Source organism: Chiloscyllium plagiosum, unplaced genomic scaffold (assembly GCF_037043375.1).
Source record: "Chiloscyllium plagiosum isolate Xiang-an unplaced genomic scaffold, Cpla_swu_hap1 HiC_scaffold_48, whole genome shotgun sequence".
Classification (NCBI taxonomy): Eukaryota; Metazoa; Chordata; class Chondrichthyes; order Orectolobiformes; family Hemiscylliidae; genus Chiloscyllium; species Chiloscyllium plagiosum.
The window spans coordinates 34,540,366-34,612,454 of record NW_028270186.1 but is presented as its reverse complement, the minus strand read 5'-3'; the positions used below and the strand labels follow the sequence as shown (position 1 = coordinate 34,612,454).

Sequence of the window (72,089 nt, the reverse complement as noted above, 5' to 3'; positions counted from 1 at the left end):
AGCAATGACAGTACCTCACACCTGATGACCAGGTTTTTCCCCACGATGGAGAGAGACCATAGCGTCCATCTGCCCAGTTTCTGCCTCACTTTGCTGATACGCTCCTCCCAAGACTGGCGCACGCCCAGCCACCTCTCCCCCCCCCCCGAACCAAATACCCAGCACCTTCAGGTGGTCGGTCCTGACGGTGAAGGGGATCGAGGATTGGTTGGCCCAGTTCCCGAAGAGCATGTCCTCGCTCTTGCCTCGGTTTACCTTGGCCCCCGAGGCCCGTTCGAACTGATCACAAATGCGCATGAGTCTGCGCATGGACAGTGGATCCAAGCAGAAAACAACGACGGCATCCATGTACAGGGAGGCCTTAACCTGCAGGCCCCCGCTGCCAGGAATAGTCACCCCTCTCAGGCTCGCATCCTTCCTGATGGACTCGGCAAATGGCTCTATGCAGCACACAAACAAGGCAGGAGAGAGAGGGCAGCCCTGCCTGACTCCAGATCTGACTGGGAAGCAATCTGATTCCCACCCATTGATTGAGACTGCACTGACAATGTTGGTGTAGAGCAGTCTGATCCAATTGCAGATTCCCTCCCAAAGCCCATTTTGGAGAGAACATCTCTCACATACCTGTGTGATATCCTGTCAAAGGCTTTCTCCTGGTCCAGGCTGATCAGGCAGGTGTCCAACCCTCTGTCCTGCACGTAGGCGATCGTATCCCTAAGGAGTGCGAGACTCTCAGCGATCTTCCTGCCCGGCACAGCACAGGTTTGGTCAGGGTGAATCACCGACCCTAGAGCAGACCTGACCTGGTTGGCGATTACCTTTGACAGAATTTTGTAATCTGCATTCAACAGTGAGATTGGTCTCCAATTTTTGAGTTCCTCCCTCTCCCCCTTCCGCTTGTAGATGAGGGTGATGATGCCTTTCCTCATGGATTCACTCATGGTACCTGCCCGAAGCATACTGACATACACCTCCAGCAGGTCCTGGCCAATCAAGTCCCAAAGAGCGGAATAGAGCTCGACCGGTAAGCCGTCGCTTCCGGGAGTTTTATTCTTTTCAAAGGACTCGAGGGCCTTGGTCAGCTCGTCCAGAGATAGCGGCTGGTCCAGCCTCTCGCGTGTTCTGTCGTCTAAGACCTCCGTGATAGAGAACAGGAACGACTGGGAGGCCGTGCTGTCGGTCGGCTTCGCGTCATACAGACTGGCATAGAAGGATTTACTGATCCTCATGACGTCAGCCTGAGATGACGTTAACGAGCCATCTTCTTCCTTCAGGCTGCTGAGCACGGAGCTCTCTTTGTGCTCCTTCTGGAAGAAGAAACGTGAGCACGTCTCGTCCTGCTCCACCGAGCGGACCCTGGACCGGAAGATTATCTTGGAGGCCTCCGAAGCAAAGAGCGAGGCTTGCTGGGCCTTCACCTCCTTGAGGTCCTCCGTGACATCCACCCCCATCGTCTGCAGCAGGAGCAGGTTCTGCATACTTTCCTGGAGCTGGGACAGTTTTCCCCGCCTCTCTCTCGCCTCCTGAACACCTTTGAGGATGAAGAATCTCTTGATGTTCCCTTTTACTGTTTCCCACCAGTCCGCTGGGGACTCAAAGAGGGGCTTCACGGTTCTCCAACCTGCGTAGTCCCTCTTGAGCTCCTCAATGTTTCCCGGGGTCAACAGCTTTGTGTTCAGCTTCCACATTCCCTTACCAGCCCGCTGCTCGTCCTGTAGGTGACAGTCGGCCAGCAGGAGTGGTCAGAGAAGAACACCGGCTTGACGTCGGTGGATCTGACCGAGAGCGTTCGGGACACAAACAGGTAATCTATCCTTGAGCGGATAGACCCGTCTGCCCGTGACCAGGTGTATCTATGCTGCGCTCCATCTGCAGGGGCGCTGAAGACGTCGTGCAGCTTGGCATCTTTTACCGTGTCCATCAGGGCTCTGGACGTGGTGTCCAGTTTACTGTCCCCCCCGCCGGATTGTCCATCTGCATCAATGATACAGTTGAAGTCTCCGGCCAGAATGACCGGCCTGGACGTAGCCAGCAACAGTGGAAGCTGCTGCAGGACGGCCAACCGTTCACTCTTACCCACTGGGGCGTACACATTAATCAGTCTCAGGGGAGCATTCCTGTACATGACGTCGGCGATGAGGAGGCTCCCGCCCATCACCTCCTTAACCTCGGAGATGGTGAAGTTGCCACCTCGCAACAGGATACCCAGGCCGGAGGCGCGGCTATCGTTGCCCCCCGACCAAACTGATGGTCCATGGGCCCACAAGCTCGACCATCTCCTGAGCTGCTGAGGTGCGGTATCCCACACTCCTGCAGGAACAGGACGTCGGCTTTAACGTTGGCCAGGAAGGCCATCGTAGAAACACATCGCGTAGCCGATTTGATGCTACGCACATTGATGCTGACAATTTTTAACCACATTTTAACAGTTTACTAGGTTGACACTGTCCATTTGCTGCTGGTCTTGCCCCTCTGGGGTAGCTGTGTGCATCCCCGTGGTGACGGCAAACTGCTGGACCATCCCAGGGCTGAGGTAGCTGTCCGGCTCCACGCTGGAGACATTTCCCCGCTCTGGTGTCTTCGGGTTAGGGCCCAGGGTCCGTATAGTTCAGTTTTCCATCTGACAGTGGGGCTGTCACAGGACCGCTGCTCCCAGTTACCTGGAGCTGTGGGCCGGTGGGTACCTCTTGGTTCTCACCGGGTGGGGGGAGGGCTTTACCCGTCCCCTCAGAGGGATCGTCTTTTCCTGCTTGGGTGGTGCTGCCCTCCTTTTTCCCCGCGGCGCTCTGTCTCTTCCTCTGGTGACGACCCTCCTTGCGCCCGTCCTCACCGTCGGAAGAGCTGCCTGTATTCTCGCCGTGTAGGTGTCACTTCCCCCCTCGCTGGGTGGCTTTGGGAGGTTTCATCTTCCTGCTTTTCACGGTAATCCAATCCTCTGCCTCCTTTGATCCCTTCCCTTCCATTTCCTCCGTCTGTCCTGAAGGAGCTTGGATCGGCTGTTGCACCTCCCCGCTGTCTGCCGTCTGCTCCGCTACAGCCCGCCCTTCCTTCTGGTTGCCTCCAGACACCGTTCCCGTGCTGTTTTGTGGTACCTTGCTGATCTTTGGCGGTCCACGGCTCGTGTTGCCACCTCCGGCCATCTGTGCGTAGGTGGCAGCCCCTCGTCTTGGGCAGGCCTTGTACATGTGGCCCGCCTCTCCGCACAGATTACAGTTCTTGGCCTCCTTACATTCCTTGGTCGGGTGGTCTTCCTGCTTGCAGTTTCGGCAGACGGTCACCTTGCAATCCGCTGCCATGTGGCCTGACCTCCCGCAGGTTCGGCACACTTTTGGCTGCCCTGCGTATGTCAGGTAACGTCTGCTTCCTCCGATGGCAAAGCTGGAGGGTGGGTGAAGGATGTTCCCACTGGCATCGACCCTCAGGGTTACCCTGACCTGTCGTTTGCTGGTCCAGATCCCGAAAGGATCGACCACATCGGTACTCTCTCCCTCGACCTGGACGTATCTCCTCAAGAAGATCAGGACATCTGCTGCTGGGACGTGAGGGTTGTACATCTGGATTGTTACAACCCGACTCCTCTGCGCAGGAAGCACACACAATGGGACCACCGACAAGATGGAGAACAGAGGTTCCCCTTCCTTCTCCTTGAAGACCTTCAGGAGCTGCTCGCAATTCTTCACGCTCCTGAAGGTCACATCGAAATAGCCTGCCCCAGGGAAATCCTGCAGGCAGTACACGTCCGCTGCTTCGAACCCGCAGCACGCCAGCAAAATCTTCTTCACACTCTCCGATCGACCGGTGTGTGCTCCTCCACCTTCTTCACAGTCACCCTGACTGTGTTGCGAATGCCCTGGCTGCGAGCGGTTGCTGAGGCCATAGCTCTGAGGTTGGCTGGTACCTGAATTGGCATTAGGCCGAAGCCAGCATAAAGATCCACCAAGAGCAGGTCAGCACAACCAAACGATCCTCCAACGTCCAATCACGATCCAGCGATGGTATCCAGCAGCTCCGACGACTCGCAACACGATCCCCGTGGTTTCTCCCCCGCCAGCACACTTCCGCTGTGTCGAACCAACAGCCCTCGAGCAGAATCTCTTCCTCCGGTCCTCAGGAACTACCCATATTCCGAGCCAAAAGGCCGAGAAGCGAACGTCCACTGCTTCAAACCCACAGCACTCCAGCAAAATCAGTCGCTGGTAGATAGGACAGTGAAGAAGGCATTTGGTATGCTTCCCTTTATTGTTCAGAGCATTGGGTAAAGGAGCTGGACAGGACATTGGTTAGGTCACTTTTGGAATATTGTGTGCAGTTCTGGTCTCCCTCCTATCAGAGGGAGGCACAGAAACTTGAAAGGTTTGAGAATTGATTTTCAAGGGGTTGCAGGACTTGAGTTGCAGGGAGAGGCATAATAGGCTGAGGTCATTTTCCCTGGAGTGTCATAGGCTAAGGTGTGATGTTATAGAGGTTTATAAAATCGTGAGGGACATGGATAGCATAAATAGACAAAGGTTGGTGGAGCCCAGAACTAGAGGATATAGGTTTAGTGTGGGGGGGGGGGGGGGGGGGGGGGGGGGAGGGGCGGGGGGGCGGGAGGCGGGTGGGAAATTCAAAAAGAGCCTAAAGGGCAACTAAAATTGTAACATTTAAAAGCATTTGAATAGGAAGGGTTCAGAGGGATGTTGGCCATGTGCTGGCAAATGGGAATAGATAAGGTTAGAATATCTGGTTGGCATAGATGGGTTGGACCGAAGATCTGTTTCTGTGCTAGACATCTCAGACTGTGGGATCATAAAAGTGAACATTGCTCTGATTCATCTCTGGGCTCCTTGATGTCCACTTGTTTGTTATCCAGCTTCCTCAGTCTCTCGTGTGTATTTTTGTTCTGTATAGTATTTTACAATTATATTCACAGATCTTTTTGTAAATGAAGTCTTCACTGCTGCCCAGGTCCTGACCATATGCTCCATTATCAAGTTATTTTTTCCACAATATCTTTGACAGCCAAGAATTCTTTTTTCCAGTAAGTGAGTGGATTTTCCTTCCATTTCTGACAGTCAAATTCTGCACCATTTTCATTCCCCCATAAATCATATTGCACTCCCTGAAACATGATGTGTATTTCTCCTTCCACAGATACCAGTGATCAAGGCCAAAGCCTTGTTGACTGTGGAGAGGGTGATGTTTGACTTCCTTGTACTGCTGCAGTTCGTATGGTGAAGGTGCTCCCACAACGTGGTTGGGTAAGAGACATTACAGATTATGCACTCAGAGATAGTGAAGAGTAGAAGATATCTGTACAAATCAACACGTTTTAATTTCACAAATATATTGAGAACTTTTAACATAAGGCCACAGATGGAGAATATTATGTCCGGTGACCAAAACCTTTGTGAAATAAGCAATTTTTCGGGAATGACTTAAAGGAAGAAAGCAGATCTTAGAGGGTGGGAATTCCAGACCGTGTTGCCTTGGAATCTGTAGAAACAGTCACATAGCTGAACTCAAAAATAAACATATCATTGGGAGTCTAAACTGAAATGAGTTATTGAGATGTGAAAGGGTTATCTGGTGCATGGAGATAGGAATGATTACAGCCAGGAATTAAGTCAAGGGTGTGAAAGTAAATTGTTGTTGCTTATAAATGGGAGCCTTTTGACGGATCAGCAAGTTCTGGAACAAGTGAGCACTTGGGCGGTAGAGTTTTCAATATTCTGGAGATTATAGGGAGGGTGATTGTGGGATGCTGGCCAGGAGTGGGTTTAGATAATGAAATCTAGAGTTAACAAAATGAATGAATGAGAGTTTCAGTAAATGAGCTGAGACTGTGGTGAAGTCAGGTGATATCACTGAAGTCGAAGTAGTGGTCTTGGAGTGGGACTGGGCTATCACCCTCACCTCACCTCTGGAATTCAGCTGTTTGTCAGTTTGTGAATCAAATCTGTAACAAGCTCAGGAGCTGAGTGGCCCTGGCAGAACTCAAACTGGGTGTCACCGAAGGTTATTGCTGAGCAGCTGCGTGACAGCACTGTTGATGACACCTTCCATCACTTCACTGCTGAGCGAGTGTCGACTGATGGAGGGAAATTGGCTGGGTTGGCTCTGTCCTGCGTTTTTGTGTTGAACATCCCTGGGAAATGTTCCACAATGTCAGTAGGTGCCAGTGTTGGACTTGTCTGGTAGGCAGCAATTTCTGGAGCACAGCCATCAGTATTATTGCCACAATGTTGGTAGGGCTGACAGCCTTTACACTACTTCTCCATTTCTTGATCTGATTTGAAATAAGTTTTCAACCAATTCGATTCACATCTGTGATGTGAGGGACCAATGGAGAAGGCTCATCCACTTGGCACTGCTAGCTGAAGATTGCTGCAAATGCTGTTGTCTTGTCTGTTGCATGGATGTGTGAGACCCCTCCATCAGTAAGGGTGGGGATATCTGTGATGCTTCCTCCAGTGAGTTGTTTAATTGCCCATCACCATTCCTGACTAGGTGTGGCAGAACTGCAGAGCTCAGATCTGATCCATTGGTTGATGGATCACATAGTTCTATTTGGTGTTGCTTGCGCTGTTTCGCTTCACCAGGTTGGCACCACATTTTTAGGTATGCCTGGTATTGCTCCTGGCATGCGCTGTGGAATTCTCCATTGAACTAGGGTTGATCTCCTGGCTTGATGTTAATGGCTGAATGGGGGATATACCAGGCCATGAGATTTCAGATTGGGCTGGAGTACAGTTAGAACATAGAACAGTACAGTACAGAACAGGCCATTCAGCCCACGATGTTGTGCCAACCATTGATCCTCATGTATGCACCCTTAACTTTCTGTGACCATATGCATGTCCAGGAGTCTCTTAAATGTCCCCAATGACCCTGGCTCCACAACTGCTGCTGGCAACGCATTCCATGCTCTCACAACTCTCTGTGTAAAGAACCCACCCCTGACATTCCCTCTATACTTTCCTCCAACCAGCTTAAAACTATGACCCCTCATGTTAGTCATTACTGCCCTGGGAAATAGGCTCTGCCTGTCGACTCTATCTATGCCTCTCATTATCTTGTATACCTCAATTAGGTCCCCTCTTCACCTCCTTTTCTCCAATGAAAACAGTCCGAGCTCAGTCAACCTCTCCTCATAAGATAAGCCCTCCAGTCCAGGCAGCATCCTGGTAAACCTCCTCTGAACCCTCTCCAAAGCATCCACATCTTTCTTATAATAGGGCGACCAGAACTGGACGCAATATTCCAAGTGCGGTCTAACCAAAGTTTTATAGAGCTGCAACAAGGTCTCACGTCTCTTAAACTCAATACCCCTGTAAATGAAAGCCAAAACACCATAAGCTTTCTTAACAACCCTGGCCACTTGGGTGGCCATTTTAAGCGATCTATGTACCTGCACACCAAGATTCCTTTGTTCCTCCACACTGCCAAGAATCCTATCCTTAATCCTGTACTCAGCTTTCAAATTCAACCTTCCAAAATGCATCACCTCGCATTTATCCAGGTTGAACTCCATAAACAGCAGTTCTGCTGCTGTTGTTGGCCCACAGTGAGGCAGAAGTTGCAGGGTCAAGAGGGCTGATTGTGTTGTTGTATTTTCTGGTGCATTGGTAGATGTAATGTGGTTCATCCAGTTTCATTCCTTTGTTGAGACTGTGCAATGATTAATACAATGAGTGATTGGGTGTGCCACTGTCAGGAATGCAACTTTTTAAAAAGGATTTTGTGATTTACTCATGACAGAAATGAAACTATCATGGTATACGAACATGAAAGGTGAAAGACTCAACAGACAATCAATGGATATTTCAATGGATAATTTCAGTTACATCACACTGTAAATTTTTGCTATAAATTCTGTGCCTCAGAATTGTGCCCTCCACAATCACCTGATGAACGAATGGCGCTCTGAAAGCTAGTGTGCTTCCAATTAAACCTGTTGGACTATAACCTGGTGTTGTGTGATTCTTAACTTAGAATATTACAGCACTAACACCAGGGCTGCATGTAAACAGGCTCAGTGCAGTTAATCAATACATTCGGAAGGATTTCCTCCAAGTTTGATGACGCAATATTAGTCAAAACCGTCACCTTCAACCTGCAATATAGTTCTTAACAAAAACTTCAGGCTGACACAAAGCTCCCCACCCAACTGCAATGTGGTAACTGGGCCCGGCCCAGGAATTGGAACTGGGACATTTGTGGACTGTGATCTCAAAGGAAGTAAGCAAACAGAATTCTGACAGATTAGTTCTCAAAGATGAGTAGCAAGTTTGAGACAAGGCAGGTGGTATGCCGCCTTGCACTTAGCTTAATTACATTTCTTATTTACAGTCGTGTTTTGCAAAGTATAACGAACCGGTGTGTTTTCCGTGGTTGGGGAGTTTTATCCCAGTTGATCACAGTTGCTGCCTCTCGATCCCCAAGTCAAATCATAGGATCGATAACAAAACAATAAACTGCAGGTGCTGGAGATCTGAACCCCAGAAACAAAGTGCTGGAGAAACTCAGCAGTTCTGAGGGCATCGGTGAAGAGAAAAACATGTTACACTTCAATTTCAGTGACTCTTCGTCTGAACGGACAAAAGGTCACTGGACTTGGAACTTACAATGTGTTATTCCCCACAGAGATGCTGCTGGACCTGCGGTTCTCCAGCACTGTGCTTTCTATATTGAGCTTTATTTACAAAACACATTGGAAAATTACTGATCTTCACATGTGAAAGGTTCAATGCAAACATGAGCATAGTTTCCAAACTTGAGTTACACAAGCACGCCTCAGTTTAAAAACAAGATTTAACTCAAAGTGACATTCCATCTCAAAATTAGCCAAGTTACACCAGTTATAAAGCTCCTCCACCCAATGAGGCACTTCAGCACAACATCCTGCAGTGTTGCACACAGCCACCTTTATCAAAGAATGATCACATGTCACAAAATTGAAGGCCAAGAGCATGTCTCTTTAAAGGAGCTGAAATCAAACTCTCAGTTTTTGAAGGATTTTTATTAAACCTGATTGAACATTTAAACCTCAGAGCATAATCTTTGCTTTTTTAAACAAAATGTGTGGGAAACATCCCACATCTTGCTAAAGGTTCAGTTTAGTCTGATACATAGAGCCAAAGGTCAAGCAAACATCACACTTTCCATTCACCCCTACAAAGGGCTGACATCACATTTCTTCAGGATTTAAAGTATTTTATAAATTGTTTGTAAAATCATTGTCACTTTAAAGAACTGGACATTAAATGTCATTGTATACAATAAGAGTGAAGCCTGTGACAGCAGATTTAGCTTTGGAGGGCAGTGTGTGCGCTTCCTAAATTCTGGGAGCATTTTGGGAGACTGCTCCCAGATGGTGATAGTGAGCATATCTGGAATGCACTGTTTAGATTTTGGAATCCTTGGGAGACTATCTGTGGTTTCAATAGTACTTGGCTAACGTTGTTGGTGTACAGTAAGCAATTCAAAAGATTATTTATGCATTGTTTTTGACGACCTGAATGGTATTCAAATCTGCCAGGTTGCCTCAATAGTGTAAATGCATCTATTGTAAATATTTGGAATATTCCAGAACTGCCCAGTGCTTGGAAAATTCAGGGGGGAAAAAAATCACATTGAGTAATTCGAAATTAAGAATGCACGAGGACTTAAGTACTTCAGTGATTAATTCAAATAGTTAAATGGAGTGCTCAGATTTAAAATATCTCTTATCCATAGGAATGGATGGACCGACAAAACAGGAACCAAATTCCTAGCTGGGGAGTGTGAAATGTGTTTTGATAATGTCACCTGCATTTAGCAACAATAATTTGGCAAGTTTGGAAATTTAACAAAGAATACTAACTTCGGTGATGCTCTCGTCAGGTCCCAAGCTCTATGAAAAAAATAACAATGTTCAGGTTTATTGCATACACTCTGAAACACGTGTTTCTTCTACAGATCCTGCAAGTTTCCCCAATGAGCACAGTCCATCCAAATGATGTTGCTAACTTTGGCCAACTCATTTCTTTCCTAGCCTCTATAGCCTGAAGAGTGACCAGAAGCAATTACTCCACATATGTGGGAACATTACTGACGAGAATTTTTTTCCTTTAGAATTGACTTCCATATATTCAGTGCTCAGAAAAAATAAAAAGCTTGTCACCTTTTATAGAGCAATGATTCAGTGGGAGTAAATCACTAACCTATTCTTGCTTAATAATCAAACTGCTTAAATTTTAAACATGAACACTTCTTAATAGTTCACTAGATCGTAACGAAATATTTTGTACGAAATAAATCACATGATACATAGTTATTCAGATAACAAAACATGTTTGGTCATTGAAGAATCAAGAGGAAAAAGTAATGAAACAATGTGAGTTTGATATACCTCAATCATCATTTCAGGTGCATTTTATACATAAATCCTTTTCCTCCTCGAAGTATTAAACTTCTTGAATAATTGAGAGAATGAAGTCACAATTGTACAACACACAATCAGACCCTTCAGTCCAACTTGCCCATGCTGACCAGATATCCTAAATTAATCTAGTCCCATTTGCCAGCATTTGTTCCATATCCATCTTAACCCCTTTCTACTGAGTATCAGTTTATTTTACTTTATTAGCACTTGAAACACTGACGTTTTTCTCCCAACATTGGTTAAAGAAATCGTAAGTTCATTCATCCATGTTAATTTTGTAATCTTTCACAAAGAAACAAGTGAGAACAACAAATAGCTGAGTGCAAAATAAAATACTGCAGCTGTGCGATATCTGGAAACACTCTAAAGGTCAGGGAGTATTAATCTTTCTGGTCAATGACCTTATACTCGCTAAGTACAACATACAGGCAAAGCAGAAGGAAAGTAGAATTTGGAAGGGTGTATAATGACCCAATTGGCACTGCCCCATGGCACAGCTTTATGTAACCTAACAATAGTTGAATGGCATTACATGCAGTTTGAAAAGAACAACAAATCAACAGGAGGAGATGGGGAAGGTGGGTGCAAAAATGACTATTTCAGCGATCTGCATAATACAGGGTTACTGAATCACTGATACTGCACGAGTTTGTCAGTATGGTTTCGATTATTGATAATAATTTGGTAATGTCTTAGCCTTCACATAATTAGGGTAAATGTGCAATATCTGAATTTCATGAATTGGTTCCTATTGCACTTTGATCAATAAAAATTTTTCTTGGTTTAATCTACACAAAGGAGAAAGTGACGGCGCAGAAGCTGGATTTCAGTGTCGAAAAGTGTCATACTGGAAAAGCACAGCAAGTCAAGGCAGCATCTGAAAAGCAGGTGAGTCGATGTTTTGGGCATAAGCCCTTCATCAGGAATCATAGGCTTCAGAAAAATAACTGGCATAGACTTATGCCAATATATTACCTAAAAGGGTCAGAGCATGTTACGATCAGATTAGAGACTAATCTCAGATTTGGTACCATTCGGTGCAACATTTCAGTATGGTAATTACATATGTACCTAAAAGAGAAGTTGTCAAAAATTACAAGCTCGAGAATGATTTTAGCATTAAACCTGGATATAAAGTTGTTGAGCAAGAATGGCAAAGTGAAGTCCCAACAGTATCGCCTTGGGCAGTGGCAAGGTAAAAATTTGAGAGCAGAGTTGCAACTTTAGTGTAATCTTCAGTCTGGCCAAATTGCAGCAAACATCTGTTCAATTTTAACTGCAAATTACTGAATGCAAAATCCTCCTTACACAATAATGAGGGAGCATTTTGGGATGTCATTTTTAAAATATATTATTTTCAAAGTTATTCACAATTCAGAGTGATCACTTAGTGCTGTCTGTATAACATAGTATGAAAAGGAATTAATGGAAAAAAAACATAACCCAAAATCAGAGTCCCGAATTAATTGATATTGCATGGGTCCAGCATTTACAAGTAATTGATTTTTAAAAATATATACAGATACATTTACTAACTATATTGGAGTACAGTCAAGTTTCTTACTGAACAATGACAGGATTGGACAGAGTTCGCATGGATTTAAGAGAGGGGAATCATACTTAGCAAATCTACTAAAAGAATCTACAGAGTCGAATATTAAAGTAAGAAATTGCAGACCATTTGGAAAAACTTATCATTAAACATGGTAGACTGAGTTTTGTGAAAGAGAAACTATATTTGACAAATTTGCGACAATTCATTGAGGAGATAACAAGCAGGGTTGATAAAGGGCAACCAATGATGTTCTGTATTTGGATTTTTAAAATGCAAATGATTAGATGCTACGTAAAAGTTAATTGCACAATATCGGAGCTCACAGTATCGGGGTAATGTATTAGCATGGACTGAGAATTGGTTAACCACACTGGCTGTTGCTGAGACCTCACTTGGAGTACTGTATACGATGTTAGCTCCCATATTTAATAAAGGATAAATCAACATTTGTGACCATTTAAAAAAGGATTCACTTAGCTGCTTCGATGATGAAATGGTTGACCTACCAAGAATAGATAAGCAGGTTAGGACATTATTCAATAGAATCTTGATAAATAAGGGGTGATCTTATGTAAAAAAGATTGAGGAGCTTGACAGGGTAGATGTTGACTAGATCTTCTCACACCAGTGAAATCTCAAACCAGGGGACATTACATTATAGAATTTTTTTTTTTTTTTTAAATGTAAAGAAGTTTTTTCTCTGTGAATGGCTATAATTTTCTAGCCCAAACAATTGTGAAAGTTAAATGTGGGAGGGGAATGGTTGAGTTACTCTTTGGACGGCCAGTGTGGCTTGTTGGTCTGAAGGGCCTGTTTCCACGCAGTAGGGAATCTATGATTCTATCTCAAATTATTTTAAAAGAGGGCAGATAGATTTTTGAAATATTGAGCAGTTGAGGGCTATGCGGATCAAGCATAAAAGAGGTATTGAGGTCTGGGTTGGCCAAGCCATTATCTTATAGAATGGGGGAACAACTGAAGGCGATGAATCCACTACTCCTGCTCCGCTTCCTTGAGGCTTCATTTCATACTTTTTTGTCTCCAAAGAAGAGCTTGATATATTGTGTAAAGATCTCAGATGTTGTGAAGGAGTAAAAATGGGGTGTTTATGTATCGATTCAGATGGCATTGATTCAACAATCACAACTATGCAGTCATGAGTAGGAAGACAATTCCCTCCATGAGTAAAGGAAATCAACTGCAGAGCTCACACAAAGGGAATCCTTCCCCTCAATAAACTCTCCCATCACATTACCCAACATATCAGCTAACGCAGGACGCAGTGCGCATGCTCTAGCCAACAAAGGGACCCCGGGTGATGTCAGCACCGGGCCAATGAAAGGACAGTGGGCGGAACTGGATGACCTAGCGGGAGGTTGGTCCAACCAATGAAAGTGAATGTAGGGCGGAACTAGACCACGTGATCACCTTCGAGTTCGGCGCAGAGTCACTGTAATGAATGTTCAGGAAGTTATGGAGCGAAAGGATACGGTAAGGAAAGAAATAAACAGAGGAAAACGGGAGAAAAACTGTGTTGCTAAGAGCGGAGAGGTTTTACAAACATGTTGTGCACGTCGGAAAACACAAATTTGAACGTCCCAGTCCCGTGGTTGCAGTAAATGAGGAATGGCCTCGGCGCGGCTGCAGGCCTGAGTGCACGCCGCCATCTTTATTCGGGGCAATGACTCACTGGACACGTGCGTGGCCGCCATCTTTGTAGCGGGCAAGATGCAGCCAAGCGCATGTGCAGCCTTTCTCTGGTACTGAGTCATTGGGCAGGATTTTCTCAGAGCACATTCAAACTCAGAGAAATAGATGTTTATTTCTGGATTTGTTTCGTCATTCATTTAAATGATTTGGTATCGTAAATGAGTTTGCATATCATACAAAATTGGAGATATTGTGGATAGTGAAGAAGGTTACCTCAGATTACAATGAGATATTGATCAGATGGGGTTTAATTTAGATAAATGTGAGGTGTTGCATTTTGGAAAAGCAAATCAGGGCAGGACTTGTACACTGAATGGCAAGGCCCTGGAGATGCTTGTCGATCAAAGAGACCTTGGATTGCAGGTTCATAGTCCTTGCAAGTCAAGTTGCAGGTACATAGGATGATGAAGAAGGTGTTTGGTAAGTTTTCCTTCATTGGTTAGAGCATTGAGTATAGAATGTGGGAGGTCATATCGCTGTACAGGACATTCGTTAGGCCACTTTTGGAATAGTGTGTGCAGTTCTGGCCTGCCTCCTATCGGAAGGGTGCTGTGAAGCTTGAAAGGTTTCAAAAAAGACTTACAAGGATGTTGTTAGGGCTGGAGGATTTGAGCTGTAGGGTGAGGCATAAAAGGCTGGGGCTGTTTTCCCTGGAGTGCCAGAGGCTGAGCAGTGATGTTATGGAGATTTATACAATCATGAGGGGCATGAATAGAGTAAATGAACAAAGGTGTTTTCCCTGGAGTAGGAGTGTTCAGAAGTAGAGGGCATTGCTTTCGGGTGAACGGGGAAAAATTTCAAAGTGACCAAAAGGGCAACTCTTTCATGCAGTGGATGGAATGAGCTGCCAGAGGAAATGGTGGAGGCTAGTACAATTAAATTTTGTTAAAGGCATCTAAATGGACACATGATATGATTAGGAATCTTTTACAGGGAAATGGGTCAAGTGCTGGCAAATGGGAATAGATTAGGTTTGGATACCTGGTTGGCTTGGATGAGTTAGACTGTCGGGTCTGTGTCGGTGCTATACATCTCTATGACTGTGGGATCATAACAACTTATACTGCTCTGTTTCATCTCTGGGCTCCCTCATGACCACTTTGTCAATATCTAGCTTCCTCAGTCTTGAACAATGGGTGTATATTTGGTCTGTTTAGTATTTTACGATTACTTTTACAGACATTTTTGTAAGTTATTATTTTCTCTGCCGATCAGCCCCTGACCATGTGCTGCTTCTTCATTTTTTTCTGGAAAATCTTTGACAGTCAAGAATTATTTTTTCCAATAAGCAAGTGTATTTTCCTTCCATTTCTGACTTTCAAATTCTACACCATTTTCATTACCTGTAATCCGTTTTGCACTCCCTGAAACATCAACTGTGTTTCTCCTTCCACAGATACCAGTGATTAATGCCAAAACCCTGTTGCCTGGGGAGAGGGTGATGTTTGACTTTCTTGTACAGCTGCAGTTTGTGTGGCGAAGGTGCTCCCACAATGTGGTTGGGTACGAGACATTACAGAGTATTCATTACAGCAACAGTGATGATTTGAAGATAATGTCCAAATCAAGAACAGTTTGTGGTTTTATTATCCTGCTTATAATTTCACAAAAATATTAGTGGGAATTTCAGACCTCAGGCCAGAGAAGGATGATATTAGGTCAGGTGACCAAAAGCATTGCCAAATAAGCAGGTTTTGAGGAATGTCTTAAAGGGGGAAAGCAGACCTGAGAGGTTTTGCCTGCGAATTTCAGACCTTGTTGCTTTGGCAACTGTAAAAGCAGCCACAAAGGTGAAGTAATGAATTAACAGATCATTGGGAGTCTCGAAGAGAATGTTGTCGAGGTCTCAAAGGGTGTGTTTTGCAGCGAGCTCGGGATGATCACAACCAGGAATTGAATCCAGGGTGAGAATTTTAAATTGAGGGATGTGGGACTGATGCTGGCAGGTGAGACTAGATTGGGTTGGGATATCTGGTCGGCATGGACGGGTTGGGTTGAAGGGTCTGTTTCCATGCTATACATCTCTGTGGCTCTATGTTGTTGATTATGAATAGGAGCCTTTTGATGGATCAACAAGTTTTGGTACGAGGGAGTACTTGGGTAGCAGAGATTTAGAATTTCTTGAGATTACAGGGAGGTTGAATGTGGTAAGCTGGCCAGGAGTGTGTTTGGATAATGAAGTCTGGAGAAAACACAAGGTGGATGAGAGTATATGAGCTGAGACAAGGGTAGACACAGCTAGAAATAGAGGGTTTGGAGTGGGACTGGGCTGTCACCCTCAACTCACCTCCGGGATTCAACTGGTTGTCAGGTTGTGAATCAGGGCGGTCACACAATCGGGAGCTGAGTGGTCCTGGTGGAGCCTAAAATGAGTGTCACTCAGCTGGCTGTTGCTGAGCAGCTGCTGCTTGGTAGCTCTGTTGATGACATCTTCCATCACTTTACTGCTGATCGAGTGTGGACTGATAGATGGAAATTGGCTGGGTTGGATTGCCCTGTGTTGAACATGCCTGGGCAATGTTCTACATTGTCGGTAGATGCCAGTGGTGGAGTGGTACTCGGCTTGGTGGGTGGCAAGTTCTGGAGCACAAACCATCAGTATTATTGCCAGAATATTGGCAGGGCCAGTAGCCTTTACACTACTTAACCATTTCCTGATATTATTCAAACTGGCTTAAAACTCACATCTGTGATGTTGGAAATCACTGGAGAAGGCTGAGATGGATCATCCTGCTTTGCACTTCTGGCTGCAGATTCCTGCAAATGCTGTTGTCTTATCTGGTGCATGGATGTGTGAGGCCCCTCCATCAGGAAGGGTGGGGATATCTGTGATGCTTCCTCCAGTGAGTTGTTTAATTGTCCATCACCATTCACAACTAGGTGTGGCAGAACTCCAGAGGACACAGCTGCAGATGGGCGGCACGGTGGCACAGCGGTTAGCACTGCTGCCTCACAGCTGCAGAATCCCAGGTTCTATTCCTGCATCAGGCAACTGTCTGTGTGGAGTTTGCACATTCTCCCATGTCTGCGTGGGTGCTCCGGTTTCCTCCCACAGTTCACAAATGTGCGGGTTAGGTGAATTGGCCACTAAATTGTCGTTGTGTTAGATGTAGGGGAATAGTCTGGGTGGGTTGCTCTTTGGATGGTTTGTCTAAGTAATCTAATCTAAAAAAATCCTCTTAAATATCATTCCTAACCCCCTCTGTACTCCTCAAAGATGTATCTTAAAATTGTTCTCTTTAGTCAACGTTTCCAGCATTCATGAAGCACTTTAGGTGAATTGTCGTGTGAAAGGCTCCATACAATGCAGGAAGTTGTTATTAATGTCTGACATTAGGAGAAACAGGAATTAACCCTCTCTATTATACCTGATGAATAGCAGCAAAAGCAGGAAACACTGAGCATGCTCCAGCCCACAATGGGCATCTGGTGATTGATCTCATTGCAGGACCAATAAGATGATGGGGATGGGTCTAGAAGACTAGCCAGTGCCGGTTGATCCTCCAACCAATCTGAGTGAATGAGGGGCGTGGCTATACTCAACCACGTGATAAGCTTCACTGGCAGCACAGTGTTGTTGGGACCAAGCCATTGGAAATGTGTGAAGGTGCAGGGCACGGTTAAGGAAAGATCTATTGACCAGGAAGGGAAGGAAATTTTAATGGAATGGGCTGAGACGTTTTACAGAACTTAGTGCACGTCGGAAAATACAAATTTGAAAATCCCAGGCCCGTGTTTGTGGCAAACCAGAAAATGGTGAAAGGCGTGAGTGATCACCACCATCCTTATTGGGGGCAGTGATCCACGGGACACGTGTGTGGCTGTCGACTTTGTGAGGGGCAAGCTGCAGGGGGACGCATGCGCAGCCTTCCCTGGCAGGCTGTGATAGGGCAAGATTTACACAGTGTCAGCGTCAGGATGTTTTCAATGTCAAAGAGTGTGATGCTAGAAAATCACAGCCGGTCAGGCAGCAGCCGATCAGTGGGAAGGAAGATAGACATGTAGGACAGGTCAAGAGGACGGTGCTGAGTTGGAAGGCTGGATGTGGGATAAGGTGAGGGGAGTGGAAATGAGGAAACTGGTGAAATCCACATTGATCCCATGTGGTTGGAGGATCCGAACACAGAAGATGAGGCGTTCTTCCTCCAGGCATTAGATGCCTGGGATTTGGCGGTGGCGGTGGCCCAGGACCTGCATGTCCTTGGTGGAGCAGGAAGGGGAGTTAACGTTTTGGGATACAGGGTGTTTGGCTTGTTTAGTGTTTTACTGTTCGTTCACAGACCTTTTGTAAGTTAATTTTCCTCTGCTGCCCAACCACTGGCAATGTGCTGCTCTCTAAATGGACTAAATTTTCCACAGTATCTTTGCCAGTGAATAATTTTTTTCAACAAGAGTGCATTTTCCTTCCATTTCTGACCATTAAATTTTGCAACATTCTCACTTCCTGTAATGCATCCCTGTGTTTCTCTCTCCACAGATACCAGTGATTAATGCTAAAGCCCCATTGCCTGTGGAGAGGGTGATGTTTGACTTCCTTGTACAGCTGCAGTTCGTGTGGTGAAGGTGCTCCCACAATGTAGTTGGGGAAGAGCTGTTACAGATTGTTCACTGCGACAGTGAAGAGTTGACAATGTGTCTGCAAATCAACAACAGTTTGTATTTTTATCATTTTTATAATTTCACAGAAGTTGAGAATTTCTGACATAAGGCCACAGATGGGGATATTAGGTCAGGTGATCAAAAGTATTGCCAAATAAGCAGGTTTTCAGGAATACATTAAAAGAGGAAAGCAGGTCTGAGAGGGTCAGGGTGCGAATTCCAGATTGTGTTGCCTTGACCGTGTCGAAACAGCCAGACCGGTGAAGCAATGAATAAATGCATCTTTGGGAGTCTGAAAGAAAATGAGTTGTCGAGGTCTCACAGGTTGTGTGGTGCAGGGAGACAGGGATGTTCACAGCCAGGAATTACATCAAGGGAGAGAATTTTAAATTGTTGCTTGTAAATAGGAGCCTTTTGATGAATCAGCAAGTTTTGGTACAAGTGAACACTTGGGCAGTAGATATATAGATATTCTTGAGATTATATGTAAGTTGAATGTGGGAGGCTGGCCAGGACTGTGTTTGGATAACGAAGTCTAGAGATAACACAAGTATGGATGAGTATTTCAGTGAATGAGCTGAGACTAGGGTGGAGTTGGGTGATGTCACTGATGTAGAAATAGTAGTTTTGGAGTCTGACTCCTCCTCATCACTCCCCCTCACCAATTCACAAATTATGTTCCTTGTTCTGTCTGTCTTTTCTGGTTATGTCCTTCTCTCCAATTCTGCTCAGAACTAATATTTGACATCAAGGTTGTTGGAAAATCCTGCTCCATCTCCACTCTCCCTTTCCTTTCTGAATTCTTCATATGTGGTGTCCATCCAGGATCTATCTTTGTCCCCTCCTGTATCTCACCTATATACTGCCAGGAGGTGACATCGTATTGGTTTCACATGTACACTGACAATGCCCAGCTCTCTCTCCCCATCATCCCTCTCCATTGCTCCACTGTTACTCATTCATCAAACTGCTCACCACACGCCTACAACTTGATTGGCTGCAATTTCCTCCAATGAAACACTGCAATGATTAAATCCATTGCCTTCAGTTGCTATTACAAATTTCTTTCCCTTACTGCTGGGCCCCTCCCTCTCACTGGGAAATGCCTGAGGCAGAACTACACTCTTCACAATATTGCTCTCATATTATGACCCCAAGGTAATCTTCTGATCAGATGTTTACACAATCGCAAACACCAGGAATTCCAATCTCTAAAATGTTGCTTTTCTCCACCTCACCCCAGCTCCATTGCTACTGAAACCCCTTACCCATGTCTGTGTTGCATTAAAATTGGCAAATCTAAAACAGAACCCTTGATTCTGCAACTGACCCAGAATCTGGTTCTAGGTTCCCTCATGATGGGACACATCCTCTCAGTATATACCCTGTCATACTCCTTAATAAGCCTATATGTTTCAATAAGATCCCCTCTCATTCTCCCCCAAATCCAATGAGTCGAGTCCCAACTTCTTCAGCCTTTTCTTAAAAGATAGTCCCTGCAAACCAGGGATCATCCCACTCAATCTTCTCTGAATGCTTCAGATGAAGTGATGTATTTCCTTAAATAAAGGGACCAAACCTTCTCTCATTACTCCAGATGTGGTCTCACTTGCACTATATAAAGTGGCTCTCAGGTATATACTCCAAACTCTTATACTGCAAATCCCCTGAAATCAGGAACAATATTCCTTTTCCCTTCCTGATGACCTGTTGTAACTGTGTGCTAGCCTTCTTTGTTTCCTGCACAGTTACCCACTGGTCCCTTTTGTGTTGCAGGTTTCTACAGTTTCCACCATTTAAATAGTCCTCTGTTCTTTTATTACCTCCTCCAAAATGAACAACTTCACATTATCCCAAGTTATGCTCCATTTACCAACTTATCCACTTCTCCAACGAATCCCTCCCTGTAAGCAGTTTATAATCCTTTTGGAAGTTTACTGTTCTGCATTTTCTAGGAGATTCCCCCGTCATTCTAAATCTTTCCAGGGAGCACCGGGCAGTGGGAAGCATGCTGAGTTGCTGTCTTTTCAGAGAGACGCTTTGGAGTGACTGGGAGGATCTTGCTGCCCATTGGTTAGAATGGAGACTACTTGCCCATCAAGCTGCATGAACCTTTCACTCCCCATGTCTTATTGATGAGGCACAGCGGCAACACGGAAGGAAAGAAAAGGAAGCAAATCCTACTCTCCGCATCTCACTGACTCTTGGAACATTCTGTACCATGTGTCAAAGATCTGCCCTGTTCAGTCACATGAAGTACCAAGGTGGAAACTCATAGAAACCCACATAGATTTCCCCCTGAACTGACTGATGACCTCAAGGAGTAATGTCTACAGTCGTCCTGGGCCAGGTGGAGGGGATGGTGTGAGTTACTAACCTGACCTGACAGTGACAGATTTTATAAACTTGTATTACAGGATACTACAGGTGGATATTCAGATGGGAATCTCAGTAATTGTAACGCCAAACTCTGACTGAATTACTCCATTCATCAGGACCTGGATATTTGCACTGTGTGTGAGTATTTTGTTCCTGCTCAATTCCATTTACTGCATAAAAATTCTCCTTTGAATCAAACCACCCTGTCAATAGATCTCCCCGAAATCTTCAATATGTGTCCAGTAATCCTTTTATGATGAGTTGATGAGTGTAAGGTTTAACATCCTAATGTATATGTTTTGTAAGCACTTGTTTCTCAGCTCTCTTCAATTTCCTTTGCTACAAGGAGAACAATCTCAGTTTCCCCAAACCCCAGATTCCCCAATGTCTGATTGTTGTCTATAAGGCACACATGGGTTGTTTTGGAACATTCTCCACTTGCCTGCATCAGTGCAGCTCCCAGCAATGTTAAAGAAAGTGAACATCCTCCAAGAAAAAGCACTCTGCCTGAGTGAAGTCCCATCCACCACATTCAGCATTCCCTCTCTCCACCCCCGAGGTACAGTGGCATCACTGCGCAAAAGGTATAGTCAGTATTGTCCTACCAGACCATCGGGCTGCTCTCTCGTTATGGAGAGATGTCTGGTGGTGGTTTAACCTGAAGGTTACCACAGCCCAGGCAAGGGGAGAGGTTGAGAACAAGAGTCCATCTATTATAGATGGATATTCTTGATATGTATTAACAACACCCATGTCCCTGCAACTAAAATCCCCCATTCCTTGAACCATCCTGGTAACTCTCCTGTGCCCCCTCTCAGGGATCCTGCCATCCTTCCCAATGTGTGGGCGACCTCTGGTTTGCACAGACCCAGCTGCTCTGTGTTTCTGCGGGTGATGTCGTCATCGAGCAACAGTTGCACTAAACCTCACTGTCTGTGAGGGTGGGAGACACAGAAATCCCGAAAACATTTGAGATGTATTTAGTGTGCACTTGCGATGCCATGATACATGACACTTTTCCACAAGTAATGGAAAATAGATGAGGATAGTTCGGTGGTAGTTTTTTTTTCTCACAGACCCGATGGACCACCAGACCTTTTTCTGTTCTGTAGACCGCTGAGCTGTTTATTATAGGAATATGACAGGCTCCATTGGACATCAGGTCAGAAAAGGTGATACGAGAATTGATGACACGTGATTGGTAAATGTTTTTGGGAGGAAAGTGAGACGCAGAGGTTTAAGAGGAAATTCAGAAGCTCAGCACAGGAATTGGAAAGGGCCATCATCAAGTGAGAAATAAACATTGGGCATCTTGAAAGCTGGAAATAAAGAAAGGCACATATAGCAGAGCTTTGAGAGACTGGAGGGGATTAGACATGGGGAGGATAATGAAACTGGAGGAGATGCAAATTGGTAAGGATTGTGAGGATGGAGGATATTACAGAGATAGAGATATTTGTGATAGAGATTTTTGGATTTTGAGGCTGGAGAGGAATTATAGAGATGAGGAGGGTTTGTAAGGCTGGGTGAGGTGGCACTGGTAGGGAGAGATCCAAGCATAGAGGAATTTACAGAGGTAATGAGTCATAAAGTTATACAGCATCGACACAGACCCTGTGGTCCAATCGGTCCGTGTCGACCATAAATTCGAACTGAACTAATCGCATCTGCCTCCACTTGGTCCAAGTCCATCCTAGCATTCCCTATTGATATATGGGTCCAAATGTTTTTTTCCTATTAGAATCCCATTCCACTACCCTTTTGCTCTACATTTACCCCTGACTAATTCACTCAACTCAATCATTCCTGAACACTATGGGCAATTGAGCGCAGCCAGTTCACCTTCCCTGTACATCTATGGATTGTGGAAGGAAACGGGAGCACCTGGAGGAACCCACGCTGACATGGGGAGGAATATGCAAACTCCACATGACAGTGACCCAATACAGGAATTAAGCCTGTGTCCCTGGCGCTGAGAGTTAGCAGTGCGAATCGTTGAGCCACTGTGCCACCCTGAAATTGCAATTGTATTCACAGCTGCCATGTCCTCTGCAAGTTTATTCCACATGTGAAACACTCTCTGTGCAAAAACAAAAAATAAAATCCGGAACTTCTTTTTAAAGCCTTCCTTTTCTTACGTTAAAAAGTATGTCCCCAATCTTGAATCGCGCCCCCTCCTGGAAAGGGCACCTGCTGTTCACATTACTGAAACTCTTTAGGATTTTATAAACCTCTAATAAGGTCACCCCTCAGCCTCCTGTGCTCCAGTGAAAAAGGACCCAGCCTATCCAGACTCTGCTTATAATTCAATCCCTCCGTTCCCATCACCATCCTGGTAAATCTCTTCTGAAAGTGCTCCGATTTAATAATATCCTTCCTATAACAGCACAACCAGAACTGGGCACAGTATTCCAGAAGAGGCCTCACAACACCCTGTACAACCTCAACATAACGTCCCAACTCCGAGGTTCAAAGATCTGAGCAATGAAGGCAAATGTGCGAAACCCTTTCTCAACCACCGTGTCTGCATGTGACACATACTTCAAAGACCTGAACCCCTCGGTCTCTTTGTTCCATATCACTATCCGAGGCCCAACTTTTAATCAGTGTAAGTCCTGCCCTCGTTTGTTTTACCAAGATGTAATATTTTGCATTTATTCCAATCCAAAAAATCACAAACATCCTTCGAGTATAAAGGCAAGAATAGTATACTTAAGAGTAAAATCAGTAAGGCAAAAAAGGGGACAGGACTCCGCTTTGGCGAATAGGATAAGGAATAGGGAAAGGGTTTTTAGAAATGCATTAAGAGCAAATGGGTCACTAGAGAGAGAATAGGCCACTTCAAAGATCAACAAGGCAGCCTTTGTGTGGAGACGCAGGAGATGGGGTTGTTGGGGGGGATACTAAACAAGAGGCATCAGTGTTTACTGTGGAGAAGGACAGATTTGTGGGGGTTGTCAAGATTTGAGATCGTGAGGGTGATGAGATGGGAGGAGATTGGAGGATGTTACAGAGATTGTTATTTGTGATACCAGAGATAGTGATGGTCCTGAGTCTAGGGAGGATTTCTAGAGATAAGGAAGGGTTTAGTCTGGATGAGGTGAAAGTGATCTGAGGAGTTGTGAGGACCGAGGAATTCACAGTGATAGCGAGAGTTAGTCATAATGTTATACAGCAAAGTAACAGACCCTGTGATTAAACCAGTCCATGCTGACCATAATTCCCAACTAATCTAATCGCACCTGCCTCCGCTTGGTCCACATTTATCCAAATATTTCCTATTTATATACTTGTCTGAATGTATTTTAAACATTCTAATTGTTTGTTCCATATCACGACTCAAAGCCTTACTTTTAATTAGTGTAAGTCCTGCCCTCATTTGTTTTATCAAGATGTAATATTTTGCATCAGTATTTACTGTGGAGAAGGACACCGGAAATGTAGAATGTGGGGAAATAAATGGTGACATCTTGAAAAATGTCCATACTACAGAGTACTGGATGTCTTGAAACGCATAAAGGTGGACCTATCCCCAAGCTTTGTTCAGGTGTACCCTAAAATTCTGTAGGAAGCGTGGGATGTGATTTCTGGGCTTCTTGCTGAGATTTTTGTATTATTGATAGTTACAGCTGAGGTGCCAGAAGACTGCGGGTTAGTTAATATGGCGCCACTATTTAACGGAGGCGGTTTGGACAAGCCCGGGAACTACAGACGCTGTGCTAGACTAGGTGTTGGAGGGAGCCCTGAGCGACAGGATTTGCGTGTATTTGGAAAAGCACGGACTGATTAGGGATAGTCAGCATAACGTTCTGCATGGGAAATCATGTGTCACGTACTTGATCTGGTTTTTAAGAAGTAACAAACAGGATTGATGAGAGCAGAGCAGTAGATGTGATCTATATGGACTTCAGTAAGGCGTTCGACAAGGTTTCCCATGGGAGACTGGTTAGAAAGGTTAGATCTCACGGAAGTAGCCATTTGGATATAGAACTGGCTCAAAGGCAGAAGACAGAGGGTGGTGGTGATGGATGATTATTTTTCAGACTGGAGGCCTGTGACTAGTGGAGTGCCACAAGGATCGGTGCTGGGTCCACTACTTCTCATCAATTATATAAATGAATTGGATGTGAACACAGGAGGTATAATTAGTAGGTTTGTAGATGGCACCAAAATTGGAGGTGTAGTGGACAGTGAAGAATGTTACCTCAGATTTCAATGGGATTTTGATCAGATGGGCAAATAGGCTTAGGAGTGGCAGATGGAGTTCAATTCAGATAAGTGCGAGGTGCTGCATTTTGGAAAAGCAAAGCTTAGCAGGACTGATACCCATCATGGTCAGGTCCTGGGGAGTGTTGCTGAACAAAGAGACCTTGCTGTGCAGGTTCATAGCTCCTTGAAAGTAGAGGCGCAGGTAGATAGGATAGTGAAGGTGTTTGGTATGATTTCCTTCATTGGTCAGAGTATTGAGTAAGAGAGTTGGGAGATCATGTTGCGGCTGTTCAGGTCATTGGTTTGGCCACTCTTGCAATATTGTGTGCAATTCTGTTCTCCACCTATCAGAAGGATGTTGTGTAACTTGAAAGGTTCACATAAGATTTATAAGGATATTGCCAGGGTTGGAGGGTTTGAGATATAGGGAGAGGCTGTATAGGCTGGGGCTGTTTTCCCTGAAGTGTCAGAGGCTGAGGCGTGATCTCAGATTAGATTAGATTAGATTACTTTACAGTGTGGAAACAGGCCCTTCGGCCCAACAAGTCCACACCGACCCGCCGAAGTGTAAACCACCCATACCCCTACATTTACCCCTTACCTAACACTACGGACAATTTAGCATGGCCAATTCACCTGACCTGCACATCTTTGGATTGTGGGAGGAAACCGGAGCACCCGGAGGAAACCCACGCAGACACGGGGAGAATGTGCAAACTCCACACAGTCAGTCGCCTGAGGCGGGAATTGAACCCGGGTCTCTGGCGCTGTGAGGCAGCAGTGCTAACCACTGTGCCACCGTGCCGCCCAGAGATTTATAAAATCATGAGCATGGATCGGATAGATAGACAAGGTACTTTCACTGGAGTGAGGGAGTCTAGAACCAGAGGGCATCGATTTAGCACGAGAGGGGAAAGATATAAAAGGGACCTAAGGGGCAACTTTTTCATGCGACGGTGGTGCGTTTATGGAATGAGCTGCCAAAGGGAGTTGTGAAGGCTGCTACAATTGCAACATTTATTAGGCATCTGGATGGGTATATGAATAGCAAGGGTTTACAGGGATATCGACCAAGTGCTGGCAAATGGGAAGGGATTAGTTTCTGATATCTGGTCGGCAGGGACGAGTTTGACTGAAGGGTCTGTTTCCGTGCTGTATGTCTGTGACCCACAGCCGGGGATCAGCTCAGTGGGTTTCAGTCTCTTAAAAGGTAAATCTTACTCTGTTTTACATTTTAAAATCTGCAACATTCAGTAGAGTGAGTGTTTATTAGTTTAAATGCTTCTATTATGATCTTTTGGTTGAACGTTTTAAATATAAAATACAGGTACTACTGTATTCGAGTAGTCTTTTGTAAAGCTGTAAGACTGCCTTTTTCTGGGTCTACCGATTAAAATGCAGAGATGGCCATTCATACAGTGATGTGCACTTCCTGGAGGAGAGTAGGGAGAGGTTGAATGATCCTGATGATAGCGTGCAGGAAGTGAAGCAATACCTCTTGTATCACATGCATCTGATGGAACGGTGCTTAATGGTAATGAAGAATTTACAAGAGTCAGGTGTGTGATAGGTGGCAGTTTCAGGCCGGAAAACTGCAGATACAGTTAGGTAGATAGGTTACCTCTCGGTAAGGTAGGAGAGGGAGATAGGTAGAGCAGGAGTCTCCTGTGGCTATCCCCATCTGAAACAAGTATACTATTTTGGATAATGTAGGTGGTCATAGACTCTCAGGGGAATGTTGCACTGACAGCCAAGTTACTGCTACTGAGACTGGCTCTGCTATAATAAGAGGTATATCAGATTCCAAACACTCAATGATGATAAGGGACTCTGTAGTCGGGCACAGACTGCTGTTTCTGCAGCTGACAGTGAGACATCAGAATGGGATGGCATCTCCCTGGTGCCAGGATCAAGGATGTTTCGGACAGGTAGCAGAATATTCTCAAAGGGAAGAACGACCAGTGGGAGGTCATTGTACATTGGTACCAATGACATAGGAAGGGGAAAAGATGAAGTCCTGATGAGAGAATATAGCAAATTAACCTGGAATATAAAAAAGTAGGTCCTCGGTCATAATATCTGCATTACTCCCGGTGTTACACGCTAGTGAGAGTAGGAATAGCAGGATGGAGGAGATGAATGATTAGTTAAGTAGCTGGTGTAGGGCAGAAGGATTCACATCTTTTGATCATTGTAATCTCCTCTGGAGTAGAGTGGACCTGCATAAGAAGGATGGATTGTACCTGAATTGGAAAGTGTCTAATATCCAGGCAGGGAGATTTGCTAGTGTTACTCAGGAGGCATTAATCCAGTGAGGGTAAACCCAAAGAGATAGTGAGAAAAGAGTTATGTCTGAGACTGGTACAGTTCAGAAGTCAAACAGTTAAGGCAGGCAAGGGCAAGGCACTGAACCAGGTAGAACTGACAAGTTACACTGCAGTTACTTCAATGCAAGAGGCCTGACAGGGAAGGCAGATGGGCTCAGGGTATGGTTTTGAACATGGGACTATGATATCAAGAGTATGACAGAATCGTTGCTCAGGGATGAGTGGGACTGGCAGCTTAATGTTCCAGGGTGTCGATGCAAGAGGAAGGATAGAAAGGGGGACATGAGAGGAGGCGGAGTGGCCTTTTTGTTTCGGGATAGCATTATAGTTGTGCTTAGGGAGGATATTCCTGGGAGTACGTCCAGTGACGTTATTTTGGTGGAACTGGGAAATAAGAAAGGAATGATTACCTTGTTGTTATTATCTGCGTGGGCTTTGTCTGTTTGCTCTGGTTTCCTCCCACTATCTAAAGATATGCAGGTTGTGTGGATATTCTGGGCTGAATTGCCCATATTGTTCAGGGATGTGCAGGTTAGGTGGATTGGCTGTGTGAAATTGCCCATAGTGTTCAGGGATGTGCACGCTAGGTGGATTAGCCATGGGAAATGCAGCGTTACAGTGGTAAGGTAGGAGTCTCTGAGGGTCGGTGTGGTTGTGATGGGCTGAATGGCCAACTTCCACGCTGTCCGGATTCTCTGATAATTCTTCTAGTTTTAAAATAGTTACAGAAAATAATAGACCAGATATAAACGGTGTTCTAAATTGGACAAAGGTGAATTTTGACAGCACAAGGCCGAGAAATTTCAATATTCCTTTGCTATTCCCAGGGAAAGGGACGGCTGGAAAGTGGGAACATAAGAACATAAGAAAGAGGAGCTGCAGCAGGCTACCTGGCCCCTCAAGCCTGCTCTGCCATTCAGTAAGATCAGGGCTAATCTTTTCATGTCCTCAGATACACATTCCTGATCTCTCACCATAATCCTTAATTCCTTTCCTGTTCACAAATCTACCTTTTGACCTAAAGATAGTCAAGTTGATAATCTAAACTGCTGCACTCAGCAGCAAATTCCACAGATTCACAGATTTAGCTGAAGAAGTCCATCCTGAACTCAGTCCAAAATCTGATATCCCCTTATTTTGATGCTCTGCTTCCTAGTTTGACCCACCCCCAGCGGAAATCACCTCCTTGCTTATATCTTATCTACTCCGTTCATAATTTCCTATCCAACCTCCCATACTTCGAGATTCCAATGAGCATACTACCAGTTTCCTCAATCTCTCCGCATACGCTAACCCTCTGAAATCCTGACTAAAACTAGTGAGCCTCCTTGTGGTGTAAAATTATGTCCCAATACATGTGTGAATCATAATGTAACACGTATTGGGCCAAGCAGTGGAATGTGGTGAAACGGTTAAAAATTATGTCCCAATACATGTGTGAATCTAACCGGAATGGAGGTGTTGCTTAGTCCCGTGTGAATCTTATTACACACCTCCCCATGTGAATCTTCTTATCTGTATGTAACCAGAATGGAATGTGTTTTTTAGCCTTGCTCTGCTGTTCACATGAATGTTTATATCTGGAAAAGAGTATATCAGCTGGAAAAGTCTCCAGTTCGGTGAGTCTGCTCCGGGGTTACGTTTAACCGCCGAGCGTGGGTTGTTGGCAACCGCTCTACGAGAACTGACGGCTCCCAGTTCCGGTAACATGTAGAGTGAGTATAAGCCAGACCCGTTGTATGAGACCTGGTTGTGGCGACGCTGCGGGGAATAAAATGCCCATATTCTAGCAGACTCGCCTCTTGGTCGTTTGTTCTGTGTCAGACTACTCTCCTACGAACCTGACCTTGAGAATTTTTTAAAACACTCCTCTACACTTCCTCCAGTGTCAGTACATCCTTCCTGAAGTAAGGGCACCAAACCTGTACACAGTATTCCAGGTGTGACCTCACCAGCACCCTGTACAGCTGCAGCATAACCCTCCCTCTAGGAATGAAGGACAATATTCCCTTCACTGCCTTAATTACTTGCTGTATCTGCAAACCAACTTCCTGTGATTCATGCACAAGGACACCCAACTCCCTCTGTACAGCAGCATGCTGCAAGTTTTCACCATTTCATCATCAGTTTGCTGTTGGTCCGACCAAAATGTATGACCTCACCTTTCCCAACATTGAACTCCATCTGCCAAATTCTTACCCACTCACGTAACCTACCTGTATCCCTGTGCAGACTTACAGTGGCCTTGGCACACACTACCACTCATCTTAGTGAAGTTTACCTTTCATGAATCGATGCTGTGTCTGGTTGATGAGACAGTTTCTATCCACATAGCTCACTATTTCTTCCTTAAGAGATCGGGCATCTTCCCCACTAAGGACGTTATGCTAACGGGTCCATTTTAAAATATTCGCATCACATTTGCAACTTGCCAATCTGTCAGAACTGTCCCAGAGTCCAGCAAATTTTAGTGAATTATCACGAGTGCATTTGCTATTTACACTTTACCATCTGTTAACGTCCCCTGGGATGCATTCCATCACGGCCAGGCGACCCATCTATCTTTAGGCTGTTATCTTTCCCAACACGACCTCTTTACTGAGAATCATTGCTTCTCTGTCCTCATCTGCCATTGCGTCCATAGGCCTGCGACAACGAGAGTACACAGACAGTATGATCCTGTTAAGGCCTTAGCAGGTAGTGTGGGAAATGCTGCCCGTTGAGAAAAATTGAGGGTCTGGTCAAGAAAATGAAGGAGGGATATGGCAGGTGCAGACATCTGTGTTTGTGTGAATTCCTGGAGGAGTATAGGGGAAGTAGGAGTATACTCGAGGGAAACCAGGAGAGCAAAACGGGACATGAGAGAGCTTTGGGAAATAGGTTCCCGGAGAATCCAGAGATTCCAGAAATACACTAAGGATAAACGAGTAACCAGGCAGAGAATAGGAACCCTCAAAGATCAAGGAAAAGCTCCTGTTTGTCCTAGATAAGTATATACCTGTCAGGCAGGGAGGAAGCTGTAGAGTGCGGGAGCTGTGGTTTACAAAGGAAATGGAATCTCTCTTCAAAAGGAAGAAGGCGGCTTATGTTAGGATGAGATGTGAAGGCTCAGTTAGGGCGCTTGAGGGTTACAAGATAGCCAGGGGAGTCCTAAAGAAAGAGCTCAGAAGTGCCAGGAGGAGACATGAGAAATTGTTGGCGGATAGGATCAGGGTAAACCCTAAGGCTTTCTATAGGTATTTAAGGAATAAAAGAATGACGAATAAGATTGGGCCAATCAAGGATAGTAGTGGGAAGTTGGATGTGGAGTCAGAGGAGATAGGGGAAGCACTAAATGAATATTTTTCAACTGTATTCACTTTAGAAAACGAAAATGTTGTCGAGATTACTGAGATACAGGCTACTCGACTAGGTGGGATTGAGGTTCATAAGGAAGAGCTATTAGAAATCCTGCAGAGTGTGAAAATAGATAAAACCCATCCGGCCCAGTGGCCTTATCCTCGGATCCTCTGGGAAGCCAGGGAGGAGATTGCCGAGCCTGTGGCATTGATCTTTAAATCGTCATTGTCTACAGGAATAGTGCCAGAAGACTGGAGGATGGCACATGTGGTTCCCCTGTTCAAGAAGGGGAGTAGAGACAACCCTGGTAATTCTCGACCAGTGAGCCTTACTTCAGTTGTTAGTAAAGTGTTGGAAAAGGTTATAAGAGATAGGATTTATAATCAGCTAGGAAAGAGTAAATTGATTAGGGATAGTCAGCACGGTTTTGTGAAGGGTAGGTCGTGTCTCACAAACCTTTATTGAGTTCTTTGAGAAGGTGATCAAACAGGTAGATGAGAGTAAACCGGTTGATGTGGTGTATATGGATTTCAGCAAGGCGTTCGGTAAGGTTCCCCACAATAGGCTATTGTACAAAATGCAGAAGGACGGGATTGTGGGAGATAAAGCAGTTTGGATCAGTGATTAGCTTGCTGAAAGCAGACAGAGTGGTGGTTGATGGGAAATGTTCATCCTGGAGTCCAGTTACCAGGGGTGTACCGCAAGGGTCAGTGTTGTGTCCACTGCTGTTCGTCATTTTCATAAACGACCAGGATGAGGGCGTAGAAGGGTGTGTTAGTAAATTTGCAGACAACACTAAGGTCGGTGGAGTTGTGGATAGTGATGAAGGATGCTCTACGTTACAGAGAGACTTGGATAAGCTGCAGAGCTGGGCTGAGAGCTGGCAAATGGAGATTAATGCAGACAAGTGTGAGGTGATTCACTTTGGTCAGAGTAACTGGAATGCAAAGTACTGGGCTAATGGTATGATTCTTGGTAGTGTAGATGAGCAGAGAGATCTCAGTGTCCAAATACACAGATCCTTGAAAGTTGCCACGCAGGTTGACGGGGTTGTTTAGAAGGCATACAGTGTTTTAGCTTTTCTTAATAGAGGGATCGAGTTCCGGAACCATGAGGTCATCTCTATGTGGAGAGTTAGGAGAAGGTCGGATAATTCTCCTTGGAGCTCGGAAGGTTAAGCAGTGATTTCATCCAGGAGCAGATTTCTTTCCAAGATATTTAATTTAAAGAGAGACAGATGGAGAAATTATTAACGTCATAATTTTTAGTAACTGCTTTAAAGTAATTGGCAAATAATGCAGGTTAAAAATGTGAACATTATTTTATTCCGTAAGTTCTAAGCATGTGGATCAGTTTGAACGACAGCTGGATGCAGATTCAGTAATTATTGTCAAAATAAATTTGCAATTTAGCTTCTTTTAAGGAAGGATTTGGAGGAATACAGGCAAATGGGAGGTGAGTTGGGACAGACTGGCACCATCTCCAGAGGGAGAGAGGACAGCCCCAATGGGATGAATAGCCCCAGTCCCTCTACTGTGATACTGCCCTCTTTCACTCAATGTTGAAGCTCATTCTAGTGCAGAGCCATAGAGATGTACAGCATGAAAACAACCCCTTTGGTCAAACTAGTCCATGCTGACCAGATGTCCTAACCTAATCTCGTCCCATTTGCCAACACGTGGCACACATCCCACTACATCCTTCCAATACATATACCCATCCAGATGCTAAATGGTCTAATTGTAGCAACCTCCACCCCTTCCCCTGACAGAAGATTCCATACACGCACCACCTGCTGTGAAAAAAGTTAACCCTCTGATCCCTTTTAAATCTTTCCCCTCTCACATTAAACCTATGCCCTCTCGTTCTGGACTCCCCCACCCCAGGGAAAAGACATTGTCTATTTATCCTACCCGTGCCCCTCATGATTTTATAAACCTCAGTAAGGTCACCCTTCAGCCTCCAATAATCCTGGGAGGAGCGCATAACTCGTGTCACAATGGGGTCCGGGTGATTGATGGCAGCTTCAGACCAATAGGAGAGTTGGTGTGATCCTCCAGACAATGGGAGTGAATGAGGGGTGGGTCCAGTGGGCCAACACCTGACCATGAACTGTGCAGGTGCAGTGTCACTGTGGTGGGGGTGCACTCAGTGAGTGTGAAGGGAGTGAGAGAGACAGCAGAGACTGGGAGAGAAATTGTGTTTGTGTGGACTGGGAGTGTTTATAAACACGGTTTTAGGCGGCTAGATCTGAATTAGAAATTCCTGGTAAATTAGAACCAAAAGAACTGCGGATGCTGTAAATCTCACACAACAACCAAAAGGTACTGGTAAAGCTCAGCAGGTCTGGCAGTATTTGTGAAGAGAAATCAGAGTTAACATTTTGGATCCGCTGACCCTTCCTCAGAACTGATGCGACTGAAAAGAAATGTCAGTTTATATGCAGAAGGTTGGAGTTAAGGAGTAAATGATAGGTGGTGATAGAGTCCAAAGAAAGAGATGGGAGCGTTGGAGGGGGAGGGTAAATAGCTGTTTATGGGGACTGTTAGTGGCTAAGCATAGGTAGTGTGTAATGGCAGGCTATATGATAACAAGGACTGGTGTGTGGGTTAAGAGGCTAGGGCGCTAGGACATTGAAGAGTTCAGGACCTAAAATTATTGAATTTGATACTGGGGATAGAGGTGTGCAGGGTCCCCAAGTGGAAGATGACGTGTTGTTCTTCCAGCTTGCGTTAAAGTGTGGCGCTGGAAAAGCATAGCAGGTCAGGTAGCATCCCAGGAGCAAGAGTTTAGGGCATAAGCCTTTCATCAGGAATGCTGGGATTGGAGGGGGAGGGGTGTAGTAAGAGGGCTGAGAGATAAATAAGAGGGATGTGTGGGGTTGGTGGGAAGGGAGCTAGGAAGGCAATAGGTAGATGTAGGTGGAGGGTAATGGAGAGAGGGTGGAGTGAATAATTGGAAAGGAAGTTGAACAGGTGGGACAGCTCAAGAGGGTGGTGACGAGTTGGAGGGTTGGATCTGGGATAAGGCAGGGGCGGGGAGATGAGGAAACCTTGATTCTGTGGTTAAAGGGTCCCAATGTGGATGATAAGGTTTTCTTCCTCCAGGCATCAGGTGGCTGGGATTTGGTGGTGGAGGCAGCCCAGGACTTGCATGTCCTTGGCGGAGTGGGTGGGGAAGTTGAAGTGGTCGGCCACAGGATGGTTGGGTTGGTTGGTGGATGTGTCCCAGAAATGTTCCCTGAAACATTCAGCAAGTTGGTGTCCTGACTCCACAGTGGAGAGGAGACCACACCGAAATCAAAGGCCGTAATAGGTGAGGTGTTTGGATGTGCTGGAAAATCTCTGCTGGATGTGGAAGGGTCCTTTGGGGGTGAGGGGGAGGTGTGGGCACAGGTTTTACACCTCTTGCATTGGCAAGTGAAGGGGCTGGGAGTGGAGGGTGGATGGATCTGACTGGGAATTCACAGGGAATCGTCTCTGTGGAATGCTGAAAGGAATGGAGAGGAAAATATATCTGGTGGGATCTGATTGTAGGTGGTGGAATTGCGGAGGATGATGCGTTGTATCTGGGTGGAAGGGGAGGACTAGGGGGTTCTATCCTTGTTGCAGTTGGAGAGGTGTGGTTCAATGTCAGAGGTGTGGGAAGTGGTGGAGATACACTGGAGAGTATTGTTGACCACATGGGAGGGGAAATTGCAGTCCTTGAAATACGGGGTGTTTTGGTATGTTCTGGAGTGTTCTGCCAGCTTGCACCAAGCTTCACTGGAACACTGCAGTAAGCATGAGACAGATGTTGGCCAGGGAACAGACTCGTGTGTTAAAGTAGCAGGCAGCTGGAAGTTTAGGGTCTTTTTTGTAGCAGAACGTAGATCATCAGCTGCCATTTCCAGCACCTCCACTGAGATGCTGCCAGACACAGGTTCCTGTGCCCTTCATTAACAGCCAAGCACCCTCCCACTAGATTGTTATCCACTCCTTTGTCTTTCCAAATGTTACTGTTTCTTTTGGGCACTGACCTCACCTATTATCTACTCTTTATACCCCTATTTCCTGCAGTCCAAAGGTATGCAGGTTAGGTGAATTGGCCAAGCAGAATTTCTCGTAGTGTTCAGGTATGTATAGGTTAGGTGCATTAGTCAGGGGAAGTGTAGAATAATAGGGTCGGGGGATGGGCTTGGTTGAGAAACTCTTCAGAGGGTGGGTGTGGACTTGTTGGGCCGAATGGCCTGTTTCCACACTGTAGGTATTCTAATTTTCCCAGCTGCCATCGGTTCTGAGGAAGGGTCACTGGACCTAGAATGACCCTTGGTGTGTGCAGGAAGAGGAAACGGGAAAGGGGAGTTGGATCCAGTTTAGACTGGGAGGGTTTAATTACACTCTGTACAGGTAGTTAGGCCTGAATTAGAAACTCTTGGTCCCACGTTTACAGCAAATGGGAAAATGGCTGTGGCCCTCAGGCGGTGATAGGTCCTGAGTTATGGCCGCCATCTTTATTGGGGGCAAGGTACAGCGAGGCACATGGACATGTCCTCTTCCTGGGTGGGGGCGGGGTGATTGAAAGAGGAGCATTTACACATCAAACACATAACAAGAGAAATATTTGTCTTTACTGTTCAGCCTGCACTGACTGAGTTTTGTTTTGTCAATTCATTTTATAGGATATTAATTGAGAATAATTGAGACAGGGATCTCAAAAGCATTTTTCTATCATCAGCAGGGTAATCAGGATCTGAATACCATTGACATTTAACTGTGGAAGGAGAAAGGTGTGTCTGTTCTGTCTGTGGGCAAGTATCTGGTTTTTATTTCAAACAAAAAGCAGAAAGATGTTCAAATTTGTGGTTGGATCACCCTTGGGGTTTGTGTTCAATTCTGGGCCCTGCAGCTGTGGAAGGAGGTATTGGCCTGAGAGGGAGCACAGATTTATCCAAATTACACCTCGTCTCTTTATAGGAACTGTCAGATTTAGACCCAATCACCCACTTCATGATGTTAATCTGTAAACTCCTTATTTTCAATTCCTGCAAACTTCTCATTAAAATTCCTTATGGACTCAATTTCCAGCACCATTTCAGGTGGAATGTTCCAGGTTCTGACAACTGTCTATTCATTCAGAAACTGCTGAAGTCCTTGTTGACTCTGGGATTACAAAGGGCTGAATTGAGAGATGAGATGCTGTTCCTGAGCTCCCATTGAGATGCATTGGAGGTTGGGGCAGTGTAGGTGGGAGTAGACAATGAAAATGATAGGGCTGCACTGTGGGTGCTGCTTGGCTCAATGAGAGTGTTTTGGAGTTGCTGGTAAACCGAGCGAGGGGAGACAGGGAGAATGTGAACCCACAGCTTCAGTTTTAGTGCAGGCCATTCATAACTTCACATGATCTCAATGGGAACAGCCAAGTTGTAAGATACCTGCTGAGTTTTTTTTTTAAAAACAGTTTTTAAAGTATAAAATGTCAGCTTAAGTAAAGATAGGGGCTTTTGATTATAATGGAAATGTTTGAAGAGAAGGAAGGTTGCTAGCTCATTTAAATTCTCCTAATGGGAGTAACTAACTGAAACGAGAGAGACATTGTGATCGGAGACCTCAGACCAGTGGTGTGCTCCTCTTGCGCAATGTGGGAAATAAGGGACACTTCCTGTGTCCGTGACGGCAATGTGTGCAGGAAGACTGCCCATCTGCAACTACTGGGAAACTGCTTTTCAGAGCTGGAGCTGAGAGTGAACTCACTGTGGAGCAATACTGAGAATGTTATGGACAGCAGGTTCAGTGAGTTACTCACACTGCAGGTGAGGGTTACTTAGGCAGAAAGGGAATGGGTGACCATCAGATCAAGTCAAAGGCTCAGGAAGGAAGTGCAGGACTCCCCAGTCATCATTCCCCTTCTCAAACAGATATTGTGCACCGTTTGGGATTCTATAAGGGGGGGGGGTGGTGGGGGGAACAGGTGGGGTGGACTCTCAGGGGAAATCAGCAACAGCCAGGTTCATGACACCACAGATAGCTCCGCTGCACAGAACGGGAGGAAGGAGAATAGCAGAGCTGTAGTCAGGGTCAGAGACAGGCGCCTCTGTGGCCACAGACATGAATCCAGGACAGTGGAATCGAACCCAGGTCCATTTATTGATAAGTGCACAGACCCTTAAAGGTCAGCGTCCCAAATGCAACCTTCAGCACTTGATCACCCTGAAGCTCTACTTTCCAGGGACTGTGCACTTGTTCTGAGCCCTTCAGAGAGATTGAAGGGGTTAGGGAGAAAACAGGAACAGGGTTGTGTTGTAGCTCTACAAAATAACGGTCACCCTTCCCTCTCAGTCTCCCTCCTCTGTCTCCCACCTCCCATCGTGCCTCCTCCCCACCGCAGGGAAAATACCTTGTGTATTTACCCTATCCATGCCCCTACTGATTTTATAAACCTCTCTAAGGTCACCCATCAGCATCTGACGCTCCAGGGAAAACAGTGTATTTATCCTCTCCCTGTAGCTCAAATCCTCCAACCCTGACAACATGCTTGTAATACTATTCTGGCCACTTTCAACTTTCACAATATTGTTTTGATAGGAAGGAGACCAGAATTGCACGCAATATTCCAAGCGTGACCTAACCAATGTCCTGTACAGCCGCAATATGACCTCCCAACTGCGATACTCAGTGCTCTGACCAATAAAGGAAAGCATACTAAACACCTTCTTCACTATCCTATCTACCTGTGATTCTGCTTTGAAGGAGCTATGAACCTGCACTCCAAGGTCTCTTTGTTCAGCAGCACTCCCGAGGACCTTACCATTAAGTGTATACTTCCTGCTAAGATTTGCTTTCCCAAAATGCAGCACCTCACATTTATCTAAATTAAACTCCATCTGCCAGTCCTCAGCACATTCAACCATCTGATCAAGATCCCGTTGTAATCTGAGGTAATCCTCTTCACTGTCCACTACACCTCAAATTTTGGTGTCATCTTACTAACAATACTTCCTATATTCGCATCCAAATCATTTATATAAATTATGAAAATTAGTGGATCCAGCACTGATACTTTGTGACACCCCACTGGTCACAGGTCTCCAATCTGAAAAGCAACCTTCCACCACCACCCTCTGTCTTCTACCTTTGAGCCAGTTTTGTATCCAAATGGCTAGTTCTCTCTGTATTCCATGAGATCAACCTTGCTAACCAGTCTGCCATGGGGAACCTTGTTGAACGCCTTACTGAAGTCCATGTAGATCATTTCCACTGCTTTGCCCTCATCAATCCTCTTTGTTACTTCAAAAAAATTGACTCAAGTTCATGAGACGTGATTTCTCACACACAAAGCCATTATTAATATCCAGGACTTAACTCTGTACATTGGGATCTGTGTCACCCAGTTATGGGTGTTAATATTCTGGATAAAGTTCAAGTACACCAGCTTTATGTTAGTGACTGTGTTGAGTCTTGTTAATATCACCCACACAGGTAAGTTCCATTTGAAAGGCAGTCCCTATATCCCTAACCCCGCTCTCATCCCCACCATAGACAGTAAGTGGGAGGAGCTCATGGAGTTTCCATGTGAGAGAGATTGAGAAAACCTTCCCTTCTTTCTACTAGCCCACCAGGAAATGGTGGTAGTGTCCTTACCTCTGAACCAGAAGGATCGGGCTCAGAGTTGAGTAACAGCATCTTTGAAAAGGCTGATTGGAAAACATGCCCAAGCCGCCAGGCCATATTGTCTCCCAGCTGTCCCTACCTGAGACTCTAAACAGAACCTTCCGGTAGTTTCTCTCCTGTCAGACTCTCTCTCCCATTGCTCACTTTGTCCAGGGTCCCCTCCTACTGCTGCACTGATCCTGTCCCTCTCTGACCTGTCCATCCCCCAGTCCCCTCCACATTCATTCATTGTTTACAATCTCCAGCCCTGCCCCCTCCACCCTATTGGGCAGCAGCTGCTGTCAATCATCCAGCTTCGTGTGTGATCTGGAGCATGTGCTGTAGGAGGGGAGACAGTGCACGTGCGCAGTGCTGGCCAATTGTTGGTGTATGTGCAGGGCGGGTCAGTGCCAGGAGGGAGGCTGTGCGTGTATGGGATTAATCTGTCATTCGCAGTTTCCTCCCTCTGGGAACAGGACCCAGGGAAATGGCCCCTGCCCTGATATCATGACAAGTGGCACAGTGGTTAGCACTGCTGCCTCACAGCGCCAAAGACCCGGGTTCAATTCCCGCCTCAGGTGACTGACTGTGTGGAGTTTGCATATTCTCCCCGTGTCTGCGTAGGTTTCCTGCGGGTGCTCTAGTTTGCTCCCACAGTCCAAAGATGTGCAGGTCAGGTGAATTGGCCATGCTAAATTGCCCGTTAGTGTCAGGTAAGTGGTAAATGTAGGGGCATGGGTGGGTTGCGCTTCGGCGGGTCGGTGTGGACTTGTTGGGCCGAAGGGCCTGTTTCCACACTGTAATGTAATCTGTAATGTGTAAGTGGTCGGCTATCAGTGGGGGGAGCATTTTGCAGAAAGTTATCAGAACTCGTGTGAAGATTCAGGAATGTTATGGAAAGGAACACAGATGGGCCTGCAATGAAAGTTCTAATTTGGTTCATCTTAGTTCAATCAGATATGACTTGGCCAGTGTGTGCAGGATGGTTCTCATCAGAGGGTCCGTGTGGGGGAAATAAATAAAATGTTCCAGACTGGGGAAAAGAAATATCAGTTTGGTTCTGACCAGGAAGGAAACCTGGGAGGTGGAGGAAGGATTCACCAACATCCAGGAGGCTCCGAGTCAGACTCATTGATTTGATTTGATTAGATTTCCTACAGTGTGGAAACAGGCCTTCGGTCCAACCAGTCCACACCAACCTTCAGAAGAGTTACCCACCCAGACCCATTTCCCTCTGACTAATGCATCTAACACTGTGGGCAATTTAGCATGGCCGATTCACCTGACCTGCGCATATTTGGATTGTGGGAGGAAACCTTTTTTTGGTTCTTAGTCTGCAGGCAGGAGCTAGGAAGCTGATTTCAAAGAGAAGAGAGAGTGTCTGAGAACTGGGTGTGGAGGAAAAATGGTGAGGAGATTGGTTTGGATTTCAGTTCACAGAAGAGAGCAATTGTGAGACTGAGATTTAAAGCTTTGGGGGAGCAAAGAAACTACAATTTAATACTATCACTGTCTTATGAATTTCCATCCTGTGTTAACGGTGGTGACCTGTTTTCTCTGTTGTAGGGTTCTGAAAGGGCGGATTTGTGGATGAGAAATTCAAATTGAACTTCCTGTTCAGTTTTTATAGTTACTTGATCCGTGCCGATCTGAATATCATTTGGCCTTTTCATGTGGAAGGAAAGGTGTGTATTCTGTCCATGGGCGAATATTTCAAATGTCAGTGTGTCTGGAAAAAGTACTGAGACACAGCCAAGTCCATGTTAGCGTGGTGACTGTGGAGAAAGAGTTCATTTGTTGTTAAAAGTCTGAAAATACATGGCACATTTCCCAGGAACGATTAAGCTACAGATTTGTTTTGTATGAGGACAAAGTTTTAATTAATCATGCAACCAGAAAGACACAAGGATGCCTGCAGTATGGAAAATGCTATGAAAACGGGATTGTTGTAAAGGAGTTGATTATCGATCGTGGCTTGTAATCCATTGGCGTTGTCACGTCAGTTCCAGCGCCGTGGGGAAACACTGGAAATGTGATGAGTGCAGTGTAGGTTTCAGTTATTAAACTGGAAAAAGTGCAGAAGAAATTTACAAGAATTTTTGCCAGGGCTCAGGGGTCTGAGTTAAAGGGAGAGGTTGGACAAGCGAGGATTTTTTTTTTTGTTTAGAGCAGAGGAAACAGAGGGGGAATGTTTTCTGGAAGTGTATAAGACCATGAGAGGCCTGGGTAAGGTGAATGCATTCAATCTTTTTCCCAGGGAATCAAGGAGTGGAGGGCATCAGTTTAAGGTTAGAGGAGAAATTATGAAAGGGAACCTGAGGGGCACATGTTTTACACAGAGGGTGGTATGTATATGGACTGAGCTGCCAGTGGAAGTGCTTGAGGTGGGTACATTAACAACATGTAAAAGACATTTGGACAAATACATGGATAGGAAAGGGTCAGAAGCAGATGGGTCAAGTGCAGGGAAATGGGGTTAGCGTGGATGGACATTCTAGTCAGTATTGGCCAGTTTGGGCCAAAGGCCTGTCTCTGCTGTAGGACTCTGACTCTAAGTATATTTACTATTTCTCCCGCTATCTCTGGTAGCAACCTGGGATGTATTCCATCTGAGCGACGAGTCTTGTCTACCTTTAGCTCCATTAACTTGCCCAGCTCTAACACTTTCGTGATAATGGTTGTTTCTTGTTCCTCACCTTCCTCAGTTTCCTTATCATTTACTGGCATGTTCTTCGTGTTCTCCACTGTGAAGACTGACTGCTGTGAAGACTTCCTGAACCCTGCTGGATAGGAATAACTGGGCACAGAACTCTGAGAGGTCTTCTTTGAGTCTTTATTAATGAGACATGGCAGTTACCTGGATAGTGTACATGCAGAACACCTCCAGGCAGCATCAGGTAACTCCCCGCCTGTCCGATGTGCCACTCCCATTCTTATACCTTTGTGGTTTGTGGTTTTGAATGGACGCTGTCTCTCAGTATTATCTCCATGGCAATGGCAGTTTAAAAGTTGAGTTCAGCCCAGCACTGATTGGTTAAACCACAAAACCCCTCCCCCACGCCCCTGTGGCTCAGTCAGGTATCTGACAGGCGCTTCAGTTTCAGTGGGGCTGTCTGTCAGGATTCTGATGTGAAAGAGCCGGTGTTGGAACGGGGTGGACAAAGTTAAAAACCACACATCACCAGGTTATAGTCCAACAGGTTTATTTAGAAGTACAAGCTTTTGGAGTGTGCTGTGATTTTTAACTTGATCAGGATTATCTCTATGGTAACGGTTAAGTGCTTCAACAATTACAGAGGCCATATGTTCCCCACACAATAGGTTCCCCTCTCGCAGTGTAAACTGCTATTCTGTCCCTGGGGATAGCTACTCATCACTTTTCTCCCCCAATCCCATCTAGCTTTCTGTTGATCTTTAAAGTTTTTCTCATCTCCTAGTTTCTCCTTGGTCTTTGCCAATTTGTATGCTTTCTATTTCAATTTCATAGACTCCCTTATTTCCTTAGCCATCAATGGCAGATTACTCCTTTTCCTACAGTCCTTCCTTTTCACTAATATATACTTTTGCTGAGCAGTTTGAAAAAATTCTTTGATATTCCTCCACTGTCCGTCAACTGTCCCACCGTAAAGTCTTTGCTACCAGTCTACATTAGCCAACTCCTGTCTCATCTTATTGTAGTCTCCTTTGGTTAAGCACAGAATCTGTATTGGATTTAATCTTCCCGCTTTCCAACTGTATTCTAAATTTGACCATATTTATCACAAGTCTTTTATCAGATTACGAGGTGAGATGATGTTACCTGGGTGTTTTGGTTTTCATTGTCAGAGACCTTGGCTTTGTAATAAAGTACAGGATAGATATTCACAACAGAGTATTCTGGACGGTGTGAATTTACTACACAATCAAAAACCATAAATCACTGTCTCCCCTCAGTTTAAAATTGCAAAATCATTATCTCCTACACGCTTCCTCATCTTCTAAGTTTGAAATGCTAATCCCCCTGACTATCCTACTTTTCCCGAAAATCTCCTTTGGCGAAGGTGGTGATTTTTGGATTCAGCTTTCCAGTTATTAACGTAAGAAGATAAGCACTGGGCACAGGAGAGGGAATGCAGCCCTTTGAACCAGCTCCACCATTTAATACCATGATGACTGAGCTCACCTCGGTCTCAGCTGGATTTTCCCGCCTGCTCTATCTCACCCTTCAACTCATTGAAAATTAAAAATCTGTATCTCTTCATTAAATTTGCTCATTGTTCTGGCATCCACCGCATTTTGAATAGGGAATTCCACAGATTCACAACACATTGAGTTAGGTACATTCTCCTTCATGAGAATACAATAGAGTTCTTATAGTGCAGAGTCCACACCAACCCAATGATGAGCCTCCCATTCAGACCCACCCATTCCCTGTAACCCTGCATTTCCCGTGGCTAATTGCCTAAACAGCACATGCATGGAAACTGGGCAATTTAACATGGGCAATCCACCTAATCTGCACATATTTGGGCTATGGGAGGAAACTGGAGCACGGTTGGAAACTCGTACAGACATGGGGGGGAATGTGTAAACTCCACACAGTCGCCTAAGGCTGGAATCAAACCCAGATCGCTAACGCTGTGAGGCAGCAGTGCTAACCACTCCGCTACCTCTGCTTAAACTCTGCTCCTCCTTATTAACCTCTCTATCACCCAATTTGCTGAATCTATATTCCTCACGTCAGAAATCAGGTCGTGGAAACGAATGTCTCAGTGAAACCCAATGACAGCCCATATGTCCTGTGTGTGTGAATGGGGATTTGATAGACAACACCCTCCAGCCCACACTTTTCATTCACTTTCCAGAGACAGGGCTCAAGTAGCTTCCTGGGGACTACAACTCCCACAATCCCTGAGGCAGGGACCACACGTGAGTGGGGAAACCCGGCACTGTCCATGTACAGAATGTGGGTGGGCTTTGGAGCATGTGCTTTGGGGTACCGAGCGGAAAGTACTTCACACTGTGATTGGCTGGAGGAGTAACATATCAGCTTTTAGTATTGATCTGCCGGGGAATTAAGGTGTCACCACACCCACGTGGGACCAAGTTCCATCCCCAATGCGTCATAATGCTGGGAATCGACCAATGGGAAACCAAGGAGGATCTAACCCATTCTCCCAGACTGAAGGTTCCTCTTCTGTCCAGGATCTGCCACCTCCCTGTCTGTTTCCTTTTGTTTCATTCTGCTGTTACATTACTGACTTGCAGCAACTGAAGGGAAAGGAAGTGAACCCAGAAAGGGTGCAGAGTCTAACCAGGGACGGGAAGTGGTGGCATGGATCTGTTTATCAGCAACTCCATGAGAATGGGGAGGGTGTACATTAGGGGGTAGCAGAGGCAGAATGGAGGGAGAGAGTAAGTGGGCTGCAGGGTTACAGCTTTAGGGAAAGACTGGGAAAAAGATATTCCAGAGAAACTAAAATTGCCTGTTCTGAATTTCTAACCTGTACATATTCCTTTATATAGGGTGCTAGATTGTGAAGATTCACAGACTGAAATCTCAAAATCATGTGCAGATCGTGATTAAGTTAACCAGCATTTGACGAACCAAAGACTGAGAGTCAATCGGCCAAAATCCTGCAACACTCTCCCTCACAGCATTGTCGGTCTATCTGCGCCAAATGAACTGCAAATGGTTCGAGACAGCAGTTCACTACCATCTTGTCAAGGGTAACTAGAGATGGGGAATAAATGCTGGCTGAGCCAGTGATGCCCATATCCTGGAAATGGTTTCTATCTCTATTTACTGAAACCTGATTGTTACTGCAGGATGATGATGGATGATGAGTGCATGCATCACATTACCCCTGCCTACACCCACACAGTAACACCGCAATGGCACTGGAACAAAAGGCAATGAAGCTAAAGGAGGACTTAGATATAGTTCTTAAAGGTAAAGGCATCAAAGGGGATTGGAGCACAGCAGGAACAGGAGACTGAGCTGGATGGTCAGCTGTTTCCCATTGAATGGTGGCGCAGGATTGAAAAGCCGAAAGCCCCCCTCCTGCCCCTATCTCCCAGGTCTGTATGTAACCATGGAACCCGGGTAGGAAGGAGTAGGCAGGACAGGGACTCTCCAGGAGATTGCACTTCCACATCAGTTTTCAGTGAGGGATGGTTTGATGGACTTTGTTTAACATTTGTCTTTAATGCAAAGTTTGTAAATTTGGTTTTAAAACATGTACGAGTTTATTCCACGATAAATGAAACAAAAAGAAAAGAAACAAAACGCTCTGAATATAACAGTTTTAAAATTTCAGCGCCGTATAAAACAAAATCCCGACGACTCCCGGACACCATCACTTTCCAGTTTCTCAAACTCCAGGAGATATTCCCCCCCCAGTCGGAACCTTTGGTTTGATTTAACTGCTTTTCAGTTCTCGTTGTGTGAGCTGTGGAGTTTTCTTTTTTCCCCATTTCTCCGACCCAGAAGTGTTATCACAGCAACCTTCCCACCATCAAAATCATCATTTCGCCATTATAGCAGTAAACCACCTGAATAACCAATTGAATATTTATAAACAAAGCCCATTATGGGCAAAGCAACCCACTACAAGTGGCAGAGTGGGAAAGGATGTAATCAAAGTAGAGTTGGGGGTGAGGGGGCAGCGCTGGAGATAAAGGGGTGCCCACCTCTATCTAAAGGCATCAAGAGCACTGATACACACCACATGCTCCTTCTCCAAGGACACCCTGCTGTGTAGCCTTTATCCTCAATCATAGAGTAGAATCCCTACAGTGTGGAAGGAGAGCATTGGCCCATCAAATCCCACCAACCATCCGAAGAGCATCCCACCCAGAGCAATCCAGAGTAACACTGCATTTCCCATGGCTGATCCACTAGTCTACACAATCCTCGACACTATGGGCAATTTAGCACGACCGATCCACCTAACCTGCACATCTTTAGTCTGTGGGAGGAAACCAGGGCACCGGGAGGGGACCCACACTATCATGGGGAGAATGTGGGAACTCCACACAGGCCGTTGGCCAACGCTGGACTCCGACCTTATACCTGATGTTGTGAAGCAGCAGTGCTACAATCACAATTTAAATCAAAATAGATGGCCCCTTCTCATTGTCACATTGCTGTTTGTGGAGACTCACTGCCCAGATAGACATCTCAAAGTTCAGAAAGTGGCAATATAAATTCAGTCAACTCCAGCCCAGTTAATGTGATTAACAACCACAACATCAATACTCCAACAGTGTCATCATGAACACAGTCCAGTCCTGACTCTGATGGACAGTAACATCAGAATCAGAGTCCTGCAGTGATGTGTGAACTCTACCCCACACGGAGCAGGTGGATGACCACTTCCCTGTGTCCACTCACTGGGCTCTCAGTCGTGTTGAAGACTCAGCAAATCCCTTGTCACGCAGTGACGATCCTACCCAGTGTGAACGCGCTGGGGTCTCAGGGGACAGGATGAATAATTGAATCCTCTCTTCCACACTGAGCATCTGAATGGCCTCTCCCCTGTGTGGGCTCGCTGGGGTCTCAGGGGGTGGGATGAATCACTGAATCCCCTCTCACACACTGATCATCTGAATGGCCTGTCCCGTGTGGGCTCAGTGGTGTCTCGGGGGGTGATGCATTTGAGTGAATCTCTCCCCACACGCTGGGAGCAAGTGAATGGCCTTTCCCCAGAGTGAGCTCTCTGGGGTCACTGCAGGTAGTGCATTTGAGTGAATGTCTCCCCACACTGTGAGAAAGTGAATGGCCTTTCCCCAGAGTGAGCTCGGTGTTTCAGCATTTCAGAGGACCTAGTGTATCCTTTACCACACACTGAGCAGGTGAATGGCCTCTCCCCAGTGGGAATGCACCGATGTCTCTGCAGGTGAGAGATTTGAATGAATTATTTCTCACACATGGAGCAGGTGAAGGGTCGATATCCTCTGTGCCCTCTCTGGTGCCTCAGCAGATTGTAAGATTGAGTAAATCCCTTCCCATACGTGGGGCAGGTGAATGGCCTCTCCCCAGTGTGACTGTGTCAGTGTGTGTCCTGCTGGGAGGGGTAAGCGAATTCCTTCCCACAGTCCCCACATTTACATACCCTAGCCCTGGTCCCGTCCCATTGGTGTCTTCGCAAATCACATGACCGGTTAAATATTCAACTGCATGCAGAGCAGAGGAATTATTTCTCTGGGCTAGGCATGCTGCTTTCCCTTTCCATATTACCGATAAGGATCAGGACCTGCGGAATTGGACGACTCTGCAGTTGATGTGATGTTAAAGCTGAGTTTCCCATGTGGAACTTTCTCTCTGTAAAAAAAAAGTTTCTCCATATCATTAATACAACTCCCAACACCAGCTCTCCCTTCAGTTCTCCTGAATTTCTAATTTTGGACTAATGCAATGACCTCAGTAATGTGCCTTTCTCTCACTTGTTTCTGAAAGTAAATTAGGACCATTTTGAATAACTTTACAAGAAGGACCCACACCTATTCTATCATGTACGAGTTCTAATCCATGGGAAGTTTGTTGCCAGCTCCGATGACAGTCATAATGCTCCGACCACTTCACCGGAGCCAGTGCAAGTCAATTCCAACAATTATCAATAGATTTTATCTAAGCAGGATGCCCCCACAATGGACACTCAATGCCCGTAAGTTGTCATTTTTCTTAAAGCCGCTCATGTGTCCGGCAATCTGGCAATACAATTGAAGATATTTTATACAGTAACCTTACAGTCTCAATTGCCAGTTCCAGTCCATGAAGCAGCCAGTAACATGCCGCAGTGAATTGAATTCTAACAACAGCATTGCCCTGGCAGGAGAGATTGCAGAGCATGAAACTGTCTTCTCTGGAGTATCTAAAATGAAACACTTGAAATGAACAAAATTCTTCAGGAGCTCGATGGGATAAATACAGCAAGGATGTGCTCCCTGGCTGGTGTGTCTGGAATGAAATAAGCGCTAACAGTGTTATCTTTACCCAGCACCCCCTTCAGCTGCATAAATGTTTAGGATTTAGTTGCTGCTCTTATTCCATGCTCTTGATCACCCCTGTTTGTAACTGCTGTAATGTTGGTGGCTGTGCAAATTGATAACATTTGATTCAATCCATCCCAAAACCTTTCTGTATCTGTGTCTCACTTTTGTTCACCAAGACCCTCATTCAATCTGACCTCTTTGCAAACCCTGCCCTGATATTTCCTTAGAGGGCTCAGAATTAATTGTTCACAGAATTATTACTGTGCAAAAGGAGGCTGATTGGCTTATCAGTTCTCCAAAGGATCACCTCACTGAATGCTATTCTTCTGCCTTTACCCCATAAACCTTCCCATTCATCCTCTTCCAATGACTGTTCAATTCTATCCTCTTCATTGTACCTGACTCCACCACACTCTTTGGTAGTGCATTCCTGACCATAAACTTTCTCTGCATGAAAACATTTTGTCTCATGTCCCATGTGCTTCTTTTGTCAATCCCTTTACAGCGGTGCCTCCTCATTATTGATTCTTTCATGCATGTGAACAGTTTGTCTTGATCTACTCTCACTAGATCCCTTTTGGAGATATCTTTACCCACCATACCCTGGGATAGTGTCTATATCTCTCCCGGTCACAGGAGAGCAGTGCGAGACCATTCAGGTGCTCTCATTCTGGGATTGGGTTCAGGACATTATTCAGCCTCACTGTACTCCAGTGAATACACAACAGGGAGAGGCCATTCACCTGCTCTCAGTGTGGGAAGAAATTCACTCAGATATCCAGCTTGATGAAACACCGGCGAGTTCACAGGTAACCACAGTGATCGGATTTATTTTGTTTGTTCATGGGATCATGGCATCACTTCCTGGGGCAGCATTTGTCATCCATTCTAACTGCACAGAAGATGGTTCAGAGGCAACCCCATTATTCAGGGTCTGGATTCACATGCCGGCTGGACCAGGTCAGAAGTAACAGTTTCCTAGACTCAGTGACATTAAGAGTTGATTTATGATCTATTATCCTATTTTGGAAATGGTAATGAATAATGTTTGCAGTTGAATTAAAAGTGCAAGACCAAAATGGGTTTTAGCGCTGAAAATGTGTTGCTGGAAAAGCGCAGCAGGTCAGGCAGCATCCAAGGAACAGGAGAATCGACGTTTCGGGCATGAGCCCTTCTTCATTCCTGAAGAAGGGCTCATGCCCGAAACGTCGATTCTCCTGTTCCTTGGATGCTGCCTGACCTGCTGTGCTTTTCCAGCAACACATTTTCAGCTCTGATCTCCAGCATTTGCAGTCCTCACTTTTTCCAAAATGGGTTTTATTCTAATTGAGCATGCCCTCCTGTTTGCTCAGTTGTTATTGACAATCTCATCCCCCTCTCACAGACAACCTGTTCCAGATAGTGTTACAGAAAAGGAAGAATGGTCAGCTGCAGCTGGTCACCTGACCCCAAAGGTTCACTCTCCACAGATGCTACCAAATCTGCTGAATTTCTCCAGCAATTTCTGTTTTTGTGTCTGATTTACCAGCATTTGCAGATCGTTAGTTTTTCAATGTTGATCTTGTCTGTTGCAGAGGAGTTTATTGATGAGTTTGGAGAGTTTTGAACATTGCAAGTTAGGCCAGAAATCAGCCATGATCTATTGAATGGCAGAGCAGGGTTGAGGGGTTGAATAGCCTCCTCCTGTTCCAATGAAATTTGCCCATCTGCAGCTTTCGGCAACATTTCCCCTCACTGCTCACTTCACTTCCATGTCTAACACACTGTTACTGACTGAACAAACCTGTGTTTGAGCTAAACCTGCTAATGTTCAGTGGCTCCCTCTCCTGCCATCCGGGTTTAACTCTCATCATGGAATGTTGTCTCGTATTACTGCGGGAATGCCCACAAAGGACCCAACCTGGAGTCTGTATCCCCTGGGATCCACAAACCCGGTTTATTTCCTTCTTCCTATTTCATTCTGGCTATTGAACTCTCGGTTTCAATCCAATCTCCTGTCATGCTCTTCAACATGCCCATGTGGGTGGGCTATAGGCAGCTGGGATTTAATGATGGGAAATGGGGATTAGGCAGAAGCACGAGAAGAGGCGACAGCAAAGACAGTTCTCATTGTAACGGCAGAGTTTCTCCATGACCCAGTGAGTGGTGAGGCACCTGAGATTGTGGGGGAGGAAGATTCAATCAGGGATTTGGGAAAACACTCAGATACTGACCTGTCCACCTGATTGTTAACTCAGATAGATAGACAGAAAGAAAGATGCACATTTAGGTAGCAACTTTGATGACCTGGGGCATTGAACCATGCTCCAGACCCAATGATCCCCACATCAAATCTCTGAACACAAAAACACAAAGCTTCCTACTTGTAAAAGGCTGTCTCTCAGCCTCCTGTTTTCTTGAGAAAAGAGTTTTGAGCTGTTCAGCATTTCCTGGTGTTTATAATCTCTATGCTCCTGTAAGTTTCGTGACTGAACTTTTATTTTCCTGTTCCTGTGAGTGACGGCAGCAGCAGAAACAGGTCCTGACCTGTGAGTGGTTTTGGTTGGAATATTTGTATTTACAAATTCATTCTCAGCCTCACCTACAGTGAGAAATTGATGTAAACAGAAGGAAAGGAGTGAGTGAGCACCCACAGAAACACAAAGGCAGCATGTGTACCTGAGCTGAATGAACCGGGCATCAGGAAAATGTGATGACAATCACAACTCGTTCGAATCCCTGAGGTGCAGAAAGAGGCTACTCAGCTCATCGAGTCTGCAATGACCTGCTCTCCCACCCTATCCCCATAACCCCACATTTACCATGGCTAACCCAACCCACCTAACCTGCACACTCCAGACCATGTTAGCACAGCCAATAGAGCAAAACTGCACATCTGTGGGAGAGTCACAAATTACATCAAAATGCTTGGAATTGTGGATGAATTCTCACAAATACTTGACTGATGCAAATGCTGTGTTTTCGAAAATAAATTCTGGGGGAAACTGCAGCCAGAAAGATTTCTGATTATCTCTGGAGGAAGAGAATTCAAAACTCGTGCCATTGACCCAGGGGACACAGTGAAGTCACAGAGACTTGGGAACCATCAGAAATGTAACAGGTTGTGAGGAAGGTGGAGGTGAGACAAAGACAAAAAGACAGTCTGTCACACGGGAGAAGGCAGGAGAGATTAAACAGCAGAAATGGTATTGCCTCAAGGCCACGGGGAATGGAGTTAGGGCTGGGAAACAAATAAGGAAACAAGGTATGCAGCTGTCAATGAAAACAAAAACAGAAAAAAAAGGCCGAATTCAGAGTCTGAAATTATTGCTCATTGGTGAGTACAGAATACTGTAAAGCCTGGGTAGTTCTATTACAGCCATCACAGGCAAGGACTGATTTGGGATAGTCAACATGGCATTGTGCATGGGAAATCTTGTCTCACAAACTGGATTGAGTTTTTTGAAGAAGTAACAAAGAGGATTGATGAGAGCAGAGCAATAGATGTGATCTATATGGACTTCAGTAAGGCATTCGATAAGGTTGCCCATGGGAGACTAATTAGCAAGGTTAGATTTCATGGAATACAGGGAGAACTAACCATTTGGATATAGAACTGGCTCAAAGGTAGAAGACAGAGGGTGGTGGTGGAGGGTTGATTTTCAGACTGGAGGCCTCTGACCAGTGGAGTGCCACAGGAATCGGTGTTGATTCCTCTACTTTTTGTTATTTACATAAATGATTTGGGTGCGAGCATAAGAGGTACAATTAGTAAGTTTGCAGATAAGAGCAACATTGGAGGTGTAGTGGAGAGCGAAGAGGGTTACCTCAGATTACAGCAGGATATGGACCAGATGGGCCAATGGGCTGAGAAGTAGTGATGGAGTCAGATAAATGCGAGGTGCTGCATTTTGGGAAAGCAATTCTGAGCAGGACTTATTCACTTAATGATAAGGTCCTAGGGAGTGTTGCTGAACAAAGAGACCTTGGAGTGCAGGTTAATAGCTCCTTGAAAGTGGAGTCGCAGGTAGATAGGATAGTGAAGAAGACTTTTGGTATGCTTTCCTTTCTTGGTCAGAGTATTGAGTACAGGAGTTAGGAGGTCATATTGTGGCTGTACAGGACATTGGTTAGACCACTGTTAGAATATTGTGTGCAATTCTGGTTGCCTTCCTATCGGAAAGATGTTGTGAAACTTGAAAGGGTTCAGAAAAGATTTACAAGGATGTTGCCAGGGTTGGAGGATTTTAGCTATAGGGAGAGGCTGAACAGGCTGGGTCTGTATTCCATGGAGTGTCGGAGGCTGAGGGTTGACCTTCCAGGTGTTTACAAAATTATGAGGGGCATGGATAGGATAAATAGACAAAGTCTTTTCCCTGGGGTTGGGGAGTCCAGAACTAGAGGGCATAGGTTTAGGGTGAGAGGGGAAAGATATAAAAGAGACCTAAGGGGCAACTTTTTTATGCAGAGGGTGGTATGTGCATGGAATGAGCTGCCAGAGGAAGTGTTAGAAGCTGGTACAATTGCAACACTTAAATGCATTTGGATGGGTATATGAATAGGAAAGGTTTGGTGGGACTCGATTGGGTTGGGTTATCTGGTCAGCACAGACGAGTTGGACCCAAGGGTCTGTTTCCATGCTGGACATCTCTATGTCTCTATGACTGTATGTATAGAGAGAGGGCCGGCATTGGGTGGGATGACCCACCGCCCTGTAAAGTCCAGAAGGCCGTGTCTATGGCACCGCCTGGCATCAAAACTCAAACTTGGACAGACAGGAGGGGGCAACAAAGGGAACTGACAGAAACTAAACCTGAACTGTTTACCTGGCTGAATGACAGATGTTGGTGAATGAACACCCAGCCTGATAGAGAAATGGTAATAATGGGTCTTATTGGGAGAATATGGATGAATTAATTGAAGTACACAATCTCACTGATGAGGATGTCAGGCTAAAACCTTTCAGGCCAAGATGCCCTGACGTGTACAGCAGAATCTGTCCCTGCAATGAGAGGGTGGGGGTGTGAGCCGGTTCCCTTCAGTGCACAGCCGATCAGTGGCTCCAGGCATTTACAGATATTACAGGGACACACTGAGGAGGGGACAGGCTGAATGGGCTAAAATAACCTTAGTGACTCAGGGCCGCAAGGGTAATATCAACGATCGTACAGAGAGGAAGCTTGAGGTGTATAAGGACCACGGGGGATTACCAAACCTCAACCTGTGGTGATGAAATTTGTTTGATGTATTTAAAAGATGACATGGGACCCCATGTAATTGTAATTAAAAACATGGGACTCCCAGTGGGAGATAATTCTAAACAAATTCTGAATTGGGCCATGAGAGCTGAGGCAAACTCAGAAACACAAGGGAATAGCTGCAGTACAGGGAGGGGATGCAGAGTCGCAATGTTGCAAGGGAAGCAGAAAAGGGCATATAGACAAGGAACGTAGGCAGAGAGAGGGAGATATGTGCTCACATTGTGTGTGGCCTGTGTCCACGTGTGCACATGCATAGCCCATAAATATTTATTGACACGCTGTTAGGGCTCGAGCAACACATGATGTTAACACAGGCGCATCTATATCAGTTACTGATATGGATTTACCCCTCACCCTTTCAATTACTAAAATGAGAGCAGTCTGAGTGGGAACTGAGGAAGCTGGATGAAGCTGGAGGAAGCTATCCTGATGTAGATCAGGAATATAACAAAATACATTCAGATATGGGAGTGTGAAACTGAGGAAAGGACCATTCTGGGAGTTGCCATTTTAGAACAATTAGGAGCAACTATTGATGTAGAGACCTGGACTATAACATAGGGACGCTCCAGCCAGTAATGGGACAGGAAGAAAATAAGAGGCGACATCACCAAAGTAGCTGAATTGCAGGGAGAGTGGGACAGTCAGGGAATCTTGGGAGTTACAGCTAGGACCCACTCAGCGGTGTGGGTAACCCAAACAGGAATGTGGGTTATTATCTGTAGATCCTGTAAAGATTGAGGGCCCTCTCACTCCCCACACAAACAGGATCCCATTAAAGCTGGGGCTGAGGAGGCAGTAATTGTGACAGTAACAGATTGAGAGAAGTAGAGAATCATCAGACTGACAGTATCCCTTACTAATTGACAGAAGCCGGATAGCTGTCTGAGGAAACAGTGCACCTTGATCCAGTTACCTCAGGGATCCCACAATATTCCAGTATATCCCACCGGTATATGGCTGATGGAGTTAGTCAAATTGATCTTACCAACACCTTATCACCTCAGTCGGTGAGATAGAACATCTCTGGATATTAAACAGAGTATTGGGTCAGGTCATCCAGGCTGGGCTTAAAATTAACTCACAGAGAGTGCAACTGGGGAGGTAGGGATATCATACTGGGGAGATCAAATCATGAAGCGTGAGGGGACAGTCCCAGCAGAACCAAAAACTATGATATTAAAACTGTCCACCCGCACACCGTGAAGGGCGTAAGGCAAACCTTAGGATTGTTTAACTACTGTGGGAATTTTGTAAGTAATATCCAGAATTGGTAGAGCCATCTAAAGCCCTGAAAGAAGCACTGGATGAGCCAGGGGACAGGGAGGAAACATGTACACAGCATGCCTTTGACATTGTTCATGACCATGTGTTGGCCTGGGCTCAGTGAGGGTACATCACCCTCTGGGGGCCACATAGAGCATGAGGAACAGGTCAGAGACTTAGTGGAAACAGCTAAATTTCCCAGTGAAGCAACAATGATGAAGATTAGAGCTCACAAAAGTAGAAACTCCACACCAACAGAGCAGTGAGTATGTGGGTAAGGCAGGTAAAATACTGACTGAAACAGTGCAGACATTTGGGGAAGTGGCAGTGACAGTGGCTACAGAAGCGAGAAAGGAAAGTTTAAAGACATTCTTAGAAACAGTCACAGAACTGGAGAAACAGGAACAGGAAAAGGATGGGGCAATAATAGGACACGACAGAGTCTGGATGATCCAGCAGTGCCACTACACTGTATAAGACAAACATTATTAAAAACATATCATAGGCTGAACCATATTGGGCAGGATACATGCAATATCAGATGACCTACTACCGGGGTGACCTGGAACAGGGAGAGGTTTTGTCGAAGGTGTGTAGTCTGTACACTGTGTGAGCCAGAGAAAGCAATCAGGGTAAAGTGGATCGAGCAGCTGAGACCCAGAAGGACATGGGAATAATTAAGATGGATTTTTCATACACCTCCATCCCAAGCCCAGGGAAGGAAATCCTGCTGGATCTTAATAAATAGGTTTACGCAGTGGGTGAAAGCATTCCCCTGCAGATTCTGACCAAGGGACCCACAGTTAAACACATCTGTGCCCTGGTTGATACTGAACAGAAATCCCATCTCCCACACCACCCCCAGTGCTCAGGTACAGCAGAAGGAATGCAGCAGACACTGACAGCTAGTCTGACTAAGGCCCTGACAGAGACAGGCAGGGATGGGTTAGAGTACTCCCCATCATCCCAATGAAACTGAGGGCAACCCCAGCAAAGGAAACAGGACTGTTTACCTTTGAATTAGTGACTGAATGGACTATGCAGCTACCAGAGGGCGTGGCAGTGGGAGGGCTAGAGATGTGCAATGGTAAGGATAGGGTTAAACAATTTGTGAAAGAACTGGATAAGCAACTGCATGAGCTGAGAGGGGAAGTTGCAGAACGGTAGAGAATCAGAAACTGGAAAAGGGAGCAGAGAAACCTCCAAGCTGACATCCCAAACCCAGGAGATTGGGTCAGGGGGGATATATTACCGGAACGTATGAAGGAAATGCAGCAGAATGCTGGATTTGGTTGGGGGAGCCAGAGAGGGAACTCTCCCATCATGCGTTAGTAAGCTCTGAATAAACATTGGTCATGCTGCACAGCACAGAACTGAAGGCTCCTCTTTGATATTTCTCCCAACAACAGTTGTGCTGGGGCAAGTTGCCGGCTGGAGGTCTGTGGCTAGTGCTGTTCCACAAGGATCAGAACTGGGACATCAGTTGTTTGTAATGTATATAAATGATTAGTTTGAAAATGTAAACGATTTAATTTGCAAGTTTGTGATGGTACATGGTACATGAAGAATGTTGTCAAAGGATACAGCAAGGAAGAGGGCAGGTGGAAGGTTATGTGTAGAAATTGCAGACAGATTTTAATTCAGATAAGTGTGAGGTGATACATTTTGGGAGGCTCATTGTAAGAGGAATGTACACACTAAACGGAAGGGCCCTGAGCAGCATTGGGATACAGAGGGATCTTCAGGTGCAAGTTCACAGCTCCCTGAATGTGGTGAAGAAGGTGGATGGCAGGCTTGCCTTCTGCTGGATTAGTGGTGCTGGAAGAGCACAGCAGTTCAGGCAGCATCCGAGGAGCACGAAAATCAACGTTTTGGGCAAGAGCCCTTCATCAGGAATAAAGCTTTCTTCTGTCAGGGGAGTGAATATAAAACTGTCATTAGGCCACCTTTGGAGGATTTTGTGCTGTTTGGATCACCACGTTATAATGAGGATGTGGAGGCTTTGGAGAGAGTGGAAACAGGTTTACCAGGATGTTGCCTGGATTGGGAGAGGTTGGAAAATCTTGAATTGCTGCCTTTGGAAAGTCAGTGGCTGCGGAATAATCCGAGAGGCACAGACAGAGTGAATAATCTGAATCTTTTTCCATGGTGGAAATGATAAATTCTAGAGGCCATAGATTTAAGGGGAGAGGGGGAAGTTCAAAGGAAATGAAAACCGAAAGAACAGCAGATGCTGTAAACCAGAAGTTTCTGGAAAAAAACTCAGCAGTTCTATCAGCACCTGTGAAGAGAAATCAGAGTTAACGTTTCTGTTGAAGTGTGACCAGAACCGAAACATTAACTGAGTTTTCTTCACAGATGCTGCATGACCTGGTGAGCATTTCCAACAACATCTTTGCAAGTTTAAAGGAAGCTGTGTCAGGCAAGTTTCTTGAGCAGAAGGTGGTGAGTGACTAGAATGTACTCTCCTGGGAGTCGGTAAAAGCAGAAACAATCGCAACGTTCAAGAGGCATTTGGACAGGCACATAAGCGGGCATGGGTTGTCAGGGATATGGATCATATACAGGGAGATTGAATTAGTTTGGAATAGCATCATGATCCGCACAGACATAGTGGGCTGATTATTCCAGTGCTGTGCTGTTCTGTTTTCCAGGCGGTAGAATGTATGGAGTGACAGTTAATATTTTGAATGGAATATGTCTCTTCTTTAGAACATACAGTAAGTTGATGCATTTTGAGAGAAGCAATGTAGAAAGGGAATATATAATTTGAATGGCACAGAAACAGAGAGCGTGACAGCAGGAATGGGGAACAAAGTGTACAAATCATTAAGGGAGAGAGAACATAAATTGTTTTGAGGAAAACATGTGGGATGCTCCGCTTCATTAATGGGGGAATAATAACAAACTCACGGAAGAAATGTGGTTTGGAGATGCCGGTGTTGGACTGGGGTGTACAAATTTAAAATTCATACAACACCAGGTTATAGTCCAACATAAACCTGATGAAGGAGCGTCGCACCGAAAGCTAGTGTGCTTCCAATTAAAGCTGTTGGACTATAACCTGGTGTTATGTGATTTTTAACTTTATACACGGAAAAGATGCTAACCCTTGACAAAGCTATAGTTAGGTCACAGACAATCATTGCATCCAATTCTGGTCAACAGATTTCTGATCAGAATGAGGAAGTTAAAATACCACAGAGGGGCCAGTTCCATAATTTGCTTCTCTTTCAGGACATGTGGATTCCACCATAACCCCAGACAGACAAATTTGCCCTTGCCAGACAAGACTGAGAGCCCTGGGCACAACCCTGTTAAACTGCCACCCGCTCCATTGTCTTACATCCCCTCCATATGAGCATAGGTAAGTGAATGCCCCATTAACTGAAGGAAGAACCCTTCTGCCTTAATCTCTTCCCATCAACACATAAAAATGAACAATACGATAATCAGTTTCTGTAATCCATCACACATTATCACAGGACATCGTCATTCATCAAGCTTTGTAAGGTCATAATTACCTACTTTAAACTATGTAATGACAACTGCCCATGTGACTAGTATGCCTTTTTTCTAATTCCTTTTAAATATACTGTCTCTGTGGGTAAGGCAGAGATTCAGGAAGAACAGCCTCTGCAAGTAGACAGCTACTTTAGAGATGCTTTGAAACTCTCGCCGGCTGTCCAATAAAAAGCTACTGCTGTTGTGCAGAAAACTTGTGTCATCTGGATTTGTGGAACAAAATAGACATCAACAATGAAGGATATGAGTGATCTTCAGAGTGTGGAGTACAGACTTACTGGAGAGGTTCACTGATGAAGAAAATGCTGTCACTGGATTGATTTGAAGAAATTGCTATTTTCTTTGAAGTGAAGAAATAGAATAAATTTTTGATAGAGCGGTATAAGATTATAACAGACCTAGACATAGCAGACAAAAATATCTGTATTCGATAGGTGATGGCATAAGAATTAAGATCAGATGTAAGGTTTTGAGACAGCAGGAGTTGAAAAATGTGGTGCTGGAAAAACACAGCAGGCAGCATCCGAGGAGCAGGAGAATCGACGTTTTGGGCATAAGCCCTTCTGCACGAATGATACTAGTGCGCCAATCGGGCCGCGATAAAAGGTAGGGGGGAGGGAATTTGGGGGAGGGGTGCTGGGAATACAATTGGTGGAAGGAGGTGAGGGTGACGGTGATAGGCCGGAGAGTGGGTGGGGGCGGAGAGGTCGGAAAGAAGATTGCAGGTCAAGAAGGCGGTGCTGAATCCGAGGGTTGGGACTGAGATAAGGTGGGGGGAGGGGAAATGAGGAAGCTGGAGAAATCTACATGCATCCCTCGTGGTTGGTGGATGCCTAGGCGGCAGATGAGGTGCTCCTCCTCCAGCCGTCATGTGTCCAGGGGCTGGCGATGGAGGAGGCCAAGGACCTGCATGTCATTGGTGGAGTGGGAGGGGGAGTTAAAGTGTTCCGCCATGGGGCGGTTGGGTTGGTTGGTGTGGGTGTCCCAGAGGTGTTCCCTGAAACGTTCTGCAAGTAGGCGGCCTGTCTCCCCAATGTAGAGGAGACCACATCAGGTGCGGCGGATACAGTAAATGGTGTGTATGGAGGTGCAGGTGAATTTGCGACGGATATGGAAGGATCCATTGGGACCTTGGAGGGAGGTGAGGGGGGAGGTGGGGGCGCAAGTTTTGCACTTCTTGTGGTTGCAGGGGAAGGTGCCGGGAGTGGAGGTTGGGTTGCTGGGGTGTGTGGATCTGACGAGGGAGTCGCGGAGGGAGTGGTCTCTCCTGAATGCTGATAGGAGTGGAGAGGGAAATATATCCCTGGTGGTGGGGTCTGTCTGGAGGTGGCAGAAATGACGAAGAATGATACGATGTATCCGGAGGTTGGTGGGATGGAAGGTGAGGACCAGTGGGGTTCTGTCCTGGTGGCGATTGGAGGGGTGGGGTTAAAGGGTAGAGGTGCGGGAAGTTGAGGAGATGTGATGGAGAGCATCGTCGACCACATCGGAGGGGAAATTGCGGTCTTTGAAGAAGGAGGCAATTTGAGTTGTTCGGTATTCGAATTGGTCCTCCTGGGAGCAGATGCGGCGGAGACGAAGGAATTGGGAATATGTGATGGCGTTTTTAAAGGGGACAGGGTGGGAGGGGGTGTAATCTAGGTGGCTGTGGGAGTCGGTCGGTTTATAGTAAATGTTCATGTTGAGTCAGTCGCCCAAGATAGAAATGGAGTGGTCTTGGAAGGGGAGGGAGGAGTCTGAGATAGTCCAGGTGAATTTGAGGTCGGGGTGGAAGGTGTTAGTAAAGTGGATGAACTGTTCAACCTCCTCGTGGGAGCACCAATACAATCATCGATGTAGCAGAGGAAAAGGTGGGGAGTGGTGCCAGTGTAGCTGCAGAAGATGGACTGTTCCACATATCTGATGAAGAGGCAGGCATAGCCGGGGCCCATGCGGGTGCCCATGGCTACTCCTTTGGTTTGGAGGAAGTGGGAGGATTGAAAGGAGAAGTTGTTAAGAGTGAGGACCAGTTCAGTCAGTCCAAGGAGGGTATCAGTGGAAGGGTACTGGTTGGGTCGGCGGGAAAGGAAGAAGTGGAGAGCTTGAAGGCCTTCGTGATGGGGGATGGAGGTGTATAGCAACTGGATGTCCATGGTGAAGATAAGGCGTTGGGGGCCGGGAAAGCGAAAATCATGGAGGAGGTAGAGGGCTTGGGTGGTGTCCCGAATGTAGGTGGGGAGTTCTTGGACTAAGGGGGACAGGACCGTGTCGAGGTATGCAGAGATGAGTTCAGTAGGGCAGGAGCAGGCTGAGACAATGGGTCGGCCGGAGCAGTCACGTTTGTGGATTTTGGGCAGGAGGTAGAAACGGGCGGTGCGGGGTTGTGGGGCTATGAGGTTGGAGGCGGTGGATGGGAGATCTCCTGAGGTGATGAGGTTATGGATGGTCTGGGAGATGATGGTTTGGTGGTGGGAGGTGGTGGGGTCATGGTCAAGGGGGCAGTAGGAGGAGGTGTTCGTGAGCTGGCGTTTAGCCTCAGCGGTGTAAAGATCAGTGTGCCAAACTACCAGTGCGCCTCCCCAATCTCACCATCAAACCAACAAAAACCTCCACCCCCATCCGCTCTAACACCAAACTCACCATCAAACTGGCAAAAACGCCACCCCCACTTTGAGACAGTGGGAGATAAGCCAGTGTTTCTGCTGCCTGTATTGGCTGGAAATATGCAGAACATACTGCCTATTATGGTGGTGCAGGCAGAGGAGAAGATGAATAATTGATAAAAACAATTATATCAGATCTGAGGGAAGTAAACTTGCAGAGTTTGGGGGAAGTATAGGGAGTGAGAATATGGGATTCTGCGACAGAGAGCCAGTTTGCATCTGATGGGCTTCTTTCTGTGCTATAATGCATTTTATTTGGACTTGCTTAACTTGCTCTGGTCACCGATTAAATTGTCATTGAGGTAAATCTGCGCAGTGTTCCTCTTCAGACTAATACAGTCTGTCCTTCCACAGCAAGAGATAATGTTTACTATTTTATACTGGGTTCGGGGGTGGGGGAAGGGAGGGGGGTGTAACGGTGTGTATAACAGTCTGCCAGCATTTATCTGAAATGGCAAAACACCAGTGCAGCCAAACTAGGGACTGACTCTGGAAATGTGGGGAATGCCAGAAGGGAATTCTTTACCCATCCCACCTGGAAACTGGCCAAACCAGTCAGACTTGGGAGAAGCTGTTCACCTGCTCTCTCTGTGTGTGGGTGTGTGTGTGTGTGTGTGTGGTGGGTGGGTGGGAAGGGATTCACTCAGGCATCCATCCTGTTGAGACACCAGTCAAATTACTCATAACCACAAGTTGAAGGATTTTTTTTCTCTTGTTCACACCAAGTAATGAACAATGGTTTTGGCAGTTCATAAAGTTATGCATATAGAGAACTTAGTTTTGGAAATGTTCACAACATCGTTGAACATGCAGATTCACACTGGGTAGAGACTTTTATTTTCCTTTATTCATTGCAAGAGTTAGATGTTGATGAGCTATTGACATCCAGCTCTGAACCATGTATTCTGGGATTTGTTTCTGATGCCTTGTTATCTATTGGGGATAAAAACAGTTTCAATTAGCTTTCTGTTAAATGCATGGCAATCAAGTCAATCCCATAACTCTCAGATTTAGTTTCTTTTGAAGGACTCTCCATCTCCCCAACCTCCTCCATCCTCACCCCCAACAATACAATAATCTCACCGAGTCTCTTTGTGACTCTGAATGAGACAATCTGATCAGCTGCTTCTTTCCATACTCCTATGTCGGGTTGGATCTTAAACTCCCCTTGCTGCAGTTGTGATCCTGCATCATTGTACAGAGTTGCTCGTATTTCATGTCTTGGCCTTTCAGTGTTCATGATACTGCATGTAGCTTCTTGTGTATGGGGCCGACAGTGTAAGAGTTTAGCTCTTTCCTTCCACCAACAGCAGTGAAATTGTACTCCAACAAAACTTACAGTAAAAGCAGCATGAATACCTAAAAATGAGGTGTTAACCTGATGAAGTTACCAAAGAGGACTACTTGTGTTCCAAACAGCATAAGCAGCAAGTGATAGACAGGCGAAGAAATCTGGGAAACAACAGAACAGATCTAAGATCTGCAGTCCAGCCATGGACTGTTGTGAATGAAGTCAGAACACAGCTGGAGTTCTGAGGACAGTTCTCTTCAAGATATTAACCAACAAGAATGTCAGACTGGATTAATTATCATAAAACTCAAGTCCTTTTGATATTCATATATTTACAATCAATGTTCAGTTCACCAAATGTAGCTGAATGTAAAGATAATCTTCAAGTCATTGTAACAGTGGAGACATCTGAACACTTGTTCAGCACATTAAAGCCTGTTGTGTTTACATAGTAATAATTTTAAAGATATTTTTAAAAAAGGTGACTTGAATATAATGGAAGAAGTTGATTGGTGGGTAGCCGATAATCTTGTTTTAATCTGAAGCTAATTTAGGATTAGTTAACAAATAAACACATGGTAGGGAATCCCAGCCTCATGGAGTGCACATCCAGTTCCATGTGGGAAATCCAGGACACTTCTTGTCTGAGCGACAACCACAAGAACACGGAGGTGACACGGGAAATGTCAGGATCACTCGTTTGACCACAGCTAAAGTACTGCACACATTTCTGATCCCCACATTCCAGGGTTGATGTGATCACACCAGAGAGGGTACAGAGGAGATTGATCAGAATGTTTCTCCGATTGGAAATTTCTGCTCTGAGGAAAAGTTGGATAGGCTGGGGATGATTTCCGAGGAGGGTGAGCTCAGATTTAATTGAAGTGATAAAATGCTGAGGAATCCAGATCGAGTGGATAGGAAGGAGCTATTCATTAACTGAGAAGTCAGAAACTGAAGGTTTTAGATTGAAACTAATTCTCAGAAAGAAGGGGAGGGGAGACTTCATTTCACTCGGAGATGGTGGGGAGCAGGAACTCACTGATGGGGTGGCAGAGGCAGTAACCAGCATCACATTAGGACAAACGGTCATGGATGTAACTGAGATGCTGGAACATGCAGGGCTGTGGACTAAAGTCTGCAGAATGGGATCAATGTGATTTATTTGACATTTCTCCAGCATATTAAACTCAAGTCGAATTTGAGAATTTATGAGCATCATCAGACTTGATATCCAAATGTCGGAATAAATTTATCAGAAAGTTAGAGCACAGATCGCGGCCACTTGGCCCATCCTGTATGTGTTGGTTGTAATAGAACTATCCAGGCTTTACAGCATTCTGTACTCACCATTGACAGCAACAATTTCAGACTGTGAACTCTGCCCTCTATGTTCTTATTATCTGTTTTACAACGTATTTCTTTGACAGCTGCACACCTTGTTTCCTAGTTTCAATCCCAGCCTGAACTCTATTCCCTGTGGCCTTGAGGGACTACCATTTCTGCTGTTTAATCTCTCCTGCCTTCCCCTGTGTGACAGACTGTCTTTTTGTCCTTGTCTCACCCCCACCTTGCTCACAACCTGTTACATTTCTGATGGTTCCCAGACCTCTGTGACTTCACTGTGTTCCCTGGGTCAATGGCACGAGTTTTGAATTCTCTTCCTCCAGAGATAATTGGAAATCTTTCTGGTTGCAGTTTCTCCCAGATTTTAATTTTAAAAACAGAGCATCTGTATCAGAGTCAAATACTCGTGAGGCTCCATCCACAATTCCGCGCATTTGGATGTAATCTGTGACCCTCCCACAGATGTGCACGTTTGCTCTATTGGCTGTGCTAACATGGCCTGTAGTGTGCAGGTTTAGCGGGTTGGGTTAGCCATGGTAAATGAGAGGTTATGGAGGGAGGGTGGGAGAGCAGGTCATTGTAGGCTTGATGGACCTAATAGCCTCTTTCTGCACCTACGGGATTCTGTGATTCTAACTAGTTGTGATTGTCGTCACGTTTTCCTCATGCCAGGTTCATTCAGCTCAGGTACACACGCTGCCTTTGTGTTTCTGTGGGTTCTCACTCAATCCTTTCCTTCTGTTTTACAGCAATTTCACACTGTACGTGAGGGTGAGAATGAATTTGTAAATACAAAAACTCCAATCAAAACCCGCACAGGTCAGGAGCTGTTTCTGCTGCTGGCATCACTCACAAGGAACAATAAAATAAAGGTTCAGTCACAAATCTTACAGGAACACAGAGGTTATAATCACCAGGAAAGGCTAAACAGCTTAAAACTCTTTTCTCAAGAGGAGGCTGAAAGACAACCTGGTACAAGTAGGAAGCTTTGTGCCTGTGTTTTCAGAGATTTGTGGTTGAAATCATTGGGATGGAGGCATGTTTTATTGCCCCAGGTCATCAAAGGTGCTATCTAAATGTGCATCTTTCTTTCTGTCTTTCTGTCTGAGTTAACAATCAGATGGGTTGGTCAGTGTCTGAGTGTTTTCCCAAATCCCTGATTGAATCTGTCTCCCCCCACAATCTCAGGTGCCTCACCACTCCCTGGGTCATGGAGAAGCTCTGCCGTTACAATGAGAACTGTCTTTGCTGTCACCGCTCCTTGTGCTTCCGCCTAATCCCCACTTCCCTTCATTAAATCCCAGCTTCCTCTAGCCCATCCACATGGGCATGTTGAAGAGCATGACAGGAGATTGGATTGAAACCGAGAGTTCAATAGCCAGAATGAAATAGGAAGAAGGAAATAAACGGGGTTTGTGGATCCCAGGGAATACAGACTCCAGGCTGAGTCCTTTGTGGGCATTCCCGCAGTAATACGAGACAGCATTCCATGATGAGAGTTAAACCCGGGTGGCAGGAGAGGGAGCCACTGAACATTAGCAGGTTTAACTCAAACACAGGAGGTTTGCTCAGTCAGTAACAGTGTGTTAGACATGGATGTGAAGTGAGCAGCGAGGGGAAATGTTGACACAAGCTGCAGATGGACAACTTTCACTGGAAGAGGAGGTGGACATTCAGCCCCTCAACCCTGCTACGCCATTCAAAACTCTCCAAACTCATCAATAAACTCCTCTGCAATAGACAAGATGAATATTGAAAAACTAACCATCTGCAAATGCTGGGAAATCAGAAATAAAAAAAGAAATTTTCAGCAGGTCTGGCAGCATCTGTGGAGAGTGAACCTTTCGGGTCCAGTGACCGGTCAGGTGACCAGCTGCAGCTGACCATTCTGCCTTTTCTGTAACACTCTCTGGAACAGGTTCTGGTGCGAGGGGAATGAGACTATCAATAACAACTGAGAAAACAGGAGGATGTGCTCAATCAGAATAAAACACATTTTGGTCTTTCACTTTTAATTCAACTGCAAAAATTATTCATTATCATTACATAAATAATAGGCCAGAAATCAACTCTTCATGTCACTGGGTCTCAGAAACTGTGTTAATTCTGACCTTGACCAGCCTACATGTGAATCCAGACCCTGAATAATGGGGTTGACCCTGGACCATCTTCTTGGCAGTCAGAATGAATGTGATTTGGGAAGACACCAATGTGATAGGACCAGGGCGAGGTTGTATAAACGTGGGGACTGTGGGAAGGAATTCACTTACCCCTCCCAGCGGGACACTCACTGTCACAGTCACACTGGGAAGAGGCTGGTCACCTGCCTCATGGATGGGAAGGGATTTACTAAATCTTACAATCTGCTGAGGCACCAGAGAGGGCACAGAGGATTTAGACTCTTCACCTGCTCCATGTGTTAGAAAGGATTCATTCAGATCTCTCTCCTGCAGAGACATCAGTGCGTTCCCACCGGGGAGAGGCCATTCACCTGCTCCATGTGTGGGAAAGGATTCACCCAGTCTTCTGATCTGCTGAGACCCCAGTGAGCCCACTCTGGGGAAAGGCCATTCAGATGCTCAGTGTGTGAAAAGGGTATCAGTGATTCATCCCTCCTGCTGATACACCAGAGGGTTCACACTGGGTAGGAGTTGTTTACCTCTCAGTGTGACAAGGGATTTGCTGCATCTTCAACATGATTGAGAGACCAGTGAGTGCACACAGGGAAGTGGTCATCCCCCTGCTCCGTGTGGGGTAGAGTTCACACATCACTGCAGCACTCTCATTCTGCAGTTACTGTTAATCAGAGTCAGGATGTACATCATGACCTTGTACATGATGACACTGTTGGAGTATTGATGTTGTTGTTGGGGTTAACCACATTAACTGGGCTGGAGTTGACTGAATTTATATTGCCACTTTCTGAACTTCAGGATGTCTCTCTGAGCACAAGGCGACACAAACAGCAATGTGACAATGAGGATGGATCATCTGTTTTGATTTATATTGGGATTGAAGCACCTCTGCTTCAAAGCACCAGATACAAGGTCAGAGGCCAGCCTTGGTCAACGGCCATTGTGGAGTTTCCACATTCTCCCACAATAGTGTGGGTCTTCTGGTTTCCTCCCACAGTCAAAAGGTGTGCAGGTTAGGTGGATCAGTCGTGCAACATTGTCCATGGTGTCCAGGAATGTGCAGACCTGGTGGATCAGCCATGCGAAATGCAGTGTTACAGGGATGGAGTGCAGTGCGTGGGATGTTCTTCAGATGGTCGGTGGGATTTGATGGGCCAATGCTCTCCTTCCACACTGTAGGGATTTTATTCTATGATTGAGGATAAACGCTACACAGCAGGGTGTCCCTGGAGAAGGAGCATGTGGTGTATCAATGCTCTCAATGACTTTAGACAGAGGTGGGCACCGCAGGGGATACGTGCTTTATCTCTGTCGCTGCCCCCTCCCTACAACTCTACCTTGATTTAGTCCCTTCTCACTTTGTCACTTGTAATGGTTTGCTTTGCCTGTAAGGGGTCTTGTTTGGAAATATTCAATTGGTTACACGGGTGACTTACTGCTGGTAACAAAAAGCAAAATGGCGTAATGATGATGTTGATGGTGGGAAGGTTGCACAGCTCTGTGTGAGATAACATTTCTGGGTCGGAGAAATGGGGGTAAAAAGAACGCTTCACAGCTCACAAAACGAGAACTGAAAAGCAGTTAAATAAAACTAAAGGTTCAGACAGGGAGGGAATATTTCCCTGGAGTTTGAGTAACTGGGAAGTGATGGTTTCCGGGAATAGACAGGATTTTGTTTTACAGGGCGTTTGAAATTTTAAAAACTGTTATATTCAGATCGTTTCGATTCTTTCACTTTTATTCTGGGATAAACCTGAATACAAGGTTTGCAAATTTATTTTTTTAATGTAAAAGACAAATATTAAATAAAATCCATCAAACCTTCCCTCACTGAAAACTGATGTGGAGGTGCAATCTCCTGGAGAATCCCTGCCCTGCCTACTTCTTCCTATTCGGGCTCCATGGCTACATACATTCCTGGGAGAGAGCAGGAAGCAGCTATTCGGCTTTTCAATCCTGCTCCACCAACCAATGGGAACCAGCTGACCATCCAGCTCAGTCTCCTGTTCCTGCTGTGTCCCAATCCCCTTAGATATAGTTCTTAGAGGTAAATTCATCGAAGTCCTCCTTTGGCTTCACCACCTTTTGTTTCAGTGGCGTTGCGGTGTTACTGTGTGGGTGTAGGCAGGGGTAATGTGATGGTGCTGCCTCCTGGAGGATGCACTCAGCGTCCCTCATCATCCTGCAGTAACATCAACCGGGGTTCAGCAACTAGAGAGAGAACCCATTTCCAGGATATGGGCATCACTGGCTCAGCCAGCATTTATACCCGATCTCTAGTTACCCTTGAGAAGATGGTAGTGAGCTGCTGTCTTGAACCATTCACAGTCCATTTGGTGCAGAGAGACTGACAATGCTGGGAGGGAGAGTGTTCAGGATTTTGGTCGAGTGAGTCTCTATCTTTGGTTCTTCAAACGCTGGTTAACTTAATCACGATCTGCACATAATTTTGAGATTTCAGTCTGCAGATCTTCACCATCTAGCACCCTGTATAAAGGAATATGTACAGGTTAGAAATTCAGAACAGACAATTCTAATTTCTCTGGAATATTTTTCCCCTTTCTTCCCCCAAAGCTGTAACCCTGCAGCCCACTTACTCTCTCCCTCCATTCTGACTCTGCTACCCCTAATGTACACCCTCCCCATTCTCATGGAGTTGCTGATAAACAGATCCATGCCACCACTTCCCGTCCCTGGTTAGACTCTGCACCCTTTCGGGTTCACTTCCTTTCCCTTCAGTTGCTGCAAGTCAGTAATGTAACATAAGAATGAGACAAAAGGAGACAGACAGGGAGGTGGCAGATCCTGGACAGAACAGGAACCTTCAGTCTGGGAGAAGGTGTCAGATCCTTCCTTGTTTCCCATAGGTCGATTCTCAGCATTACAACAAGTTGGGGATGGAACTTGGTTCCACGTGGGTGTGATGGCACATTGACCCCTCCCCCCACCGATCAATACTATAAGTAGATGCGTCCCTTCTCCAGCCAATCAGTGTGAAATACTTTCCGCTAGTTACCCAAAACACATGCTCCAAAACACGCCCACATTCCGTACATGTACAGTGCCGGGTTTCCCCACACATGTGTGGTCCCTGCCTCAGGGATTGTGGGAGTTGTTGTCCCCATGAAGCCTCTGCAAAGTGAATGAAAATTGTGGGCTGGAGGGTGTTGGATCCCCATTCAGACACACAGAACATGTGGGCTGCCACTGGGTTTTACTGAGACATCTGCTTATACAACCCGAGTTCTGACATAAGGAATATACATTCAGCCAATTGCGGGGTGGGGAGGTTAATAAGGGGCAGCAAATTTTAAGAGAGGTGGCTCAGTGGCTAGCACTGCTGCCTCACAGCGTCAGAGAGCCGGATTTGATTCCAGCCTTCGGCGACTGTATGGAGTTTACACATTCTCCCTATGCCTGCGTGGGTTTCCTCTGGGTGCTCCGGTTTCTTTCCACAGTCCAAAGATGTGCAGGTTTGATGGATTGGCCATGCTAAATTGCCCGCAGGGTCCACACATGTGCCAGTTAGACAATTAACAACAGGAAATGCAGGGTTACAGGGAATGGATGGGTCTGAATGGGATGCTCACTATAGGGTTGGTGTGGACTCGATGGATGAACACCCTGTTTCTGCACTGTAGGGACTCTATTCTATTCTCATGAAGAAGAATGTACCTATCTCAATGTGTTCTGAATCTGTGGAATTCCCTATTCAAAATGCAGTGGATGCCAGGGCAATGAGCAAACTTAATGAAAAGATACAGATGTTTCATTTGCAATGAGTTGAAGGGTGAGAGCGCACAGGCGGGAAAATCCAGCTGAGAGCGAGGTGAGCTCAATCATCATTGTAATAAATGGTGGAGCTGGTTCGAAGGGCTGCATTGCCTCTCCTGTGCCCAGTGCTTATCTTCTTACGGTAATAACTGGAAAGCTGAATCCAAAAATCACCACCTTCAGAAAATGCAGGATACTCAGGTGGATTAGCGTTCCAAACTTAGATAGTGAGGAAGAGAGTAGGAGATAATGATTTTGCAATTTCACACTGAGGGGACACAGTGATTTATGGTGTTCGACTGTGTAGGACATTCACAGCGTCCAGAATACTCTGTTGGGAATATCTATCCTGTACTTTACTACAAAGCCAAGGTCTTTGACAATAAAACCCAAAACACCGCCTCCCCACGTAATCTGATAAAAGACTTGAGAAGTCTGGTTGAATTTAGAACACAAATGGAAAGCGGGAAGATTAAATCCAATCCCAAGATCCTGTGCTTAAACAAAGGAGACTACAATAGGATGAGGCAGGAGTTGGCTAATGCAGACTGGAAGCAAAGACTTTAGGGTGGGACAGTTGATGGACAGTGGAGGAATATCAAAGCAATTTTTCAAAGTGCTCAGTAAAAACATATGTCAGTGAAAAGGGAGGACTGTAGGAAAAGGAGTAATCTGCCATGGGTGGCTAAGGAAATAATGGAGTCTATCAAATTGAAATTGAAGGCATACAAATTGGTAAAGACCAAGGAGAAACTGGGAGATTAGAAAAACTTCAAAGATTAACAGAAAGCTTCATGGGATTAGAGATAAAATGTAATGAGTAGCTATCTCCAGGGACAGAATAGCAGTTTACACTGCTGGAGGGGAACCTATTGTGTGGGGAACATATGGCCTCTGTAATTGTTGAAGAACTTAACTGTTACCATAGAGATAATCCTGATCAAGTTAAAAATCACAGCACACTCCAAAAACTTGTATTTCCAAATACAAGTTGGACTATAACCTGGTGTTGTGTGGTTTTTAACTTTGTCCATCCCACCCCAACCCCGGCTCCTCCACATCAGAATCCTGGCAGACAGCCCCCTGAAACTGAAGCGCCTGTCAGGCACTTGAGGGAGCCAAAGGGGCGTGGGGGGAGGGGTGCGTGGTTTAACCACAAAGTGCTGAACTGGACTAGACTTTCTAACTGCTGTTGCCATGGAGATAATCCTTAGAGATAGACTCTATTCAAAGTCACAAACCACAAAGGTAGAAAAATGGGAGGCGTACATCGGACAGGCGGGGAGTTACCTGATGCTGCCTGGAGGTGTTTTGCACGTAAAATATCCAGGTAACTACCATGTCTCATCAATAAAGACTCAAAGAAGACCTCTCAGAGTTCTGTGCCTAGTTATTCCTATCCAGCAGGGTTCAGGAATATGAGTACACAGCAGTCAGTCTTCACAGTGGAGGATACGAAGAACATGCCAATAATTGATAAGGAGACTGAGGAAGGTGAGGACCAAGATAACCATTATCATGAAAGAGTTAGAGCTGGGCAAGGTATTGGAGCTAAAGGTAGACAAGTCTCTTTGCCCTGATAGAATACATCCCAGGATACCAACAGAGTTAGGGGGAGAAATAGCAAATGCACTTAGTCATAGAATCCTACAGCAGAGACAGGCCCTTTGGCCCAAGCCGATCAGAATGTCCATCCATGCTAACCCCATTTCCCTGCACTTGGCTCATCTGCTTCTGAAACTTTCCTATCCATGTATTTGTCCAAATGCCTTTTACATGTTGTTAACAGACCCGCCTCAACCACTTCCACTGGCAGCTCAGTCTGTACACATTCCACCCTCTGTGTAGAACAGTTGCCCCTCAGGTTCGCTTTTATTCTTTCTCCTCTTCCCTTAAACTGATACCCTCCAGTCCTTATTTCCCTGGGAAAAAGACTGAGTGCATTCACCTTACCCAGGCCTCTCGTGATCTTATACACTTCTTTAATATATTCCCCCTCGGTTTCCTCTGCTCTAAACAAAAAAGTCCTCGCTTGTCCAACCTCTCCCTATAACTCAGACCCCTGAGACCTGGCATCATCCTTGTAAATTTCTTCTGCACCTTTCCAGTTGAATAACTGAAACCTACACTGCATCCATCACATTTCCCTTGTTTCCCCACGGGGCACTGGAACCGACGTGACAACACCAATGGATTACGATCCATGATCGATAATTCACTCCGTTACAACAATCCCATTTTCAAAGCTTTTTCCATGATGCAGGAATCCTTTTGTCTTCCTGGTTTCATGGTTAATTGTCCTCATACAAAATCAATCTGTGGCTTAACTGTTCCTGGGAAATGTGCCATGATTTTTTAGACTTTCAAAAACCAAATGAAATCTCTCTCTACAGTCATCACACTAACACGGACTTTGCTGTCTCAGTACTTTTTCCAGCCACACTGACATTTGAAATATTCGTTCACGGGCAGAATGCACACCTTTCGTTCCAGATCAAAAGGCCAATGATATCCAGATCGGCACGGATCCAGTAACTATCAAAATTGAACATGAAATTCAATTTGAATTTCTCAACTGCAAATCCCCCCTTTCAGTACTCTACAACAGAGAAAACAAAGTGCTGGAGATCCTCAGCAGGTCTGGCAGCATCTGAAATGGTGACAGATGTAGGAAACATTGCAGCCTGGAAGAAGTGTTTAGATGATTACACCAGGAACGTGCGCTTGATGACCAATATGGAGAAGATGGGGGCATTGTGTTCAACAGTTTTAGACCAGAGACTCTGACCCCATTTTATTCGGTGTTTCTCTGAGATTCCCTCTTTTCGGAAGCAGGCAGGAGTGGGAAGCAGTGGAGAATGTAAATGATGTGTGACCTTCCTAGTGAGAGGATTCGAGTACAGGAGCAGGGATCCCTTTCTGGAAGGGCCTTGGTGAGACCACACCTGGGGTACTGTGTGTACCTTTGTTCCCCTTTCCCAAGTAAAGTTATCCTGGTTATTGAGAGAGAGTAAAGGAGGGTCACCAGCCTGAGTCCTGGGATGTGTAGATAGTTAAGGGCTGCAGATGCTGGAATTCAGAGTTGATCTGGGGACATGCAGCAGGTCAGGCAGCATCAGAGGGGCAGGAAAGTTGATGTTTTGGGTCAGGCCAGTTTGTCAGTCCGGATGAATAGTCCTGACCCGAAACATCAACTTTCCAGCCCCATCGTATTCATGCTGGTCATCAAGCGCCTATTTATTCTAGTCCCACGTTCTGGCACTCAGCGTGTAACCGATATTGTAGTGCTTGGTGTGATCATCTTAACACTTCTTCAAGGCTGCAATATTTCCTGCATCTGTCACCATTTCAGATGCTGACAGACTTGCTTAGGATGTCCAGCAATTTATGTTCTTATTGTAGATTTCCACCATTTTGCTGAAGCACCTAGAGTCATAGACATGTATACAGCTCCATATTTTCTTGACTCACATTTCTGAGATGGCAGGACTGATGGCTGAAGAGGGACTCAATCCTCGTTTAATCCTCCTTTTCTTTGGCTTTCTGAGCTGCTGACTGCATCACTAATATTCTACCTCCCATTCCCTGACCTGAATCTGACCCATCTAAGCCGACACTTTAATTCCCATCCCCCAGCCAGACTAGTTTCAAACTCACCAATAGAACTGGCAAAACCACCCACCAGATTTGTCTCAGCTCTGCCCAGGGGTAACCGGTCAGGCTGGTATAGGTCCCACCTAAC

The 72,089-nt window shown here is 45.5% G+C and overlaps 2 long non-coding RNA genes across 2 annotated transcripts; both read left to right on the top strand.

The window, feature by feature from the left end:
* The first annotated feature begins 18,152 nt into the window (after window positions 1-18,152).
* On the top strand, window positions 18,153-35,220 carry LOC148135813 (uncharacterized). The gene is made up of 3 exons (XR_015754892.1): window positions 18,153-18,322; window positions 20,687-20,786; window positions 35,184-35,220. It is a non-coding gene; the product is annotated as an uncharacterized LOC148135813 (long non-coding RNA).
* A 4,528-nt stretch (window positions 35,221-39,748) lies between these two features.
* Window positions 39,749-44,398, top strand: LOC148135812 (uncharacterized). The gene is made up of 3 exons (XR_015754913.1): window positions 39,749-39,836; window positions 40,857-41,048; window positions 43,657-44,398. It is a non-coding gene; the product is annotated as an uncharacterized LOC148135812 (long non-coding RNA).
* The last annotated feature ends 27,691 nt before the right edge of the window (window positions 44,399-72,089 follow it).